This window comes from Nicotiana sylvestris, chromosome 11 (assembly GCF_000393655.2).
Source record: "Nicotiana sylvestris chromosome 11, ASM39365v2, whole genome shotgun sequence".
In the NCBI taxonomy this organism is placed as follows: domain Eukaryota; kingdom Viridiplantae; phylum Streptophyta; class Magnoliopsida; order Solanales; family Solanaceae; genus Nicotiana; species Nicotiana sylvestris.
In genome coordinates, this window is record NC_091067.1 from 107,813,578 (window position 1) to 107,885,666 (window position 72,089).

Consider the following 72,089-nt stretch of genomic DNA (forward strand, 5'->3'; position numbering starts at 1 on the left):
TGCACGCCACAACGAGCCTGAGGGCTATATTTATATGGATCGGGTTGCACTCCGGAACGAGCCATATAGTTATTTATATATTATGGGTCGGGTTGCACACTGCAGTGATATAGCGCTTGGGCTGAAGAAGCACCTCTGGAGTCTATACACTCCTGGTGAACGCAGGTACCTATCGATTATAAGTACTGAGGCTGAGAGCCGAGTGATTGAGCTGTTGAGATAGTTGAGTGACAATAGCCCTGTGACGCTGTACTTTCCTTCATTTGCTGTTGCACTTTGTTGTTATCTAGCAGTGTTGTGAAATTTCTAAAAGACTTTATATTCTGTTCACTTGATCTTGAACTATATAAACTGATTTGACTTAAATTTTCGGATTAAAAGTATGCCTATTCTTTACTGAAATTACTGAAATGAACTGTATTTGCGTAGCTCGTCACTGCTTCTCAGTTCCTTATTTATTTCTGTTACTTACTGAGTTGGAAGTACTCACGTTACTCCCTGCACTTTGTGTGCAGATCCATGTGTGACCGGACAAGGAGGTCATTGAGCTCGTGCGTGGTCGATTACCGGAGATTTACGAGGTAGCTTTCGGCGTTCGCAGACCTTGTGCTCCTTCTTTATTATCTTTCTTTTCTATATTGACATTTAGACGCAGACTATTGTAAACACTGTCTTTTAGATTGAAAGTCTAGTTGCTCATGACTTGGTGACACCCTGATGTTTGGGGCTACTTTTTCGCATTGTATTTTGAGTTTAACTCCTATTTCTATAAAAACTCTGTTATGAAAAAGCTTTTGATTTACCTTTTATGAGATATCGAAGGGTTTTGGAAATGTTAGCTTGCCTAGTACCGCGATAGGCACCATCACGACAGATTCTGATTTTGAGTCGTGACAGTTGCACATACTTAGAAGTCGGCGTAGTAAATATATTCTATATATAGAGTGAGTATTATCCTTTAGCAAAAACTTAATCTATCATATATGGTACCTATGTGGGTTTTCGGGGAGTCGATGGGGAGATTATATTCTTGTGATCTACTCCACCACATTCTCTTGGAGTGCGACTCTTCTCTCGATCCTGCAGGAATACGGGATGCTTTGTGCACCGGGTTGTTCTTTTTGGGTGGATTGGGTTTCTGGGAAGTTGCTGGGGAGATTATATTCTCATGATCTACTTCACTATATTCTCTTGGGGTGCGACCCTCCCCCCACACCCTGCAACGGGATACTTTGTGCAACGGGCTGTCCTTTTTGGGTGATTTGGGTTTCTGGGAAATCGATGGGGAGATTATATTCTCTTGTGATCTACTCCACTATATCTCTTGTTAAAGGTTGAGGTTAGAAACAAACTTTCTGGGCACAGCAAATAAAATCAAAATATTCAAGGTTCTAATTAAGAACAGTAGTCGAAACTTAATCAAGCTTGTAGATTTGAAAGTTGAAACGTGATCAAGTTACGTTGGTTATACAAATTGATCGATCACACAGTTACATCAGTACTTACTTTATTCTTTTATTCTACTTTGGCCTATTTCACTATATAATTTCTATTTCCCGTGGTTGATAATTCGTTCATCATCAATCCTCTATGTATATTAATTAAAGAGAATAAGTGTATAAAAGGTGATGCAGAATTATGAGAAGGCAGATAGTGGCTCGAAACTTCCGTAAGAGATGAAAAGATCAAAACTACTATCGTTTGAAGCAAAGAATAGCAACGAGTATGAAATTCCGTTCGGTCAGTGACCTCTACAAGGTGATACATACTTTCTGTCTATTTTCTTATGTCAACAGTCAATACCATCATAACACAACATAAATTTTAGTAGAATTTTAATGGAGAAATATTTATTTTATTTTTATTGGTATATCCATTAGTTCGATCACGAAAACGTTGATATCCTCTTGTGCTATACAAGAAACCATAAACACTAAGATTTTTTCTCACTTGTGATTAAGTTGTATGAGATATACAATTTGAACTTGTTTTCATATGGTTTAATATTGATTTTACATAGACAGGACCTCACTGAAAAATGTGAAAATGTCTTCAATATTTGTTTGCGAAATTTGGAGCTTTAAATTGTATGCGATATATTAGAAAATATTTTCTATATAAGAAATGATAAATATTTTTTAAATTAGCTCATCAAGTTTCCTTGCATTCCACAGTGTACTAATAGGCTCTCGCCAATTGAAGATGAATATAATTGGAATCGTCCTGCTAGAAAAAGATTCAAATATGAATATCTCGACCAAAGAAGATTCAAGCATCGGAACCAACAAAATTAATGTTGTTGTAAGGGAAAATGGAGAGAAAATCAAAAAGGCAAGGGGAAAAAGATGTTACGACTTCTTCGATTGCCAAAATGTAAGTATCGGCATAATGCAACAAAAAATATTTAATGAAATATATTTTCATATTAAAATATTTACCTCGGAAAAACTATTTTAGCTCTCTAGATCATTTTCCAGTTTGATGATAGAGTTATTTTGGTGATAATTTGAGTGGATACTATTGCGTGTTAAAGCTTAACCATGTCTAAGTGTTGGTTAATGGAATAAGAGTTGGGCTATTTGTTAATAAAAAAATACATGTGTAGAGTGTCAACTTTCGTAAAATTCTTTTATGAGGAATAAAGTTAGCTTTTGGCAGCTCATGACTAAGTAATTTTCAGTAATATGAAAATAACATATTTTTTCGTAGAGAAAACAATTTTACCATTAAGGTTACTAAACAAGAAAAGAATTTCATCGGCTAAACATTCTTTTCGAAAAGACAAAAAAGAGATACTCCGTAGTACTTAAAATCTGAATAGGTAATTTCTTGAGTTTTTAATGTCCTATGGTGTTATATCGTTCTTGCCTGATCTCCTTTTAATTAGTTTGGTTAATTTCTTGACTCTTCTTTTAGATTATGGTTTTCTATCAGTCTTAATATACATTTTCTTACTTGATTATAATATTCAGATTAAATTATTCAGAGATGAATTCAGATGGAGAAATAATGAACAAAACGGGCTCTATGAGTAAACGGAAGCTTCGATCAATGGTTGATATATATGAGATAACAAAGCTGGTGATGAATATGAAGAATAATTAGAAGCAACGCATATGGCTAGTTAACCTAAACACCTTATAATAATTGTCATTTACAACTTAGCCCTAATTATCTAGGTACGTTAATGCTAGTGATTTTAAGGTAAATGCGAAAAAAATTACAGTTGTGGAATGAACTTCAAAAGTTTTTGAAATTTCAAGTTTCTTCAAGAATTTGCAGTTGTGTGGTTCTTAGCTCACAAGTGAACGTTTGACAAATTTCGAGGGGGTTTGCCCACATCATTTTGAAATTTAGACCTTTCCATTTTAGTATTGTCATTGTTCAGAGATTTTATTGTGGGAACACTATTAGAAAACTGGTAAAAAGTGTCTATAAAAATCGACCGAAATCAGTCGGAATTGAACAAAAACCGACCAATTTATCGTTTTCAATTCGTCAAAAAAAATAATGGTCGCTAATGCGAGGCGACCGCAGACGGTCGATACTTCCAATCGAAGTTGGTTGGTAATTGTTAACATACTTTGACCAAATAATCTGACAAAAAAAAATTTACCAATCGAATTCGGTCGATATTCTTAAAAATAAGTTTTAATTATTTTTAAATTAGCGATCGGCTTCGGTCGGAATTCTAATTATTTATTCTTTTAAAATTATTCATTTACGATCGAACTCGGTTGATAATAACAAAATATTTAAAATTAAAATTTCCGACCGAAGTCGGCCGATTATTTAAAATTTAAAATCAAATATTCCGATCGAAGTTGGTCGGTAAATTTAAATATCTGAAAAATTCAATTGAACATTTCCGACCGTCTTCGGTCGATAGGCAGTCAGTTTTCGGGGTAAGTTTTTTGCAGAATACAACTGTTTTACAGCTGCACCACCTGCCAACAACCAATAACCTATAATTGCAGCATTACATTGTTGTCATTCAACCAATAACAACAACAACAACAATAACAACAATAATAACAATAATAACAAACACAATAACAACTATCAAAACTATATTAACAATATTTATAGAGTTTCAAAATACCCAACAATAAAACGTTTCACAAGTTAAAAGTTCAAACATTATTCAGTGAGTGTTTTGTACTACATCATCTCCATCTCCACTACTAGAGGCTTCATCATCGGCATGGTTCGAAAGATTAGAATCTGAGGAAGACTCACGAGACCGGGGAATCGGGAAAGCACTACTAGCAACAAGATTGGCCAGCTAACCTTGAAGGACATTAAATTGTTGGTCCCTCTTTTCTAGATAAACTTGAAGGGTATCAAATTGTTTATCTCTCTTTTCTTCTCTAACCTTTGTCTCTTCAAACTCTGTTGTCAGCTTTACGATATTTTTCTCCATAGCCGAGAGAGTCGGCCTATCAATTGCCTCGCCCTGGGCGGAAGTCCCTATACCTTACAATCCAGCCATGTAGCGCCGAAATGATCTCTGGAAGGCAGTATGCTATCCCCTTTTTAGGACCACCGACAATATCTAACCATATTTTCTGCACTTCTTCGTCTGAAATGGGTGGTCGCTCGCATTGCTCATTCAGTGGCAAGCTCTAAGTGTACTCCTCCACATTAGTTGTAACAACCCAACCGATCATTTTACTTTCTAGAACCTCGTTCCCCTAAATAAGACTTCCCGCATGTGCTTTTACTATTTTATAACTTGTGGGGATGGTTAGTTTGGAATTTGGAAGGGTTCGGGTTGGAATCGGAACACTTAGTTCCTTAAGTTGGCTTTAAAAGGCTAAGTTTGACTTCGGTTAACATTTTGAATAAATGACCTCAGAATTGGCATTTGGCGGTTCCAATAGATTCGTATGATGATTTCAGATTTGGGAGTATGTTCGAATCGGGTTTTGGATGATACGAGATCGTTTCAATACCTAATAGTAAAAGTTGGCATTTTGGGCGAATTTCATAAGTTTGGGTTGAATTGGGTTTTTTCATTATAGACATCCATTTGAGATTCCAAGCTTGGGAATAGCTCTGTATGGTGATTATAGACTTAGGAGTGCGTCTGGATGTGGATTTGGAGGTTCGTAGGTCGTTTCAGGGTCATTTGGCGAAAGTTGAAAATTTTAAGGTTACTAGGAAGTCTAACAGAGGGTGAACTTTTTGATATCGGGTTCGAATTCCGATTCCGGAAGTTGGAGTAGGTCCGTAATTCATTTAGGACTTGTGTGCAAAATTTGAGGTCAATCGGACGTGATTTGATATAAGTCAGACATATGGATGTGTTTTTAGAAGTTTTGAGTTTCATGAGTTAATCCATGTGTTTTGGTGTCCGATTATAGATGATTATAGATGTGTTTTTGGTGTTAATCCATGATTATAGATGTTATTTCGGTGTTTCGATCGCACGAGCAAGTTCGTATGATATTTTTAGACTTGTGTGAACGTTAGGTGTGGAGACCCGAGGGCTCGGGTGAGTTTCGGATGTGCGGATGGATGAGAAGACTTCAGTTTTCTGGTTTTTCTTTGCTGGTGTCTCAGGTATCCCAAATGCAAGAATTGTTTTGCATTTGCAAGCCTCGTATTTGCAAGAAAGGCTTCGCAATTGTGAAGAAGCTTGATCAAGGTAGGACTCGTATCTTCGAGATTTCTAGTTACTTTTGCGACCAGCCTGCCTTTGCATTTGCAAATATTTGGTCGCATTTGCGACCTTGACAATGGGGGGCTCAGCTTCACATTTGCGATGTCTCACATAGGATGGAGAAACACGAGCAACATTTGAGAGTGGTTCTTCAAACCTTGCAGGAACATAAGCGATATGCTAAGTTCTCCAAGTGTTAGATTCTGTATCATTCTTGGGGCATGTTGTATCAGATGAGGGTATTAAGGTGGATCCCAAAAATATTGAGGTAGTTCAGATTTGGCCTTGTCCTACAACGACGACTGAGATCAAGAGCTTTTTGGGGTTAGCATTATCGCCGGTTTATGGAGGGCTTCTCATCTATTGTAGCACCTTTGACCAGATTGACCCAGAAGGGTTCTCCGTTCCGATGGTCCGATGATTGTGAGGCGAGCTTCTAGACGCTCAAGATAGTTTTGACTATGGCACTCGTTCTAGTGTTGCCTTCCGGTTCAGGGATGTATACCGTGTATGTGACGCTTCACGCATTGGTTTGGGTTGTGTGTTGATACAGGAAGGGCGAGTTATTGCATATGCTTCGCGTCAGCTAAAGATCCATGAGAAGAATTACCCTGTGCACGATTTAGAGTTATCCGCGATTGTTCATGCTCTTAAGATCGGGAGGCATTATCTTTATAGGTTGTCCTGTGAGGTTTACACCGATCATCGTAGCTTGCAGTATTTGTTCAAGCAGAGGGATCACAATTTAAGGTAGCGCACATGGCTTGAGTTACTGAAGGATTATGATATTACCATTCTTTATCATTTGGGCAAGGCGAATGTAGTTCCGGATACCTTGAGCACGAAGGCGGAGAGTATGGGTACCTTGGCATTTATTTAAGCAGAGGAGAGGCCATTAGCTTTGGACATTCAGTCATTGGCTAACAAACTTGTGAGGTTGGATATTTCAGAGCCCAGCCGAGTTCTTGCATGCATTGTTGCCCAGTCTTCACTATTGGAGCAGATCAAGGCTCGACAGTTTGATGATTCGCACTTGTTGGTTCTCAGGGAGATGGTACTACAGGGTGGTGCCAAGGAGGTTACTATCAATGAGGATGGTTTTATGTGAGTCCAGGGCCGCCTATGTGTTCCTAATGTCAATGGCTTGATAGAGCAGATTCTAGAGAAGGCACACAGTTCTCGGTATTCCATTTATCCAGGTGCTACAAAGATGTATTGCGACCTGAGGCAGTATTATTGGTGGCGACGAATGAAGAATGACATAGTTAAGTATGTTGCGAGGTGTCTAAATTGCTAGCAGATTAAGTATGAGCACCAGAGGCCAGGTGGCCTACTCCAGCAGATGACTATACCTGAGTGGAAGTGGGAGAGCATTACTATGGACTTCGTAGTTGGGTTGCTACGGACCTTGTGAAAGTTTGATGCAATTTGGGTCATTACCGACAGGTTGATCAAGTCAGCACACTTCATTCCGATTGTGACTGCGTATACTTCAGAGAGGTTGGCCCAGATTTATATTCAGGAGATAGTTCGGTTGCATGGTATGCCTGTTTCCATCATATTAGATAGAAGACCTCAGTTTACTTTGCATTTCTAGGGGGCAGTACAAAGCGAGTTAGGTACCCCTATAGAGCTCAGCACAGCCTTTCATACAAAGACCGACGAGCAATCCGAACGGACAATTCAAATCTCGGAGGATATGCTCAAAGCATGTGTGATTGACTTTGGAGGACAGTAGGGTCAATTCTTCCATTTGGCCGAGTTTTCTTACAACATCACTTATCAGTCCAGCATAGAGATGGCTCCATTTGAGGCTTTATGTGGTCGGCAATGTCATTCTCCCATCGGATGGTTTGAGCCCGGTGAGGTTAAGTTATACGGTACTGATTTGGTGAATGATGCCTTTATAACGACCTGACCGGTCGTTTTGCTTTCTAGAAACCCATTCCCCCAAATAAGACTTCTCGTACTTAATTTAACTGATTTATGACTTGTAGGGATAGTTACTTCGGGAATTAAACGAGTTTGGGTTGAAATAGGAACACTAGGTTCCTTAAGGTTGGCTTAAAAGGCCAAGTTTGACATCGGTCAATATATTGAGTAAATGACCTCGAAATCAGAATTTAACAGTTTAATAGGTTCGTATGGTGATTTCGGACTTGGGCATATGTTCGGATCGAGTTTTGGATGACCCGGGAGCGTTTTGGCGCTAGTAGTGAAAGTTGGTTCTTGAAGGTTTTGAAAGTTCTCTAAATGTGTTTTGGAGCAGGTTTTGGTGATATTGAGGTTCAAATGGGATTCCGAGACTGGGAATAGTTCCGTAATATCATTTAAGACTTGCACGCAAAATTTGGTGTCATTCCAAGTAGTATAAGTACGTTTCAGTGCACTGGAAGTAAATTGAAGAACTTGAAGTTCATAAGTTTGATTCAATTGGTGTGGGGGTGTGATTCTTAGTTTTAATGTTGTTTCGGGCATTCCGAGAGTTCGAGCGAGTCCGTTTTATGATTCCAGACTTGTAGGTATGTTCGGGCGGGGCCCCGAGGGCCCCGAGTGTCGATCAGACGAGGGTCGGACCAAGTTGGGAGCTCGAAGCAATAGCTAGAGCTCCCCAGATCTGTCATTATTGCACCTGCGCTTGGTCAGCCGCAGGTGCGAGCCATAAGCCGCAGAAGCGAGAAATCAAGGGCAGCCTAGGAACCGCAGATGCGGAAAATGCGCGCACCTGCATGACCGCAAGTGTGAGAGATGTGGTCGTATGTGCGGCTGGGCTTGCCAGAAGCTGCCCCTTTTGTCCGCGGATGCGGAGACTAGCCAGGTAAGGGAAATGCGTACTTGCGATGGTTTTACCGCAGGTACAAGACCACAAATGCGGCCACGACAGCGCAGGTGCGAACATCGATGGGCAGTGAAGGATCATTAAATACGGACTTAAGCCATTTTATCGCATTTTCTTCCACTCTTGGGAGATTTGGGAGCTTTTAAGGAGGGGATTTCGACCTTGCTTTGTGAGGTAAGTAATTTCTAATTAATGTGAATTAAATACCTAGATTATGGGTAGATTAACATGTAAAAAATTAGGGAAAATTAAGGGTTTAGAGAAAAACCTATGTTTTTGATAAAAATGAGATTTGACCACGAAATTTGTTATGAAACTTAGTAATAATTGTGAACAGGTGATTTTTCCCTATATGAATTACTCCTATAAAATTCAAGAAAATAATTTTTTTTCATTATTTGTAATTTTATAGGATTTTGTGAGAATTTGTGCTAATTGTTTGCATTTCTGTGCATGTTTATTTCTGTTAGAAATCATGAAAATGTCAAAAATACCATGCATTGCATTTAGAATTTATTTTTACATTTTTAAGGTGATTAGTAAATTAGTTGCTTTATTAAAAAATAAAAATCACAAAAATTGGCTTACTTTTGCATTTTAGCCTTTTATCTTTAAATTAGTAATGTCCTCTTTTAATTTAGGAGTAATCAATTTTTGTAAATATTATAGTAGATAATTAGCTTAATTTTACAAGTTAGATTAATTTTGGAGATTAATTTAGGTTTTAATTAATTAAAAGAAAAACAAAAGGGAAAACAAAGAACAAAAGAGAAGGGAATAAGAATTTGATCTTAAAACCCAATTTGGGCCAAGTCCCAAATAATCCCTGGCCCAATCCGCCCCAAACCCGCTCCAGCCCACCTCTGGTAACACGTTCTAGCCCCACCTTTAAACTAAACGACCCTTGTTTCGGGACCCTTCCATCTCAACCGTTGGATCAATTAGCTCTAAGTTGTCACACCTCCTTTTACTACCCCGGGAAGGGGTATGAGGACGTTTTTTCCAATTTAATTGACAATCGAAACGAGATTATTATTTAAGAATCAGAGTCGTCACTTGGGATAATTTATGGTGTCCCAAGTCACCGGTTTAAAATCCCGAATCGAGGAAGTTGACTCTATTTATGGTCTGCGAACACAAAAATCCGGGTAAGGAATTTTGTTAACCCGGGAAAAGGTGTTAGACATTCCCGAGTTCCGTGGTTCTATCACGGTCGCTTTGATCATACTTGGCTTAATTAAATTTGTCTAATTACTCATTTAAGAACCTATGTGCTTTACCTGTTTTAATTAAGAAGTTATCTTGAAACGGGTCACGCATACGTGTACTCATTTGTTTGGCGCATCAAAAATCATGTCACGCGAACGTGTCCACAATTAATAACGCTTTGTTATTATTAAGAAAGTTTAATCAAAGTTGTGCGAACACATACTCCAATTCTGTTTTAAAAATCGTAATTATATCATGCGAACGTGTCCACAATCACAATGATAGATTAAGTCACGCCTAAAGCAAGCTACGAATATTCATTTTAGAAACTATAATCATATCATACAAACGTGTACATAATCACGATAATAAATTAGTATCAGTACACAAATAGTGCAAAAGAACCCTTTTTTTTTTTTACGATCAGCATATTTTCACTTTTCATAACAGCTAATCTATAATACAAAATTAGCCATTAGCATTCACATTCCAAGAACTCTAGTCAAAAGAAAAATAATTTTATGCACACCCGTATCAAAGAAGCAGCATTATCAAACACAGATAGGTCAGACGTGGAGGAAAATGGGTAAGGTATCAACGACTGCATCTTCAACAATAAAGTGACTCAATTCAAATATGAACGTGAATATTCTTGTGTCCATCCTTCATCCTTTGTTAGCTTTTGATTAAGTTTCCTGCATGTGTGTAATTGTGAAAATTTTATTGCTATGAATCTGTTCCTTTTAAGAAGTTCTATCCCTATGTGACGAATAGGTATCCATTCTTGTGTTGCTATGAAGAATTTATTGGCTTTTGTTTGTCATTTGGCTATTTGAATATGTATTACCGGTTTGACATTTTTTAAAATATAGCACAAATAGGTACAATACCACAATAATCTAAGTAGTGGGCAAATTCCAAAAATTGCACAAAGAAACAAGGTTGCACCTCACAATAATAACAAATTAGTCAATGCTTATACTAAACAGTGCACTCATTTCGGCCAGAAATTGAATGAAGGAAGGAACAATTTCTTTATTCTTAGCTTAGTCATTGCTTTAACAATCTAAATCACTCAAATTAACCCAAATTACAACTAAATTCAAAAGATCAAAAACCAAACAGAAGAAATAATTCCAGTAATTTCACCTTAACAAACAAACGATAAACTCCGCATCTAACACCAAATTCATAAGCAATTTCAATAAACAAAAAGATTAAGTCAGAAGGAATTAAAACTTTGCAATTGCTGAAATTTTTTCCAAAAAAATAGTCTAAATGGGACATCGACCAAGGACCTCTATCGAAATCGAAAACGAACAGGAACCGCCGAGCCCGGAACAGAAAACTCACTCATGACCAAGAACAACAACTGGTACTCACAGTTTTATTTTTCAAGAAAATCATAAGTAGATGCAAATTTCTTCAATATTTGACTAAATACAGATCCTCCAACGAATTGAAACTCGACAACTCAAAACGGGACCTTCGATCCAGACCTCAGAAACTCGCCGGAACCGTGACAAAATCCAACAACAACAACGGCTGAAGCTCTCCTTTCAGAAGTGTCGCTGCTGGTTGTTTTCAGTGAAGCAGGGGTCATTGGTTTGGTTAAGAATCAGCCATGAGGTCGTGGCTGCTTGAAGAAGATGATCGATAGGGGGGGGGGAGGTTTCTTGGTGTTCTGCGGCGGATGCTCTTAGTTTCTCTAGGTCTAGCGGCTGAAAGGTCTTATCTTGTATTTTTTGTATATGTTAGTCCCCAAATCCAAAGAAAAATGGCTGCCCCTTACAAGGATTTTAGGGTTTTAATGGTATTATGGTTAGTTTAGTGGGTATTGGGTTTGAGTTGTTATGGGCTAAATCCAAATATTAGGCCTACAAATGGGTCGGTTGAGCCCAAATTTTATTCTATCTCAGTGAACAAGACTAAAAATACGATCTCATTTAAGTAAAATAACTATTAAGATAAGACTAATCGTTAAAACAAATCTTTTTTTTTGTATTTTCAAATATCATATTAAAATAAGGTACTATTTTTTATATTTTTTTTTAGTTTTACGAAAGGTATATAAACTAGAAGCAACTAAAAAGAAGAGATATTTTTTGTAATTTTTTTTTGAAAAAATAAAGTAAAAGAGTCAAAACTAAAATATCGATATTAGGCCTAAACTAAATATTTTATGCTAAAATGGGTGGAATCTTGGGGAGGGTCAAAAAATCACATGTTCACAGCTGCACCTCTTTGACTGGAAACACGAAGTATTTTCAGACAAAGAACGACTAGACAGGTTTTTTGATCCGGCCCTTATTTATGGAGACCAAAAACTAAGAGAAACGAGAATGTGACCGAGCCCTGGTATCTAAGTTGCCTACATATCCTTGGCTATAAAGGAATGAGGCCAATGTGTAGTTCAGAAGTAGAAGCAGTGATAGAGTATACTGAGGTGGAGAGACGGTCGAGGTGTCGTTCTGCCGAGGTTCCGATCTGCGGTCCTGTTATTACATCAAAATCAAAAAATAAAAAAAAGACTAGCTAAGCTTGTCAACTATTAGTTACAAGATTCCTATCTATAAGTCTTCTGAAGCTTGATCTTGAGTCTTGAATAACTCTTCATTCAGACTCTAGATTTGAACCCTAGCGTTTGTTAGCTACAGGTGCTAGCTCGCTCTTCTTCTGCTTTTCGGATCAAGATCGGACATGTGGTGCTTGTGACTTTAACCACGTCTTGAGCAGTTCACATCTTTCTCTGCTGTTGTATTTTGGATTCACTTCTCTTTTTTTCATTTTCCCCTCTTTTTTTAATCTGGGTTGAGACTACTTCTATTGGTCATCTCGGACTATTGACCCGCATTCTTTCCGCGAGCTTCTTTTGTTGCTGACTTGAATTGCATTATGAAGTGAATTCCCTTGTTTTCCAGGTAGGTGCCTGATTGCCAAAACTTGAACTGTCTTCCTTTGAAACTTGAACTGCCTTCCTTTGAAACTTGAGCTGCTTTCCTAGAAACTTGAACCGTTTTCCCTCGAAACTTGAACTGTTTTCCCTCGAAACTTGAATTGTTTTCCCTTGTTTTCCAAGTGGGTGCCTGATTCCCAACACTTGCGCATGTTTTTCCTTGAGACTTGAACTGCTTCTCCTTGTTCTCCAGGTGGGCACCTGATTTCCAACACTTGCACTGTTTTTCCTTGAGACTTGAACAACTTCTTCTTGTTCTCCAGGTGGGTGCCTGATTCCAACACTTGCACTACTTTTTCCTCGAAACTTGACTTGTTTTCCCTTGTTTTTCAGGTGGGCTCCTGATTGCTGAACTTGAACCGTCTTTCTTTGAACATTGCTGCTTCTCCTTGTTCTCCAGGTGGACGCCTGATTGCTGAACTTGAACTGCTTTCCTTTCCCCTGAAACTTGAACTGTTTTCCCTTATTCTCTAGGTGGACGCCTGATTGCTGAACTTGACCTGTCTTTCCCTGAAACTTGAACTGCTTTCCCTTGTTCTCCAGGTGGGCGCCCGATTGCTGAACTCGAACTGCTTTCCTTTCCCCTAAAACTTGAATTTCTTTCCCTTGTTCTCCAAGTGGGCGCCTGATTGCTGAACTTGACCTGTCTTTCCCTGAAACTTGAACTGTTTTCCCTTGTTCTCCAGGTGGGCGCCTGATTGCCGAATTTGACCTATTTTTCCTTGAAACTCGAATCATTTTCCCTTGTTTTCTAGGTGGGCGTCTGACTCCTGGACTTGGCCCATCTCTTCTTGTTACTTGAACTGTTTTTCCTTGAAGCTTGAACCATTTTTCCTTTTTTCCAGGTGGGCGCCTGATTGTTGAGCTTAACCCGCTTTCCTTTGAACTTGTGTCGTCTTCCCTTGTTCTCCGGGTGGGGGCCTGATTACAACAAAACAGATAAAACAGAAGAAAAATAAAAACAAAAGAAATTTTTCTTCCCAAGTTTGACATTGGGAACATCTGTGAGTGTTAACCAATTCTTGTTATCATAATAAGTTCTAAGCTAAATTCCCTTATCTTGAAAACTTTCAAATCAAGTCTCATCTCAAAAGTGAAAATTTTGAATTTATACTTTCCAAAAGTAAAAATCTCGTCAGACCTTGTCACTTGAGAGGGTCTCAAAACTTATTAAATCCCGTTATCCAGGTGGGTACTAAAAACTTACTGCTGAGCCTGTCTGGCACCTGCTTTCCTCATGGAGGGTTTCTCCGGAAAAAAACAAAATTTTCTGCCTCTGTTTCAATCAAAGAAAACTTGTGAGCTTAAACATGATGATTGGTTTGCGGCCTTGACTTTGAGGGCGATTGCTCCTTCACTTCCCATGATAACTTCGATTTCAACTCGAAAGACCTTGCATGTTTATTGACTGATCACTTTCTCTATCACCCTTATCACGAAAAATATCCCTGTTCCGTTCAAACCCAATACCATTCATCTGTTGCATTATGCTCATTCTTTAATATATACTGAACCTTTGTGTTTCACATGAATCCCAAAGCATGTCAATTGCCACCCACTCAGTGCACATGCCGTTCTTTCCTAACTTAAACCACTGGACTTGGCCTTGAGGTCTATTGCTCCTTCACTTGCCATGATAACTTTGATTTTCTCTTGGAAGACCTTGCTTGTCATTGGTTAACCACTTTCTTTGTCAACCTTATCACAGAAAATACCTTTGATACGTTCACCCTACATCCTCTATCTGTTGCATTGTTCATGAATTGACATATACCAAACCTTTGTATTTCACATGAAACCCAATGCACGTTGATTATTACCAACTTAGTGCGCATGCTGTTCTTTCCTGACTTATGCCACTTTGATGTGCTAGCCAGATCCCCTTTTGTGCAATTGAAAAGTTGGTGGCAAATTTTGAAGTCATTTCTCACTTGTTTTGACCAAATAGACTCAGGAAGAGGAAGTAAACAAGACAAAAGGAACAGAGTAAAGGACAATGGAAAGAGATGATTCCTAACAAGAAAACTACAAAGTAGAAACTTATCAGATGTGGATACCAACTCTAATGACCATAACATGCACCTTTGGATTAAGTGGCCTAATTTGTCAATCAAGACTGATGTTCAACTCTTTATACCCCTAAACCGTGAAACTAGGCTTTAATGCTCTGATTATCCAATCTGATTCATGATCCTTATGCGACTTGTAGTGCCCGAAGGGTTTTCACCATCAAGCCTCTCTCATTTTGTTCTTTCTCTCAACTCACCATCGCCTTATGGTTCCTGTGAAGATTTTCACCAATAAGACTCTCTTATTTTGTTCTTTTCTTCTTAATTCCTCTGATTCTGCTGATGACAATGCATTAACCATGGTAAAAATAACATATACTCTTGACATGTCTAAACTCAGCACTCTCAAAGATTATCTGGGAGGTCTTTTTTGTACTGTAATGTGGCTTTTGGACAGGGTTAGAAAGAAAGGATATCATAAAGGCTCAAAATAAGTAAGACAACAGAGTTAATTTATTTACAACTTTTGGAATCCATTCTAAAAACTTTGCCCCAATTTCTAAAACAAGGGAATTTGATTCTTTTTTTCTTTTTCTTTTGATGGAATTACTAAGAAAGACCGCCCACTCTCGATTTCGTAGTATTATGAAATATTTTATTTGGTATGACCGAACTGTAAGACTGACTACATATCTTGTGGTGACAAGAATCAGGTCAAACGTAGTTCCCAAAGATACTTTCTCTTTATTTCTATTTTTCTTTTTCCTTCTATTTTTTTCTTTTTTTAACTCTATTTTTTCTCTTTTTTTTAATTTCTATTTTTCTCTTTTTTTTTTGAATTTTCCTTTTGGAATGAACTTTCTAATATAAACCTATGGGGTCATGAACCTTTTTTTTTCGTATGACTCTAACCTGATTCTAAAAGAGGGGAGGTCTAAGAAATCAGTACAGGCTCAAAAGGGGATCGAAGGGTATAAGTGTTTGGATAGTTGAAAGATGGCCTCCCAATCTCTAAGAACACCAAGTATAACACATGCAACTTGAAAATGAAAAATGAAGATCACACACAATATTTCTTTTATAGCTTCGGCATTGATATCACTAATATGCTTCCCACTTTTTTTAGTGCCTTGTCAAGTACAGAACTCTCATTGAGTGATTTATTCTTCACGATGGGTACCCTCCTTCTGTTTGGAGCAAACTCCCTTGACTTTATCTTGTAAATTGAGGTGTACTTGAACTCAAAATTGCTCGTTTCAAATTGTCTTCGCTGCACTCCCTTATAACAAATTCTTGTCATTCTATTAACTTCCCAGATTTCTGCCCTAGTTTCACACAGTTCGGGCTTTAAATGATCTCAAAATGTCCAAATCTGTACTTATTTCCCTCAAATGTCCCTATCATCTTCAAAATTATTTTATTGCTTTATGATTAAACTAAATTTTAAGACCAGGCCTAGAATTATGCGTGCATGTCATGTCACTAGAGCCAGTATGAAAAGAACTATAAAAAGGAGAAGAGAACTAAACAAAAATTGACTAGAAATAACATAAAGCAGAAAATTACATTAGACAGACGGTGAAAGGGTTTGAACAACGAGACAAACAAAATACAATGGAGTTACGACCCTAGAGAAATCTAAATAACACTAAAAGTGGTACTACGACTAAATGAACTAGGCAAAAAAGGATAGAAGAGTTTGAGTCACAAGACAATATTCGGATTACAACCCTAAAAATATCCCAGACAACAGAAATGACAACAAAATAAAACACCAAGACTCATCCCCGGCTAGCCAAAAGATGGAGCGTCTTTCCAATTACCAAGCTCGACATCTTAGCCACTGCGTTCCACATCAATATCACTGGGACCTTCACCAACTTCAATCACATTGTCTTCACCAAGTGGCTCATTGACTCTTTTAACCAACCCTTCATCATTGCAGACCATCCCAACAATTTGTGCGTTGTCATGTACCTGTAGAGGATTATGTGTGACACTTGGGGTATTACTGCCTTGGACCACAATTATTCCTTCTTGAATCATTCTTTCTATTTCCCTTTTCAAAGCACGACAATCTTCAATGCTATGCCTTTGGACATTAGAGTGGTACATGCACCGTACAGTAGGATAAAATCCTTATGCATATGGGTCCGGCATATAGCCAAGGAGCGGCTCAATCAGGCTAGAATATTTTAATTTTTCAAACAGGTTTGTGTAAGATTCTCCGATGGGCATGAAATTATCTTTTTGCCTTTGTTTCCCTTCATGCCCCAGTTTTCTAGGATTGTTGGATTCTCGAAAATGTTGTGAAGGCACACAAGAACTTTGGGATGCTGGTGCTCGCCGTAGGGAGTGACCTAGTGGCTGGATAGATGGACGGATGTTGTTCGGAGGATAATACTAGGGTGGATTATGTGGAGTTTGGGGATGTTCATGGGATCAAAATTGAGGTTGAAAGCATTTAGCAGGAATGCGCACCAGATCCTGTCGTTGGTGGGGTCAGTAACATCTTTTTTATCAATAGGAGGACTATCCCGAGCAACTTGTTCGTTCCATCTGAACCAAAATTCCCTAAAACTTTCCCTGGGTTTCTTTTCCATCTGAGATAGGGAAGAGCGGTCTAGGACAATGTCTATATTGTACTGAAAGTGTCGTACAAAATCTTGAGCCATGTCATCCCATGTATGCCACTTACTGATATCTTGACGAGTATACCATTCCAAAGCTGCCCTAGTCAGGCTCTCACTGAAATACACCATCAGCAACGCATCTTTCCCACCAACACTTCTCATTTCACTGCAATAACCCCTCAGATGGGCTACTGGATCTCCACACCCATCATACAAATTAAACTTTGGCATCCTAAACCCTTTCAGCTTTCTGAATATCTCATCTTGCTCCACTGTCTTAGTAGGCTTTGCAGCTTCACCGGGAGGCTCAAAATGAGAAGCGTAAGACTATGGACCGAAGACCTTGAAAATTGGTTCTGGAGCATAGTGTTGGGTGATAACTAGGGATTTTGACGCATTTTATGCTCCTTCTTGCTTGCTCTTTGATTATAAATTCATACAAAATAGTCCCAAAAGGCTCATAAGTTGTGCTTGATTGCAGGTTTGATCAACAAAGTGACAAGATGTCAAAGATTAGCTCAAAAGGAGTGGCACTTGCACAAGTACCAAAGACAAGAAAAATTCAGGAAAAACAGGCCTAGTGCGACCGCACTACACTTTGTGCGGTCCGCACTAGAGAGGTTGAGAGGCTCAACATTTTAGGCTTCAAAGCAATTCAGCCGCACTACACTTTGTGCTGTCCGCGGTGGACCTCTACGGCCGCACTCCCATTCTGTGTGGTCCGCAGAGACAAGGTTCAGAGAGATGCCAAGTTTAGAGGTTCAAGCCTGTGCGGTCCGCGGTCGAGTTTGTGTGGACCGTGCTAGAAGCCTCCGCGGCCGCAGTCCATTTTTTGCGGTCCGCGGAGCCTGGGTTCAAAGAGTCAATATTGCAAGTTCAAGAGCCTAGCGCGGCCACACACCATTTTATGCGGTCCGCACTAACCCCGCAAGGGCAATTTTGTCCAGTTTTTCCAGCTTATTATAAATAAAACCTTTTTCCATTTTTAGGGTATCAGATATTATCAGTCGTTAGCTGCACTCATGAGAAAACGTTTCTTAGCCATTTTGGGCATTTTTTACTTAGTTTTTATCATTGAATGTTTGTATTTACCTTAGCAATTAATTAATATGTCTTTCTCTTCAAGCATTAGTAGCTAGACCCATTAGCTAAGGTTGTGGCTCAACCCTAGTGTGGTTAATTGATGGGTGTTGTGATTTAAGGTTAGATTGACTATGGATGTTTCTTGTTTGGGTTAATTTCATGGTTTAATCTATGAATTAGTGGTTGCAAACACTAGTCTGTGCTAAGTTGACTTGGGTTCTTCTTGAGAAAGAGAGCCTAAGTCTCCGAAATGGACCTAACAAGGAATTGGGATGGACTCAAGAGAATTGATAGTCCCAATTAAATGGTTAAACCTCGAGAGAGTAATACCCGACTAGAACCCCAGTTGCTTGAGCAAATTTGCCTACCCTATTGGTCTTGAGAAAGTCAATTGGGCAAAATCACTCTCTCTACCGAGAGGTGTGAGAGTGGGTAAAATTATGCAACGGTTATCGCATATTCCCCAATCATGTCAATCATGTCTTAGGTTCAATTACCCATCAATTGGCCACCTAGAAGGATGCCACTACCCTAGTGCCTTTTTAAACTATTAGATACAACTTATAGCAATTTACTCGTATTTAATCTAGTAGCAATTATAATTTGTAGTTTGATAAGAGTAGAATATAAAGAAAATTCAAAAATGATTAGAAGTGATATTTGGAACAAATACACAATTCCAACCTAAATAGATACTCGACTCCATTCCTAGCTCTCTGTGGAAATCGATCCCGACCCACAAATCGGGTAAAAGCTATTGCGACCCTCTCTTCCTACTTTTTAGTAGTGTGGAGTAGGCTGCGATCGACTTTTTGGCACCGTTGCCGGGGAGCTAACGGTTTTGGCTATTTATTTAGTTAGTTTTGTGTATTGTTCTTCTTTACTTCTTTTTTACTTACTTGTTTGTGTCACTACTCAGGTACCAACATGGCTTTAAACAATGCTAATGACCCTCTTGGAAACGTGATAGCGGGGGAGGAGGTAGATGATCTTGAGCAATATGAGGTGCCTCTTGCACCTCAAGGACAACGTAGATACCTCAATGCCAATGCGAATCCAAATGACAATATTCCAGACCCTCCTCCGCCACCTCTAAGTGTGGCTCCCAAAGTACTTCCGAACCAGCGTTATGCAAGTGCTATTGTCCCACCCAGAATCCGAGCGGGCAACTTTCAGATAACCAATGTGATGTTGACCTTACTTGAGCAGCGTGGGTACTTCATGGGCGCTGCGAATCAAAATGCCTACAAACATCTCAAGGGGGATGTAGATACATGTTGGGGGAGCAAGCAGACGAATGTATCCGAGGATGCACTGAGATTGAGACTTTTCCCATTCTCACTTCGGGGGAAGGCATTAGACTGGCTCGAGAGACTCCACAACCATGCCATCACAACTTGGGATGAGTTGGCGGATAAGTTTATTGCCAAATTCTTCTCTCCTAGTCATATGGCGGCACTTCGAGATGAAATATTAGCCTTTAAGCAAGAGCCAATGAAACCTTTGCATGAGATTTGGGAGCGGTACAATATGTCAACAACTATCAAGGCAATAGAGGCAACTCTTCAAACCAACAATGACAACCCCAAGGAAATTGGGGCAATCAATAACAAGGTGGTGGTAATTGGAACAACAACAACCAAAACAACAATTGGGGTAATCAAAACAACAACCAAGGTAATTGGAATGGAAGTAACAACAATTGGTGCAACAATAACAATCAAGGCGGGTGGAACAACAATGGAAACCAAGGCAACCGGGGGCAAGACTTTCAAAAGCCCCCAATGTACTAATAACTGAACAATCCACCCCCTTTCCCTTCTCAAGGTCCTAGTTTTTCTGGTAATGATATGGGTAGAATTGAAATGATGTTCGAGCAGATGATGAAGAGGAATGCAGATTCTGATGCACAATTAGCTTCTCACAATACCTCTATCCGAAACTTGGAGGTGCAATTAGGCCAAATTTTTCAGTCATTGAATACTCGCCCGCATGGTGCTCTACCAAGTGATACGGTAGTAAACCCAAAGGGTGGGAACAATCATGTTATGGCAATCACAACAAGAAGTGGGAGAGATAGTGATGTGAATGCCTCTAAGCAAAAGCAAGTCGTGAATGATGATGTTGAGTTACAAGATGACGAAGTCCCTTTGGTAGTTGAAGATGTGGTTGATGAAAATGTGAACAATAAAGTGAGGATTGATATTCAAGAAGTCGAGGTGGAAACCCAAAATGATGTGAATCCATCTAGGGAACACATAATTGACATGCCGGAGCCGGTTGTGCCAAAAGCCAAGGCTCCTTTTCCAAGGCCACCTCCACCTTATCCTCAAAGGCTCGCGAAGCAGAAGATGATAATCAGTTTAAAAGTTCACTGACAAGATCAAAAACTTATCTATTAATGTGCCTTTGGTGGAGGCACTTGAACAAATGTCGGGTTATGCAAAGTTCATGAAAAACTTGGTTACAAAGAAGCATTCTATGGATTGTGAAACTATAAAGATGACTCACCAAGTTAGTGCTATAGTGCATTCAATGTCCCTGAAGCTTGAAGATCCCGATGCTTTCACCATTCCTTGCACCATTGGGAATGTGAATTTTGCCAAGGCTCTATGTGATTTGGGATCTAGTATCAATTTGATTCCATACTCGATTTTCAAAAGTTTGGGTATCGGGAAACCTAGACCAACTTCAGTGAGACTTCAAATGACGGATCGATCGATGAAGCAATCTTTGGGCATTATTGATGACGTGCTTGTCCGGGTGGACAAATTAATTTTGCTGGCCAACTTTGTCATTTTGGATTGTGAAGTGGACTATGAGGTTCCTATTATCTTGGGTAGACCTTTCCTTGCAACGGGAATGGCATTGGTTGATGTTGAAGTGGGTGAGCTCACTTTCTGAGTGGGTGATGAAAAGGCTGTTTTCCATGTTTGCAAGTCTATGAAGCAACCCAATAGCACCGAGGGTGCTCATTTGTAGACCTTGTCACAACTGTGATTGTGGATGATACCAATGCTATGATCAACGTGGAGGATACTCTTGATGTCGTGCTATTAAATCTTGATGTCAATGAGGATGCAAGTAGAGTGGAGTGCGTGAATGCCTTACATGGTATGGGCTCTTATTCTTATGAGCCTAGAAAATTGTCTTTGGATCTTGAAAACCGGAAAACTCCACCAACAAAACCATCAATTGAGGAGCCACCGGTGTTGGAGTTGAAACCACTTCCTCCAGACCTCAGGTATGAATTCTTGGGCTCAAACTACACTTTACCAGTTATTCTTTCTTTTTGTCTTACTAACATGCAGGTTGAGGCCACTTTGGCGGTGCTTCAAAAGTGGAAAAGGGCAATTGGATGGACTCTAGCTGACATTCGGGGAATAAGCCTCGCATTTTGTATGCACAAAATTATCTTGGATGATGATGCAAAGGCTTCCTTGGAGCATCAAAGAAGATTGAACGAGGCTATGCAAGAAGTGGTGAAGAATAAGTGATCAAATGGTTGACTGCCGGGGTTGTGTATCCCATTTTTGATAGCTCATGGACTTCTCCGGTGCAATGTGTATCGAAGAAGGGTGGTATGACTGTGGTGACCAATGACAACAATGAACTTATTCCTACTCGGACAATCACAGGTTGGAGGGTTTGCATGGACTACCGGAAGCTAAACAAGGTGACCCGAAAGGACCATTCCCATTGCCTTTTCTTGACCAAATGCTTGATCGTCTCGCGGGGCGTGCTTTTTATTGCTTTTTGGATGGGTACTCGGGGTATAATAAAATCTTAATTGCCCCGGAGGACCAAGAGAAGACCACATTTACTTGTCCATATGGAACCTTCGCTTTCTCTTGGATGCCGTTCGGATTGTGTAATGCTCCGGCGACATTCCAAAGATGCATGATGGCTATTTTCACCGACATGGTAGAAGATATATTGGAGGTCTTCATGGATGATTTCAGTGTAGTTGGTGATTCCTTTGAAGAATGTTTGAGAAATTTGGATTGATTATTGGCCCGATGTGAAGACACAAACCTCGTACTCAATTGGGAAAATGCCATTTCATGGTTGAAGAGGCTATAGTGTTGGGTCACAAAATTTCAAAGCATGGAATTGAAGTTGACAAAGACAAGATAGAGGTGATTTCAAGGTTTTCTCCCCCCATTTCCATCAAGGGGGTGAGGAGTTTTCTTGGGCACGCAGGGTTCTACCGAAGGTTTATAAAAGATTTTTTAAAGGTGGTAAACCCCTTGTGCAAGCTACTAGAAAAGGATGCAAAGTTTGTGTTCAATGAGGGATTTATGCAAGCATTTGAACTTCTCAACCTTAAGTTGATCACTACTCCAATCATTACCGCACCAAATTGAAGCCTACCTTTCGAGTTCATGTGTGATGCAAGTGACGTTGCGGTTGGGGCTATCTTGGGTCAAAAGGTTAACAAGATGTTTCATCCGGTGTACTACGTAAGCATGACCATGAATAAGGCTTAAAAGAACTACACGGTTACCGAAAAAGAGTTGTTATCTATAGTATTTGAAATGGAAAAGTTTCGGCCATATCTTATGGGGTCCAAGATTAGAGTGCACACCGATCATGCCGCTCTTAGGTACTTGATGACAAAGAAAGACTCCAAGGCAAGATTGATGCGATGGGTGTTACTACTTCAAGAGTTTGATCTAGAAATTATGGACCGGAAAGGTAGTGAGAACCAAGTGGTGGACCACTTGTCCCGTTTGGAGGAGTAGGGGAGGCCTAGTGATGGCCTTGAGATCAATGATTCATTTCCTGATGAACAACTCCTTGCGGTGTCAATGAATGATATGCCATGGTTTTCCGATGTTTCCAATTACCTTGTGACTGGAGTAATCCCGTGTGAGCTCTCTTCAAACCAAAGAAAGAAGCTCAAGCGGGATAGTTTGGATTTCTATTGGGATGAGCCATACTTTTTCAAGATTTGCACGGATGGTGTGATTCGTAGATGTGCCCCGGAGGAAGAACAATTGAGTATCTTAGAGGCTTGCCATTCTTCACCCTATGGTGGCCATCACGGTGGGGTGAGGACCGCCTCAATAGTTCTTAGTTGTGGATTCTATTGGCCAACCGTGTTCAAAGATGCATGTGATTTTGTGAAGAGGTGTGACGATTGCCAAAGAGCGGGTGGAATTTCAAAAAGGGATGAGATGTCTCTCAATCCATTCTTGAAGTGGATATCTTTGATGTTTGGGGCATCAATTTCATGGGTCCATTTGTTAGCTCTTGTGGGAATACTTACATTCTCGTGGCGGTTGACTATGTCTCAAAATGGGTTGAAGCCGTGGCTTTGTGTAAGGCCCCGTGAATTTCCTATTTAGAACCCCAAATCCCGTGGTGCCAAGTTAGGAGTATGTGTTAGGAATCATAAAAAATTCTTCACGGCGAGTTTGCGATCCGCGGTTCGGACCCCTTTGGATTGAACAGTGCATTAAAAAGTCAAGAAATAATGTTTTCCAGAGAAGTGCGATTTTTCGGTCGAGAATGCGGTCGCATATCAGGTATGCGGACCGCATATGAGGCATAGTCACCGCAATGTAGGTTAGTGTGTTAGTCAAATTTGAGGTTAAATATGTGGTCCATTATGCGATCGCATAACCGATAAGCGGACCACATAGTCGTCGCATAATTTCCTTGGGATTTGTAAGGAGCTGTTCTGCGGTGCATTATATGACCGCAGAACGGGTATGCGGGCCGCATTTCTGCCGCCTACCCAGATAAAATGTTCAGATTTTGGGAGCACTTTTGCAGTCCATTTCGCGGGCTGCATTTCCACTTTGCGATTGCAAATGCGATCGCAAACTTGACTCAAGGCTCCAATTTTCTAAATTTTAAATCCGACCCCTTATCAATATATTCGGTGTTATATCTCATTTTGAGCATATTTTCTGATGCTTTTAGAGAGAGAGAGAGAGAGAGGGAAGTGCTTCCCGTCAAATTACTCCATGAAACCTTGCCAAATCTTTGAAGATAATCAAGTGAGGGCACCTAAATCTTTATCCCAAGAGGTAAGACTTCATTACCTCAGCTCTTATTCCTATGCTTAGCAATAAGGGATCACTAGTGAAGTAATTCATGGGTATAAGAATGAATTTCTTGCATGCATATTACACCATAGAATATTGGGAGGTAGTGAACTAAAAAGAATGCAATTGGGGTATAAAATGATAGAAATTTCTCTCAAAAGGACCTAAGATCACAATGCACCTTTAGTGTTTGATAGTATGCTCAAAACAAGCTAGAAACTCAATCTCGTCTCTAATTCTCGATTTAATTTGTAATTCTTACACAATAGATCGAAGTGCTAAAAGTTCCGGAATTTTGTAAGGAATAAGGAAAGCTTTATTAGGTATGTATGGCTAAAACTCCGTCTCTTAGAAATTGAGCTTCCATGGTGCCCGTGTAAATATTGTAAGTTTGAAACATGATTGATGCAGTACTTGTTATGTTAAGTGGATTATTATTGTGAAAATGTATGTGGTAGGTACTTCTTCATGTGTTTAATGTGTTATTTTTTGTAAGTAGAGGATGTGTGGAGAACATGATCTATGTGCTAAATGCCTAAATGTTATGCCAAGGTTACTTTGGGACTAATATGCCAAACTTGACGAATTCCTCTCTGTGCTTATGATTTAATTTGCCTTTGTATGCGCTTATGATCTTAAGTGGCAAAGTAAATGTTGAAAATGGGAACAATGTGAAACGTGAATTATGGAATATGAATCATGTATTGAAATGCTTAGACCTTAAATTTAGATTGAAGTTGCATTGTTGTGCCATCTACGTAAAGTCTTATCTATGCTTATGATTTAAACTGCTCTTGTGTGCACTTACTGTCCTAAGTGGCAAAGCTAATGTTGAATATGGGAATGATGTAAAAATATGGCCTAGTGCCAAGGATAATGTGATAAGTTGTGGCCCCAAGTGCCTATGAATTTTGATATATGTGAAACGAAGTGACTAATGCGAAGGGAACATTGCCTTGGAAAGGAGGCCTAGTCGATTGGGCCGAGATTGGACTCCGCTCAAGATAGCGGTGGTATTGTGAATGAGTTCCGTAAAAGAAGGAAAATGAGATTTTGATTGAAGCATATGTCTCAAATGAGGCGACCTAGCCGATCGGATCGAGATCGGACTCCGCTCAAGATAGCGGTGGTATTGGAAACATATGATGAATAGTATGGAATGCCCCAAAATAAAAAGCTATGGGAAAATGATGTGGAAGTTGTATGATTCTTTTATTTGATGATGTGGTGATTGTTAAAGCTTTTGATTGACCTTTATGATTTCTCTATTCTTGTTTGATAGTTTTTTCTAATGAGAAGGTGTTTATGATTTCTTTGTTCTTGTATGATAGTTCTTTCTAACTAGATGGTGTTTAGTTATACATACTAGTGCTATTTGATGGCACCAACGTCCCTTTTGCCGGGGGCGCTACGTCTTTAATGGATGTAGGTATTTCTATAGCAAGCAGTGTTGGTCGCCGCTAGTGCCGCATCATCCTTTCAGCTGATTTGGTGAGCCCCACTTTATTTTGGGGTCCTGTTTCATCTATTCATCACGTACTTTGTATTTGAGGTATAGCCGGAGCCTTGTTACCGGCATTTCCATATTACATTTCTCTTCAGTTGTGTTTAGAGGCTCCGTAGACAGGTTGTGGGTAGTGTCGGGTATTGGAATTAAAGTAGAAATATTGATGTTGGCAAAGACTTATAAAACTTGTAATATTTTGATAATTATAATTTAAGTTGCTAATGGAAATGAAATGGAAGTTGTTAATGAAATACTTACTAAATCTGATAAATGGAGTTCATCTCCTATTTAATCATGAGTTAGTTTGGGTAGGATGAAACCTAACAGGCTTGCTCAGTCAGGTTTACTCGGTTGAGCGCCGGTCGCGCTCCTCGAATTTTGGGGCGTGACACTTTGCCTAACAATGAAGCCCGGAGTGTTGTTGCATTTTTTAAGAAGAGCATTTTCACAAGGTTTGGCATTCCCCGTGTGATTATTGGTGATGGGGGATCTCATTTTTGCAATAAAGCTTTCGACACATTGCTTTCTAAGTACGGTGTCAATCACACAGTTTCTACCCCCTATCACCCTCAAGTAAGTGGTCAAGTAGAAGTCTCCAACCAGGAAATCAAAAGCATATTGTCAAAGACGGTCAATACAAATAGGACCAATTGGTCGAAGAAGTTGGATGACGCTCTATGGGCTTATCGGACAGCTTACAAAACTCCGATTGGGATGTCTCCGTATCGGTTGGTGTTTGGGAAAGCATGCCATCTTCCGGTTGAGTTAGAGCACAAGGCCATGTGGGCTTTGAGGAAGTTGAATCTTGAATGGGATGTTGCAGCCAATCTTCGTGTAGAGCAGCTTAGTGAACTCGATGAATTTAGATTCCATGCCTACTCCAGTTCGTCCTTGTATAAGGACAAGATGAAGTACCTTCATGACAAATATGCTCGTGGAAAGGAGTTTAACGTAGGTGATTTGGTTCTCATGTTCAACTCCCGGTTACGTCTGTTTTTGGGAAAGCTCAAATCCAAATGGAGTGGACCTTTTGAATTTATGTTTGTGACCCCTTTTGGTGCTCTTGATTTGAAAAATAAAAATGGTGAAGTCTTTAGAGTTAACAGGCACCGGGTCAAGCATTATCTTGCAAAAATTGATGACAGCCACGTGGTGGCACTTCTTCACTTCGAATGATGTGATGGTAACCTGCATCGTGCCGCGACGTTAAATCAGGCGCTCCTTGGGAGGCAACCTATGTGTTTTTCTTCTTGTTGTTTTCTTTGATTTTCTTTGTAGTATAGGATTGATTTTTGGGCTAACTGATTGTGATATGTTGCAAGGATTATGTTGGTGCAGTGCAAGACATAATGAAGAAATTGTTTAGTCTCTGAAGTTGCCAGTGCGGCCGCACTACACTTTGTGCGGTCCGCACTGGTGAAGGCCAAAGTGATATCTCTCTGAAGTTGGCCATTGCGGCCGCACTACACTTTGTGCGGTCCGTATTGCACCACTGTGGCTGCGGTCTATTTTGTGCGGGCCGCAGTGGGATAATTAGCCAAGTTTGATCATAACAACTCAGTGCGGACCGCGGTCCATTTTGTGCGGTCCGCACTGGTAGGTGAGAATGGGCCCCAAGGGTTTTTCTATAAATAGACCGTGAGGGCCTCCTTTTACCCTTTTCGAAAAATTGAACCTCAGAGACTCTAAATATTGTTCCTCTTCTTCTTTGATAGTAATTGCTTGATTGACACTGTTTAACTTCACTTCATCTCACAATATGGTAACATTACACTCATTTCTTCTTTGTTAATTTTGTAGTTTTGTTTAAATTCCATTTTTCTTAACTTATGTTCTTCTTCCTCCCGTAATTAGTTCGATTTCTAGGCTAGATTAGTTTAAATGTTGATTCCTGTGAACTTAGTAGTTTAATGGACTGGGTAATCGATTAGGGCCTCTAATTAGGTGGAAATTTGATGTTAAAAGCAAAATCTCAAGCCCTAACTTAGTGCCACTTCTGGGCACCCTGTGCGGACCGTGGTCATTTTTGTGCGGTCCGCGGTGCCCCAGTGCGGTCTGCAGTACCACTTTTTGCAGACCGCACTGATGAACTTCTGAAAGATAACCCTTGGGCAGTGCGGTCGCACTACATTTTGTGCGGCCGCAGTACCATTTTGTGCGGGCCGCACTGTAAAGATTCAGAGGGTGGGTATTCTGAACCCCACCCCTGTGAGGACCGCACTTCCATTTTGTGCGGACCGCACTGGGCCCTGTGCGGCCGCACTCCATTATGTGCGGTCTGCACTGGGCAGCCTCTGAGAACTGTCTACAGCACTTTGATTCTGTTCTGCAATTTGTTCTGCTGCAATAACTTGAACTTCCTTGATTGATACTAACAAATACATTGAATGATGTTTGCAGACAATGGTAAAATAAAGAGGCAAGGGATCAAAACAACCCGGCAGAGTTGAATCTTCCCGGGGTGGAAAATAGAAAATGGTCAAACTCGCTCCCCAAGATAGGCAAAACATCAAGAACATGAGAAAGGCCATAAAAGCGGCTGACAGAGCCATTGACATGTCGGGGAGTGAGTACGAGCCCTCTCGGGAGATCTCTTCGAACTCAGTCCCAGAATACATCCCATATCTGGAGAGGTCCAGACATAGAGACACCCCTCCCTCATCACCCACTACCCAAGCACCAACGCATGTTTCTATTGAGTCGACTGAGGGCTCAGCAGCCGGCAGTGGTGAATACTCCTCCTCCCCCCAGCTTCATTATCCGGGAGGGTGCAGATGGAGGTGAGGAGGAGTTACAGGGAGATGAGGAGGCAGCTGGAGGTGGTGAGCCTTAGGTGGGAGGTATTTCCAGAACAAGAAAACCTGATGTCTGGGAGAATAGGTTTGTGAACGAGGTGGCGTACAACAAATTTTGGGAGCGGTGGTCGGTCAGAAAGTTGATACCGGAGCGGAGTTTTATTGACATAGATCTACTACAAACACAACCCCAACGTCTAGAGACAGTTCAGAACTAGAGTGGGTTAGGAGCACTTCTTAGATAACTGTGTGAATGCCAGCGAGCATTTGGTCAACGAGTTTTATTGTAATGTAGCCCACATCAAAAAGGACTCCAAGGTGACCAAAGTTCGTAATTTGAAAGTTTTGTTCGATGGGAAGTCAATTAATGAATACTTGGGCTTTGATGAGGAGGATAAGACTCTATAAATGGCGAAGATGGAGATGGGCGAGGAGGTCCGTCCATGGTTAGCTCAATACCTGGCAATCCTAGGTACCGTTCTTGATTGGTTGACAGCTGGGGTCAAAATATTGTGGATGACCCTAAACTTTGAGGTGAGGGGTTGGGAGACCTTTGTTTGCAGCCGGTTGGACCCGACCACTCATGACCAAACCCTTCCTCTCCACCGGGTTGTTTTGGTTTCTTCCATTATGGTGGGGTACCCCATCAACGTGGGGAATGTGATGTCCAGAGTTATCACCATTGTGGGAGTAGAACATGATTGGAACTACCCTTTCCCCAACTTCCTCACTGAGTACTTCACAGATCTAGAGGTGGAGCCGAGGCCATATGACATCAAGGTCAAGGCGACAACCCCATTTTCCTGGTATAGCTTGAAGGGGAATGACAACCCCAAGGACAAGAACTAGAAAGCCCCTGCTTCTGCCCTAACTGGCCAGTCTGAAGAGCCAGTTGTGGTAGAGGTCCCTGCTGAGCCTACCTCTACTTCTATTGACTTACCCTCTGGACCTTCCATATCTTCAGCCATTCCTCCTAGCTCGTCCACAGCAGCATGCCCAGAGATCCCATCTACCCGGGCCCATCCCATTACTGTCCACCGGCTAAGCCAGGCCCTCCTAAGTGTAAAAAACTGGATGCAGTCTGCCTCATCCAAGTTGTCCACATTGACTGTCACACCTCCTTTTTCCGCCCCCGCGAGGGGTGAAGGGGTTTTTCCAATTAAAGGACAATCGAAACGGGATTTATTTATTTATTTCAGAGTCGCCACTTGGGAGATTTAGGGTGTCCCAAGTCACCAATTTTAATCCCGAATCGAGGAAAAGAATGACTCCATATTACAGTCTGCGTACCAGAAATCCGGATAAGGAATTCTGTTAACCCGGGAGAAGGTGTTAGGCATTCCCGAGTTCCGTGGTTCTAGCACGGTCGCTCAACTGTTATATTCGGCTTGATTATCTGATTTTATACAAATATGAACTTATGTGCAAATTTTATCTTTTTACCGCTTTCATAATTGTTATTATTATTTTTACAAGAATGTGAACATTGTTTAAAACATGTCTTTGGATTACGTCACATGAAATGCACCCGCAATCCGGAACACATTTTTATTCAATATTTTGGGATTTTGATTTGGGTCGCATGAAATGCACACCCGAGTTTAAGAAGGTAAGCTTATTAAAATGTGCGCCTAAAGCAATTAGCGTATTATTATTTCTGGATAAGGCCGTGGAATTTTGCTAAACGGCTCATCCCAAAGTCTAATTAATTTTAATTAAACATTTATCGAGGGCCCCACAATTTTGTATTTTTATTCGGCGAGGCTCGTCTCATTTATTTTTAAAAGACAATCCTAAAATGCCTACATTATTCTCTATTAAGTTTGTCTCTACAAAATAAAAAAAAAATGTCTTAATTTATTTACATGCTGAAATTAACTAATAATATTTAACTAAACAACATTCCTCCAGGTTCCAAAATGGTCTATTTTGATAAACTAACGTGCTTTTTGAGACATGGTAATCATCCAACAATAGCGAATTAACTAGACGAAGTTACTACACCATTTATTTATTTTTTACTTTATATAGATAGTTCGTCCGTTAAGCTATCATCCGATGTTTCACTATATATATTAAACGACTACATAATTCTGATTAGAGTAAGCTAAACAATTTACATATACAAATAAAATTTAGAATATAATTAAAATAAATCTGGAACTTCAACTCTTCATTTTCGTATTCATGCTACATGTTTCAGTTTACAATAACCAATGTGTCAGTTGTGTACCTGATATTGGAAGCAAAAGAAAATGAAGATGAGAATCAACAGCAGTAATAACAATACAGCACAGCAACAACAGTCCAGCAACAGTAACAACCCAGGAACAACGTTTGCAAACCGGTGGAGTATTAATCCCAAAACAAAAACTTCAAGCTTTGATGACACAACAACAATTAATGTTAATTTCAAACAATGAAAGAAAGCAGAATATTTTTTAGTTTTTTTTAATTTGAAAGTTTAAATAATTTTTCGGAATTTTCTCTCTCTTAAATGTTCAGCCTTTTTTTCTCTCTCTTATTTTCAGATTCGTTTCTCTCTCGTTCTTATTCTCTGTCTGTGTATTTTCTTCTCTGTCTTGTGTTCAAGACTTCCTATATATAATCTCAACCCTTTAATCAATTAAAATCAATCCATTTTCTCTACCAAACCCATTATCTTCCCACTCATCCCCATTACATTAAATAAACATATCACACCACCCCATTATATTTTGTCCCCCATGCCTAACATAAATAAATACAAGATTCCCCCCACTAAATTTTGTCTTGTCCCCCCTTTATATTAAACAACTATATCACAACCCACCCCATTTCATTTTGTCCCCCATGCTTCATATAAACAATTACAAAATGTACAATTCCTAAACTACCCCTCCGACCCTATTACAAATTACTATTTTACCCCCGAAAGTACTATAAATTACCAAACTACCCATCAGCTATAACACATCAATTAATCAAACTTAACCAAAATATAGACAATATGATTAATTTCTAACAATGTTCAAACAACAAATTTCATGAACATGATTTCTTCAACATTTCAACAACAAATCACATGAACATGATTTCAACAACATTTCAACAACAAATCACATGAACACAAATTGAACAACAAAGAACAACTAAAATTTGATTGAACAATATTTTAGCAACAAACAATCCTATTTTCGGATTCAACAACAACAACAAACAAGTATATTTAGATTTCTAAATTCAATAATATTGAACTTAAAATCAACTACTCTAACAACATTACAACAAACAATTCCTATATTAAACTTAAACAAGATTATGAGACAAATTCAAGAAATAATCATAAATGATAAACAAGAAATCAAACTATACAAATTTCGAATTCAAGATCAAACAAACAAAGTATGAACACGAATGAATCCATTTTTTAAAACAACAAACATGACGGATTAAATGACTCAAACAAACATTAATAATTTCTGGGAAATATATAACAACATGAAACAAATTGAAGAAATAATTAATTAAATTTCAATTTGAATCCAACAAACATTAAACTAACAAATATTTACCTAAACAATAATACAATCATGAAATAAACATGAAAAACAACTAATTAAATTTTCATTTGAAATCTGAAAAATAATTCAACAAAACACATGAACATTTCAAAACAAAAATAAATAAATCAAATATCGATCGATTTTAGATTCGAGCAATATCAAAATGAAATAAGGACAAAATACAATTCAAAACTACTAACCGGATTGAAACGACGAATGACTAACCAACGACGAACTCGAACTTAAGGAGTTGGCTGAAACAACGTCGAAGTAGTAGCAATGGAGGTTAAGGAGAAACAGCGGCGACATCCGTTTGGAAAAGCCATGGCTGCTCGTCGCAGCTGGACACGGGCAGCAGTTGACGCGGCAGAACAGGAGCAACTGGTCGACCATGGCAGCAGCTGTCCGTCGAGGAGGATGACGAGCAGCTGTTCGTCGAGGAGGAAGACGGAGCTGCTGGAACGGCAGCAGCAGCGACGCGCCGGAGCAGTGGTCGACGAGCTGTTCGTCGACATGGTGGAGCTGGGTGTTTTAAGGACTATGGTCGTTTGGAGATGGAGCAGACGCAGAAGTCGACGCAGAAACAACTGCCATGGAAGCGAGCTCAAGCTCGAGCTTGACGAAGGACGAAGAAGATGAAGTGACGACGCAGACGAGCTGTTTGTTGGTGGAGTTTGGACGTGAGGGAGTGGGGTCGAGGGCAGCCATTGACGGAGCTTGGAGCTTTTGGGAAGATGAAGAAAATAGGAGGGGGGGGGATAACTTAGTATAGTTTTAGGTTTTTTCTCTTGTTTTTTTTTTGTTTTGTGTTAGGACAAAAAATGAAGAATGGGTGTTGGGTATTTGGATTAATGGAGCGGACCGGGTCGACCCAGTCTGAAGTGGACTGGGTCATGGGGAAGATTGAGCCATTTTTTGGGCTTGTGGCTTGAAATCGAAAAAGAGGCCCAATTCCGACTTTCTTTATTTTTTTGCTCTCTTTTCTTCTTTTATTTTTCTAAAACTAAATTATAAAAATACTTAAACTATTATTCAAGAACTAAATTAAGTTATAAAAGCGCATATTAACTCCCAATAACAATTAACACACAAATAAGTAATAATTAAGCATACAATTGTATATTTGGATATTAAATGCTAAAAATGCAAACGATGCCTATTTTTGTAATTTTATTTTTTGTAAAACAAATTTAATTACTAAAAATTGTAGAATTAAATCCTACATGCAAAATGCGACATATTTTTGTATTTTTATTAATTTAACAAATAAACATGCACAGACAAATACAAATAATTATTCAAAATATCACAAAATATCACAAAATTGCACACCAAGGAAAATCATTTTATTTTTGAATTTTTTGGGAGTAATTCTCATATTGGGCAAAAATCACGTGCTTACAGCTGCCCCTCTTTGCCCGAAGACACGAAGGGTTTTCGTGCAAAGATAAAGCGAGCGATTTTTTGCCCATCCGAGTACTCCGTGTGAAGCATTTTTTGAAAAAGATTTGACCGAACCTTTGCTTCAAAGGTTTCCTACATATCCTGGGCTAAACAGGAATCAGGTCAATGTAGTTCGGGAAGTTTTGGTAGCTGGGACTACCGTGGGACTGCAATGTTACTGTTGTTGCATGCTATTACTAGTTACACCGTGCTTAAAAGAAAACAAGAAGCTAGGCTAGACTGCAATTTGTTTTTGTTGCCTTGCTTTCTTGTCTGCTTACATTTTTTTTTCCGGTGCTTTTCTTCCTTTTGACACATGCACTTGAGTTTGTGCTGGGACCTCTTGTTGCAACCTTCTGCTTCCCAGTGTTGGGGAATTTTTTTTTGTTTCCTGCTGGGGATTCCTATTGTAACCCTTTGTTTTTTTGTCCTCTGACTTGATCTTGAAATGTATTCCTCTGTTATGTGGGCGGGCTCCCAACTTCAACACTTGAAATGAAAATACTGAAATGTATTCCTCTGTTATATGGGCGGGCTCCCAACTTCAACACTTGAAATGAAAAGACTGAAATGTATTCCTCTGTTCTATGGGCGGGCTCCCAACTTCAACACTTGAAATGAAAAGACTGAAATGTATTCCTCTGTTCTATGGGCGGGCTCCCAACTTCAACACTTGAAATGAAAAGACTGAATGTATTCCTCTGTTCTATGGGCGGGCTCCCAACTTCAACACTTGAAATGAAAAGACTGAATGTATGCCTTTGTTATCTTGGCGGGCTCCCAATTTCAACGCTTGAAATGTAAAGACTGAAATGTATGCATCTGTTATCTGGGCGGGCTCCCAACTTCAATGCTTGAAATATAAAGACTGAAATGTATTCCTCTGTTCTATGGGCGGGCTCCCAACTTCAACACTTGAAATGAAAAGACTGAATGTATGCCTCTGTTATCTGGGCGGGCTCCCAACTTCAACGCTTGGAATGTAAAGACTGAAATGTATGCCTCTGTTATCTGGGCGGGCTCCCAACTTCAACACTTGAAATGTAAAGACTGAAATGTATGCCTCTGTTATCTGGGCGGGCTCCCAACTTCAACAACAACTTTAAAAATGCCACTCCTTTCTTTAGGTTGGCGAGATTTCAACCAATAAATCGCCATTCTATTCTTCAGGGGGGCTCCTGACTACTTAGAATTTGAATTGTATTCCCTTATTCTCCAGGTGGGCTCCTGATTGCTAACTTTGAAATGGAATGTCTCTATTCTCCAGGCAGACTCCTGACTTTTAAAATTTAAACTGCGTGTCTTTGTTCTTCAGGCGGACTCCTGACATCAAATTTGAAAAGTATGTCTCTGTTCTTCAGGCGGACTCCTGATTGCTAAATTTGAAATTGAATGTCTCTATTCTCCAGGCGGACTCCTGATTTTTGAATTTTAAACTGTATGTCTCCGTTCTTCAGGCAGACTCCTGACGTCAAACTTGAAAAGTATGTCTCTGTTCTCCAGGCGGACTCCTGATTGCTAAATTTGAAATTGAATGTCTCTATTCTCCAGGCGGACTCCTGACTTTTAAAATTTAAACTGTATGTCTCCGTTCTTCAGGCGGACTCCTGACGTCAAACTTGAAAAATACGTCTCTGTTCTCCAGGCGGACTCCTGACGTCAAACTTGAAAAATACGTCTCTGTTCTCCAGGCGGACTCCTGACAACTTTGAAATTGAATGTCTCTATTCTCCAGGCGGACTCCTGACTTTTAAAATTTAAGTTGTATGTCTCCGTTCTTCAGGCAGACTCCTGACGTCAAACTTGAAAAGTACGTCTCTGTTCTCCAGGCGGACTCCTGATTGCTAAATTTGAAATTGAATGTCTCTATTCTCCAGGCGGACTCCTGACTTTTAAAATTTAAGCAGTATATCTCCGTTCTTCAGGCGGACTCCTGACGTCAAACTTGAAAAGTACGTCTCTGTTCTCCAGGCGGACTCCTAGTTGCTAATTTTGAAATTGAATGTCTCTATTCTCCAGGCGGACTCCTGACTTTTAAAATTTAAGCTGTATGTCTCCGTTCTTCAGACGGACTCCTGACGTCAAACTTGAAAAATACGTCTCTATTCTCCAGGCGGACTCCTGATTGCTAAATTTGAAATTGAATGTCTCTATTCTCCAGGCGGACTCCTGACTTTTAAAATTTAAGCTGTATGTCTCCGTTCTTCAGGCGGACTCCTGACGTCAAACTTGAAAAGTACGTCTCTGTTCTCCAGGCGGACTCCTGATTGCTAAATTTGAAATTGAATGTCTCTATTCTCCAGGTGGACTCCTGACTTCAACAACAACTTAGGAGGAAATGCCTCTCCTATGGGTAAAATAAACTTAGGAGGAAATGCCTCTCCTATGGGTAAGACTAAACTTAGGAGGAAATGCATCTCCTATGGGGTGAAACTAAAACAAACTTAGGAGGAAATGCATCTCCTATGGGTGAAACTAAAACAAACTTAGGAGGAAATGCATCTCCTATGGGTAAAACTAAACGTAGGAGGAAATGCTACTCTTATGGGTAAAAACAAACTTAGGAGGAAATGCCTCTCCTATGGGTGAAACTAAACTTAGGAGGAAATTCCCCTCCTATGGGTAAAAATTAAACTTAGGAGGAAATGCATCTCTTATGGGTGAAACTAAAACAAACTTAGGAGGAAATGCATCTCCTATGGGTAAAAACAAACTTAGGAGGAAATGCATCTCCTATGGGTGAAACTAAAACAAACTTAGGAGGAAATGCATCTCCTATGGGTAAAAACTAAACTTAGGAGGAAATGCATCTCCTATGGGGTAAAAGTAAACTTAGGAGGAAATGCATCTCCTATGGGTGAAACTAGACTTAGGAGGAAATGCCTCTCCTATGCGTGAACCATTTCCTTCTTCCTGAATTATTTACTTACCTGTGTTGTCTTCCCTCGAAACTGCTGGGGATTATTTTGCTGGGGATGACTTTTCCTTTTCTTCCTTACCCACTCTGGGTTGCCCGAAACTCTGTCGAGGATGCTTCTACATCTCGATGATCCACTGGGGATAACACTGCTGTGGATAACTCTGCTGAGTAAATATGTTATCTTACTCCTTCCAAAATTACTTCCTTTTGAGTAAGATGTTTCATTCCTCTGCAAACTACTTCCCCCTTTTTCTTTTTTTTTTCGGTTGTTTTTTTTCTTTCTTTTTCTCTTTTTTTTTGAAATGAAAAGACTGAATGTATTCCTCTGTTATATGGGTGGGCTCCCATCTTCAACCAACATATCACCATTCTGTTCTTCAGGGGGGCTCCTGACCTCAACCAATAATGTCAAAAATAAAACGCCATTCTGTTTTTCAGGGGGGGGCTCCTGATTACTTAAGATTTGAATTGTATTCCCTTATTCTCCAGGTGGGCTCCTGATTGCTGATACTTCCATTGTATTCCCTTATTCTCCAGGTGGGCTCCTGATTGCTGATACTTCAACTGCTCTTCCTTGTTCTCCAGGTGGACGCCTGATTGCTGGGGATAATACTACTGGGGAAGTCTCCTTTCTTCCCCTCTTTCAAATTCAATTTTTTTTTGTTTTTTTGTTTTTTTTGTTTTCAACACTGCTGGGGATAAAAGTGTCATCTTCTCGGGATAACGTTGTTGAGGATAACGCTGCTGGGGAATTTTATCCCTTCAAATCGATGCTTAATTCTTCTTGAAGCTGCTGGGGATGATAATGGCTTTTTGCTTTTCTAAGCACCAGTGTCATCCCTTTATTCTGTCTGCTGGGGAATACTTCCTCCATTGAAACTTATTATGTTGGGGCAACACTGGTTCAAACACCACTTCCCTTGAGACTGGTGCTATCTTTATTCTTCCTCGAATGGGTACCTGACTTCCAGAAAATTTTCCAAATGAAAGGAAAATTTTCTGCCCCAGTTTGACAGTCTCCCTTATGGCATGCATTTCTGTCATCAATGCCATTTCCTTTACCTGTTTCAAATCAAACAAAATTTGTTAGTTTAAAACGTGGTGGTTGGTTGTGATACTCCTACTGGGATGGCTTTTCCTTTTCTCCTTCCTTGCTCTGCGCTCCACAACTTGTTGGGGATGATATTATTTGCTGGGGATAATCCCTTTCTGCTGGGGATATCCCTCTTCTTTTGTGGCATAGCTCGGAAACTGGCATTTCCCCGACCTTTTAGTCTAGTATGAATTTCCCCAAATCATGCTCACTGCTCTCCTTGCTTTGTTCAACGGGCCTTGGCCTTGAGGTTTATAACCTTTGATTTCGGCAAGGGTATCCCTCTTGACACTTGTCAATCCTTTTGTCAATTCCCTTTTGCTGGGGATATCTTTTTTTGACACTGGCCTCGCGTTTGTTCCTCGCTGACTATACCACTTGGATGTACTAGTCAGATCTTATCTTGCATAATTGGAAAGCTGATGGCATATTTTGAAGTCAATTCACACTTGTTTTGACCAGACAGACTCTATTGGGGAGTTTTTCTATGAAAGGAAAAGATAAAAGGGAACAGAGTAAAAAGACAAAGGAAAAAGATGACTCTTTAACAAAAGAAACTATAAATAAAAACCTATCAAACGCAGATACCGACTCTAATGGTCATGACATGCACATGTGGCCTATCCTCCACCGTCAATCATCTTTCAAGACCTTCAATTGGCAATTCCCCATCTGATTCTCAATCTTATTCGACTTGTAATGCCCGAAGGGTTTTCACTATCAAGTCTCTCATTTTGGTTTTTCTCTCAGCTTTCATCACCTTATGGTGTCCGCGAAGATTTTCACCGATAAGACTCTCTCATTTGTATCACTTTCCAGCTGAGGATTTGGAGTGTTGCCGGTATGACTCTCTCTGCTGGAGATTAGAGTCCTTTCTGTTGTGGAACAGAATGTTATGTTCGCCGGTAAGACTCTCATTTGTCTGACTTGGCATCTTTTGCAGACTGGTCAGAAGGTCTTTCTTTGGACCGTAATGTGGGTTTTTGGACAGGCTAGAAAAAAGGGTATTAAAGGCTCAAAAACAAAATAAATTTGGGGTTTTAAAATTACAACCTTCGGAACCAATTTTGCTTACCACAAGCGCAACCCTTGACCCAGTTTCTTGCTTGGGGGTTATTTACTTATTTTTTATTATTTTTATTACACCATGTACACTATGACCATTGTGGCCATTATGCACCCTATGACCGAGCCGTGAAGTGCCTACGTATCCTCTTTGATGAATCAGGTCAAACGTAGTTCCCAATTCCTCTTTTTCATTTGACTTTTTTTTTCTTTTTTTTATCATTTTTCTCGTCTTTTTTTTTTGTTTTTTTTGTTGATTTTTTTCTTTACCTTCCAGGCTCGTATTTCCTAGTCGTTGCTATTGATTCCGAACGAGGGGTATGAAAGAAAATAAATAAGGCTCAAAAGGGGTAACGAAGGATAAAGTGTTTAGGTAGCAGAACAAAATGCCTTCGTCATTCCAGTCTTTAAAACATGCCAAGTGCAAACAACACAATTGAACATAGATTTATAGTCTCTTCCGATGGTGCTGGACTTGACAATTATGTTAAACACTTGCTTTTTCATTTGTCATTTCTAAAGCACTGCTGGGCGACACTCTCACTCTCATGAACGACCCTCATGCCAATTTGGCGAATCTTGCATTTAACGGTTTTCTTTATGTTTTACTTGCCCCAGTTCCACATGACTCGGGCTTCAAATAATCTCAAACCGTTCTTATTTCCTTTAAATGCTTTGATCACCTTCCGAGGGTTTTATGATTAACTTTTAAGATTAGTCCCAAACTGTGTGCGCATGTCATGTCACGAGAATCGGCGCTGAACAAAATGATGAAAGGACTAAACAAAAAGATGACTGGAAACAATAAAAGACCGGCTTTTGTATTAGACTACCGGCGAAATGGTTTGAATAATAAAACAAACAAAACAACCATAATAAAATCCTAACACAGCCTTGACAAAACTTAAACAAACTGATATGACAAACTGGAAAGATAAGAAGGTTTGACACAAGACAATATTCGGATTACAACCCTAAGAATAATCCGGACAACAGAAATGACAACAAAATAAGCCACCAAAAACTTCTCTCCTGCTAACCAAGGAACGGAGCGTCCTCCCATTTTATCAAAACTGGCATCTCAGCCACTGAGCTTCGCATCAGTATTGCCCAGACCATTGCCAACTTCAATATCATCAACTTTAGTCAACAAGTCCCAATATGATTTGAGTGCTTCTGTTATCAGGCCTGATCCCCGCAAAGTATGCTTCTGGGCCTTGTATTTCCGGCTTACCACAAACTAACCACCTTCTTTCTTTGTGATTCAAAACAAAACAGGTTAGAATGGACTCTAAAGGTCCTCATTATTAACAACATCTTTTTTCTTTTTTTTTTTCCGATTTTTTTCATCATTTTTTTTTCATTTTTTCTTTTTCTTTTTCATTCTCTTTTTTTTTTTGCTTTTTTTTTGTTGTGGTCGAATCTTATGGAGATTGCCTACGTATCATGACCCCGCATGAATCAGACCTTGCGTAGTTCGGACCAATAAAAGGTAACAACAATGAAACATTTTTTTTTCTTTATCAATTTTCATAATAAAACAAACTAGGTTTCAAAGGTTTGAAGATGACCAACAAACTCAAAAATCAAACAACCCACATATTCTAGCCAAAAGATTTATACTCTCAAAACAAAAAGGCCAGCTTCCTTTCCCCGTTTGACAAATGCAACCAAACGACTATTTTTGCAAATGTGGCCCCTTCCAAATCTCACATGAATTTTGAGGTCGGGGAGGATTATTTTGACACTTTACAAACTTGTCCGTTCTTTTACGAAAATAACCTTTCAATAACGGAAAGATATTCTAAGGCTATTTCGGCAAGAACGGTTTAAGACACGGTCGAAGCTGGCTCGGCTTATTTTGACCAAAAATTCAAACGGTATTCACCTGACCGTTGACTCTTTGTTTTTTTTTTCTTTTTCAAATTACAATAAAAATCGGATGTTGCAAACACGACCCTTCAGCGTCTCGGGGACGAAGATTTTTCAAGGCTGTGTGGGTCAACTGGACCGAAAATCCTAAACAAGACCCAAAAGATGGTTGTTTATGCAAAGTCAGCCTTCCGGCGTCCCTTTCGGGAACATTCGGCTATATCTTGATAAAACAGTGTCACCCGACTTCTTTATGACTCTTAAAATTTGACATATTATTTTTGGCTATTTTTTTTAGCAAAAGGGGAGGTTGGACACCGCCCGACTTATTTATGACAAAATTAAAATTTTGACACGTTTTTTATTTATTTATTGGTTTTTGGCTATTTTAGCAAAAAAAGGGGGTTGGACCCGATGAGGGTTGCCTACATATCTCACATCCGGTGAGAATCAAACCCGCGTAGTTCAGGCAGATTGGATACGGGTGAGAATAAAAAAATAACTAATTCAGAGAAGACATATCTTTTTTTTCTTTTGCTTTTTCTTAAAAGGTGATGAAACATGTAAAATCTTTTGGATTTTCTTTTTCCCTTTTTTTTTGATTTTTCAAAATGATAAAAAGTGCAAAGAATGTTTTTTTTTTGAATTTTTCATTTTTTTAAAAAAATTTGTTTTTTTAAATAAAAATGTAACAAAACATAATCGGGCCCTATTTGCTTTATCTTCGCACTTCACCCTCTCTTTTTCCTTTTTTCCTTTTCATTCACTCTCAATTATCATTGGTCCGCCAAATGACCCTTTTACCCTTGAAGGAATGCAACATGTAGCACATAGGATGCATCAAGATGGTCTTTTTCATTTCAGGTTGCTAGCCCTAGACAGACCCAACCCCTGTGTTGAGTCCCCTAAGTCAAATGCAACATGATGCAAATAATCGTTCCTACTAGGGATACGGCATGAAGTCATGTTATTTTATGTTCAAAACCTGAGTCGGTGTTCTAGACTGTGTAACCGAGCGGACAACTCAAGTCGAGGAGGGGGCAACTTACCGGGAACCAAAAGGCCATCCGGCTTAGTAACTTATCCGAGCCTCTTTCTTATTTCAAGGTATGACACTAACAGAATAGGGAGTCTCAACCAGTAAGCACATCCCCGGAGGTGAAGAGAGAAGGGTTCGGCACAGTTTATATATACAGTCAAATAATATCAAAGCGGTAAAAGCAGCATTTAGCACATTAGGCTCAAACATGTAAAAATCAGATAAAGCCAAATATAACAATTTATCTAAGCTCGAATTTCTAACCCTGAACCAGTCGTTCTGGGTTAACACCAAGTCCCAAGCAGAGTCACCAGAGCTGTCACACCTCCTTTTTCCGCCCCCGCGAGGGGTGAAGGGGTTTTTTCCAATTAAAGGACAATCGAAACGGGATTTATTTATTTATTTCAGAGTCGCCACTTGGGAGATTTAGGGTGTCCCAAGTCACCAATTTTAATCCCGAATCGAGGAAAAGAATGACTCCATATTACAGTCTGCGTACCAGAAATCCGGATAAGGAATTCTGTTAACCCGGGAGAAGGTGTTAGGCATTCCCGAGTTCCGTGGTTCTAGCACGGTCGCTCAACTGTTATATTCGGCTTGATTATCTGATTTTATACAAATATGAACTTATGTGCAAATTTTATCTTTTTACCGCTTTCATAATTGTTATTATTATTTTTACAAGAATGTGAACATCGTTTAAAAACATGTCTTTGGATTGCGTCACATAAAATGCACCCGCGATCCGGAACGTATTTTTATTCAATGTTTTAGGATTTGGATTTGGGTCGCATAAATGCGCACCCATGTTTAAGAATGTATTATTATTAAAATGTGCGCCTAAAGCAATTAGCGTATTATTATTTCTGGATAAGGCCGTGGAATTTTGCTAAATGGCTCATCCCAAATTCTAATTAATTTTAATTAAACATTTATCGAGAGCCCCACAATTTTGTATTTTTATTCGGCGAGGCTCGTCTCATTTATTTTTAAAAGACAATCCTAAAATGCCTACATTATTCTCTATTAAGTTTGTCTCTACAAAATAAAATAAAAAAAAATGTCTTAATTTATTTACATGCTGAAATTAACTAATAATATTTAACTAAACAACATTCCTCCAGGTTCCAAAATGGTCTATTTTGATAAACTAACGTGCTTTTTGAGACATGGTAATCATCCAACAATAGCGAATTAACTAGACGAAGTTACTACACCATTTATTTATTTTTAGGCAATATATAGATAGTTCGTCCGTTAAGCTATCATCCGATGTTTCACTATATATATTAAACGGCTACATAATTCTGATTAGAGTAAGCTAAACAATTTACATATACAAATAAAATTTAGAATATAATTAAAATAAATCTGGAACTTCAACTCTTCATTTTCGTATTCATGCTACATGTTTCAGTTTACAATAACCAATGTGTCAGTTGTGTACCTGATATTGGAAGCAAAAGAAAATGAAGATGAGAATTAGCAGCAGTAATAACAATACAACACAGCAACAACAGTCCAGCAACAGTAACAACCCAGGAACAACGTTTGCAAACCGGTGGAGTATTAATCCCAAAACAAAAACTTCAAGCTTTGATGACACAACAACAATTAATGTTAATTTCAAACAATGAAAGAAAGCAGAATATTTTTTAGTTTTTTTTATTTGAAAGTTTAAATAATTTTTCGGAATTTTCTCTCTCTTAAATGTTCAGCATTTTTTTTTCTCTCTTATTTTCAGATTCGTTTCTCTCTCGTTCTTATTCTCTGTCTGTGTATTTTCTTCTCTGTCTTGTGTTCAAGACTTCCTATATATAATCTTAACCCTTTAATCAATTAAAATCAATCCATTTTCTCTACCAAACCCATTATCTTCCCACTCATCCCCATTACATTAAATAAACATATCACACCACCCCATTATATTTTGTCCCCCATGCCTAACATAAATAAATACAAGATTCCCCCACTAAATTTTGTCTTGTCCCCCTTTTATATTAAACAACTATATCACAACTCACCCCATTTCATTTTGTCCCCCATGCTTCATATAAACAATTACAAAATGTATAATTCCTAAACTACCCCTCCGACCCTATTACAAATTACTATTTTACCCCCGAAAGTACTATAAATTACCAAACTACCCATCAGCTATAACACATCAATTAATCAAACTTAACCAAAATATAGACAATATGATTAATTTCTAACAATGTTCAAACAACAAATTTCATGAACATGATTTCTTCAACATTTCAACAACAAATCACATGAACATGATTTCAACAACATTTCAACAACAAATCACATGAACACAAATTGAACAACAAAGAACAACTAAAATTTGATTGAACAATATTTTAGCAACAAACAATCCTATTTTCGGATTCAACAACAACAACAAACAAGTATATTTAGATTTCTAAATTCAATAATATTGAACTTAAAATCAACTACTCTAACAACATTACAACAAACAATTCCTATATTAAACTTAAACAAGATTATGAAACAAATTCAAGAAATAATCATAAATGATAAACAAGAAATCAAACTATACAAATTTCGGATTTAAGATCAAACAAACAAAGTATGAACACGAATGAATCCATTTTTTAAAACAACAAACATGACGGATTAAATGACTCAAACAAACATTAATAATTTCTGGGAAATATATAACAACATGAAACAAATTGAAGAAATAATTAATTAAATTTCAATTTGAATCCAACAAACATTAAACTAACAAATATTTACCTAAACAATAATACAATCATGAAATAAACATGAAAAACAACTAATTAAATTTTCATTTGAAATCTGAAAATTAATTCAACAAAACACATGAACATTTCAAAACAAAAAAAAAATCAAATATCTATCGATTTTAGATTTGAGCAATATCAAAAAGAAATACAGACAAAATACAATTCAAAACTACTAACCGGATTGAAACGACAAACGACTAACCAACGACGAACTCGAACTTAAGGAGTTGGCTGAAACAACGTCGAAGCAGTAGCAATGGAGGTTAAGGAGAAACAGCGGCAACATCCGTTCGGAGCAGCCATGGCTGCTCGTCGCAGCTGGACACGGGCAGCAGTTGACGCGGCAGAACAGGAGCAGCTGGTCGACCATGGCAGCAGCTGTCCGTCGAGGAGGATGACGAGCAGCTGTTCGTCGAGGAGGAAGACGGAGCTGCTGGAACGGCAGCAGCAGCGACGCGCCGGAGCAGTGGTCGACGAGCTGTTCGTCGACATGGTGGAGCTGGGTGTTTTAAGGACTATGGTCGTTTGGAGATGGAGCAGACGCAGAAGTCGACGCGGAAACAACTGCCATGGAAGCGAGCTCAAGCTCGAGCTTGACGAAGGACGAAGAAGATGAAGTGACGACGCAGACGAGCTGTTTGTTGGTGGCGTTTGGACGTGAGGGAGTGGGGTCGAGGGCAGCCATTGACGGAGCTTGGAGCTTTTGGGAAGATGAAGAAAATAGGAGGGGGGGGGGCGGATAACTTAGTATAGTTTTAGGGTTTTTCTCTTGTTTTTTTTTTTTTTTGTGTTAGGACAAAAAATGAAGAATGGGTGTTGGGTATTTGGATTAATGGGGCGGACCGGGTCGACCCGGTCTGAAGTGTACTGGGTCATGGGGAAGATTGGGCCGTTTTTTGGGCTTGTGGCTTGAAATCGAAAAAGAGGCCCAATTCCGACTTTCTTTATTTTTTTCTCTCTTTTCTTCTTTTATTTTTCTAAAACTAAATTATAAAAATACTTAAACTATTATTCAAGAACTAAATTAAGTTATAAAAGTGCATATTAACTCCCAATAACAATTAACGCACAATTAAGTAATAATTAAGCATACAATTGTATATTTGGATATTAAATGCTAAAAATGCAAACGATGCCTATTTTTGTAATTTTATTTTTTGTAAAACAAATTTAATTACTAAAAATTGTAGAATTAAATCCTACATGCAAAATGCGACATATTTTTGTATTTTTATTAATTTAACAAATAAACATGTACAGACAAATACAAATAATTATTCAAAATATCACAAAATATCACAAAATTGCACACCAAGGAAAATTATTTTATTTTTGAATTTTTTGGGAGTAATTCTCATATTGGGCAAAAATCACGTGCTTACATTGACTACTACTGTAGAGGCTCAGTCGGCACCTCAGCTAGCACAAGTCTCACAGTCGATAGAGGATGCTTTGAAGGAGATACTCGAGAACTAGAAGAAAATCCTCACCACTCAGGATGCATTGGCCAAGGCAGTTGATTCACAATGCAAGGCTCTCAAGGAGCTTGCTCGGGAGCACAAAAAGCTTAGGAAGGCACGGGCCTCCAAGGAGTCCGTGAAGGAGTTGCGGGCAGATGTTGATAGACTGAAGGCAGACCAGCTGGCTTTGGACCTATTGCTTGATGATCCAGTCCAAGCAGCTCATCCACAGCTGGAGCAGACTTAGAGGCCTCGGAAAAGGAGGAGGATTCCTAGAGCAGATGATGCCATCATCCAGTTGGTGGACCCACTGGAGAATTCCTCCAGTCAACCACCGGATGTACCGGTTCCACAGCCTGTCGAGGTCCAGGCCCCGATCCTAGTAGCAGCAGAGCAGACCACTGGGAACCAGTCTGAGGTTCCCGAGCACACAGAGGACCCAGGGACCACCCATGATCCTATGCAGATAGACACAGTTTAGGGAGTCTTCTATATCCTTTTTCTCTATATTTTTGGTGGTTAGTTAGACTAGTTGGCATTGGGGACAATGCCAGCTTTCATTTGAGGGGGTGAGCCCTACATTATTTTGGATGATTGTATATATTGATATTCTTTTTATGCTTTCTTGATTTTTCACATTTGGTCTGTATATAATTTGATATTTAGTTACTTTTATCGCACTTTTTATCTTTCTTTGGGTCTGTATATAAAGTTACATCACATTGTATATATTCATCCACCGTTGTATATTCAAACTCCCTATTGTATATATTCATTCTATTTTTCGCAAAAATTTCTTTCATTTTTAGCTTGTTATTTATGTTAGTAGCTTTTTGTTTTGTTTTGGACGTTTTCAATAAGCCTTTGGTTTTCTTAATGCTATGGTTCTTTCCAAAGGTGGAGTGTTGTGTGAACCGGGTGGCTCTTCCCAATAATGGATGGCGTGACAACCTTCTTAAGGGTTTGAATCCATTTTTTCTTTTTGTTTTAGTAGTTTGTAGTTAAGGGTACCTCAAGCAAAGCATCACTTGGTCCTAGCACATTTGCCTTTGATCCCATGGTCAAAGACAAACTGTTGTGTTTAGAATGGTGAAAGTCATGACCTTGAGACTCTTGTGTTGACCGATAATCATCAAGTAGTTTTTCGGGACCACTGTGTGCTCAAATTGTATCTAAGGTCATTGTGGGCCCCCGACTCTATGTCTTTAGCAATTCCTTAGCTTGTGTGGTGAGTCATTGAATTGCAGGTCCAAGTCCTGAGCCATTGGTCTAGCACTTGCCCTGAATATTTATTGAGGCGAAATCATAAGTGCATTTTGACTTGAGGCATGATTATAGGCTCTCCTTGATCCAAATGATAGTTTGAACAAATCCATAGCCTACCAATGATATGATCCCTAGTTAACACTTTTGAGCCTTAGACTTTCATCTTTCAAGAACGATGATACAAGCCTATACCCATTCTAAAAGATACCCTCTCTTGGCACCCGATCTTTCCTTTAGCACATGGCAAAAGTATAAGTTTGGGGGGAGAGACGAGGATGGCAACAAAGTGGTAAAAAGGCACAAATAAAGAAGAAGAAAAGAAAAGGCAATAAAAAGAAAGAAAAGCAAAAAACAAAAAGAATTATCAATGTGAAAAGGAATAAAGAGGGATTCAAGAAAAGCAAAGAATGAAAGGTGTGGAAAAGTTGAAAAAAGGAGAAAGGTTTGAAAAACATAAAAAAAGAGTGACAATGTGTCTTTCTAACCCCTTAGAAAAGAAGTGAAATGACTTAAAGAGTCAAGAGAATGTTTTCCAAATGAATCAAAAGAAGTGCTTAAGGGAAGATGGAACCCACTTAGATCAAAACATTTCCTATCCTGAAGCAAAAGCCTTCACAATGACTCCACAAAAGCCCTATATGATCTTGAGTTGAATGAAGCTTATATTAGTGGATACTCACATAAGTGGCAAGCATATGGGACTTAGAGTCAGACTTGTGACTTTTTCTTGAGAGAGATGAGCGAATTTCCATTAACCTCGGTTTGTGTGCCAATGTTCTAAAAAGGTGAGGTTTGCTTAGGGAGAGTTGAGGATGTGTGAGTCTGGGTTCCACAATAACCAAAGTAATTGAGAGAGTTCTTTGATGTGTTGAGTCAATTTTTGATGCTCTTGTGTTACACTTGATCCATGGTTTTTCAAAGGTTAAATGTTATTAATGATTCATTTGTATTGAGGGAAATTGTTAGTCCCAATTGTTGCTAGTTAAGGTTGCTTTAGGACAGCTGAAAATTTCTTGGATTTTCCCTTAAGGGGTGGGTCTTATTTTGTTTGCTTGAGGACAAGCAAAAGCTTAAGTTTGGGGGAGTTGATAACTAGGGATTTTGACGCATTTTATGCTCCTTCTTGCTTGCGCTTTGATTATAAATTCATACAAAATAGTCCCAAAAGGCTCATAAGTTGTGCTTGATTGCAGGTTTGATCAACAAAGTGACAAGATGTCAATGATCAGCTCAAAAGGAGTAAAACTTGCACAAGTACCAAAGACAAGACAAACTCAGGAAAACAGGCCTAGTGCGACCGCACTACACTTTGTGCGGTCCGCACTAGAGAGGTTCAGAGACTCAGCATTTCAGGCTTTGAAGCAATGTGGCTGCACTACACTTTGTGCGGTCCGCGGTGGACCTCTGCGGCCACACTCCCATTTTGTGTGGTCCGCAGAGACAAGGTTCAGAGAGATTCAAAGTTCAGAGGTTCAAGCCTGTGCGGTCCGCGATCGAGTTTGTGCGGACCGTAGAGCCTAGGTTCAGAGAGTTAAGATTGCAAGTTCAAGAGCCTAGTCTGGCCGCACACCATTTTGTGCGGTCCGCACTAACCCCGCAGGGGCAATTTTGTCCAGTTTGTCCAGCTTAATATAAATAAAACCTTTTTCCATTTTTAGGGTATCAGCTATTATCAGACGTTAGTTACGCTCGTGAGAAGACTTTTCTTAGCCATTTTGGGCATTTATTTTACTTAGTTTTTATCATTGAATCTTTGTATTTACCTTAGCAATTAATTAATATGTCTTTGTCTTCATCTATTTCTCTTTTTTTCTCTTCAAGCATGAGTAGCTAGACCTTTTAGCTAAGGTTATGGCTCAACCCTAGTGTGAGTAATTGATGGGTGTTGTGATTTAAGGTTAGATTAACTATGGGTGTTTGTTATTTGGGTCAATTTAATGGTTTAATCTATGAATTAGTGGTTGCAAACGCTAGTTTGTGCTAAGTTGACTTGGGTTCTTCTTGAGAAAGAGAGCCTAAGTCTCCGAAATGGACCTAACAAGGAATAGGGATGGACTCAAGAGAATTGATAGTCCCAATTAAAGGGTTAAACCTCGAGAGAGTAATACTCGACTTGAACCCCAGTTGCTTGAGCAAATTTGCCTATCCTATTGGTCTTGAGAAAGTCTTGGGCAAAATCACTCTCTCTACCGAGAGGTGTGAGAGTGGGTAAAATTGTGCAATGGTTATCGCATATTCCCCAATCATGTCAATCATACCTTAGGTTCAATTACCCGTCAATTGGCCACCTAGGAGGATGCCACTACCCTAGTGCCTTTTAAACTATTAGATAGACCTTGTAGCAATTTACACGTAGTTAATCTAGTAGCAATTATAATTTGTAGTTTGATAATAGTAGAATATAAAGAAAATCCAAAAATGATTAGAAGTGATATTTGGAACAAATACACAATTCCAACCTAAATAGATACTCGATTCCATTCCTAGCTCTCTGTGGAAATCGATCCCGACCCACAAATAGGGTAAAAGCTATTGCGACCCTCTCTTCCTACTTTTTAGTTGTGTGGAGTAGGCTGCGATCATTGGGCATCAGGGATTTTGAACACAGTCTCGCTAGAGGATCGAGGAAAGATAGCAGGTGGATGAGCTACAAAAACATGAGTGGTCAAAGGAGCATGATATGAGGTGGTTCTGGGGATAGATTGTGAAGAGGTTGTGGGGAGATATCCTGGACTTGTGACAGTGGCAGAATGGTGACAAAGCTTTCAGTGTAGTTAGTGGGAACTTATGGTGGTGGATGCCCAATAATCCAGGCTTGGTATATTTCGGCCATATGTCTTTTCAGCCTTCAAACCTTCTCTTTCAACTCAGATTTTGATTCAACAATTCCCTTAAACGGATCAACAACCCCTATGTCCAAGTGTCACGACCCGGATTTCCCACCCTCGGGAGTCGTGATGGCACCTACTAGTGAAAGCTAGGCAAGCCAACCAACTAAACTATTTACCGTGTTTCCAGTTTTAATCTGATAACAGTTTGGAACCAACAATTAGATAACAACAGAATTGAATAAGAGGAAGACTACATTGTAAAGATTTAATAATACTGCTAATACCAATCCATAACAAATCTACCCAAGACTAGTGTCACAACTTCACTGACTGTCTAGGAGTACTAGAAATAAAGGTCTGAAAGAAATAAATACAAGACTATCTCTGGAAATACATGAAAGAAATAGGAATAGTAGATAGAAGGAGACGCCGAGGCCCACGGACTCCTGCAGGACTACTTCGGGTTGCGTGATGAACAAGAAACATCAATTTCACTGTGGTTCGAAATCTACAGCATTGGTATCTGCACAAAAGAGTGTGCTGGTAAGTGCCTAGCCTAACCTCGGCGAAGTAGTGACGAGGCTATGACCAGACTACCAATTAAACCTGTGCAGTTAAATCATATACAACAGAAAAGAAGAACAATAAAGTACAGTTAAGTATGGGAGGGGGTATAACATGCTGCGGGGACATCGACTAATAACAGAAGAACAATAAATAAATATGAGGATCACCACAGTTCAATTGAAAGTAGGAATGGGGGATGAAACCACTGGGCGGCCCAATGGTTGAAGGGTAGTTATGAAGACGGTTTTGTTCTTAAGGTACAAAGTTCGAATCTCTACACCAACATTCTTGTATTTTCAGCTACAATCTATTACCTATGGGGTGAAAGAAATGCGAGAAGGTTTCAGTTTAAGAAGCAAGAAGTCAGATAGAGAACAAGAGATATAGCTATACAGTTACATATTAAAGGTCAATATAATTGTAAATGGAAAAATGTATTAGATTGATTGAATTGGTACCCAGTCTAGGAAAGTATAGAAATGGTTGTAAATATCTGAGAAACTAACTCAATAGTCCAAATGAGTTAGATGCATGTAAAGTCATTACTTGGTGAAATAAAATTTTTATTTTAACCAAAAAAAAGAATGTAGGAATTGGGGAATCATGCTGCGGGGTACAACAAGTATCAACAGGAAACCAATAATTAAATATAGAGAAACCGTAACTAAGTTATCCAAAAAATCAGGAAATCAAAGACAAGTGCATGACATCACCCTTCGTGCTTTAACACTCTCTCACCAAAACAATACACGGCATCACCCTTCGTGCTTTAACACTCTCTCACCAAAACAATCCACGGTATCACCCTCCGTGCTTTACACTCTTCCTTACCCAAGTATCAATCACAAAGCAAATAGGTAAGGGAATCTATAGCATCAAATAAAATCAAGTAACAACAGAAAATCCGTAAGTAAACATAAAGGATAACATAACTCTATTATCAGCAAGAATCAGGAAAATCAAGGACAAGTGCATGACATCACTCTTTGTGCTTTTACTCTCGTCCTCACCATAAGAATCAATATAAATTGCACAACATCACCCTTCGTGATTTTACTCTCATCCTCACCAAGAATCAATATAATCGGCACAGAATTGTACATCGTGCGGCACGACATCACCCTTCGTGCTTTACACTCTTCCTCACAAAATCATACACGGCATCACCTTTCGTGCTTTATCACTCTTCCTCATACAAACAACAATTACAAGAAATAAGGGCAAGAAAATAAATGAAATTACAATAAGAATCCCGACAAGGGAACAATAGTTCAACAATCAAGTCCCGGCAAGGGATCAACATCAAAAGAAACATAAACATTCCGGCAAGGGAGATGGCATTAAAAGCAACAATATCCCGGCAAGGGAGGCAACATAATGATTCTCTTCTCTTCCTCACTTTTACTTCACAACTCACTTCACACTTGAGACAATGCTCTAAAAGGTTCAATTACCACTTATACTTTCACATTTCATTATACAACTTGAGCCAACACTCCTCAATATTCAAATGTCACAATTACTTCCAAAAATATTGCCCAACAATAGAAATCATCACCAAAGCATGAATTATACAATGAAGTCATAATAATCACAAGACTCACGGGCATGATTGACACTAACGTATAGATACTCATCACCATGCCTATACGTCGTACTCAACAAACACCACATAGCAAATAGGACTCGACTCCTAATCCCTCAAGCTAAGGTTAGACCAAACACTTACCTCGATGCCACGAACACAATTCAAGTCTCTACTATCGCTTCACCTATTGATTCCACCACCAATTCACTCGTATCTAGCCACAAGTTACTTAATTACATCAATAAATGCTAAATGAATCAATTCTAATGCATAAAAATGAGTTTTGTAAAGTTTTACCCAACAAATCAAAAATTGCCCCCGGGTCCACATGGTCAAAACCCGAGGTTCGAATCAATGCTCGATTACCCATTACCCCATGAACCCAAATATATAATTTGTTTTGAAATCGGACCTCAAATCGAGGTCCAAATCCGTAATTTTTGAAAAACTTAGGTTCTACCCTAAACACCTAATTTCCCCCATGAAAATCATTGATTTTTGAGTTGAAATCATGTGAAAAGATGTTGATGATTGAAGAAAATGAGTCAAAATTGACTTACAATCGATTTGGAAGATGAGTTGTTTTTGAAAAATCGCCTAAGAGTGTTTTGGTTTTGAAAAAATGTGAAAAATGAAAGACTTTCGGCTAAGTTATAAAATTGCAGGTTGCAGATGTCGCAATTGTGACCAGGGTTCGCAATTGCGAACCCAGACTTCTGCTAAGCTCGCATTTATGAAGCAGCTTTCGCATTTGCGAAATGGGAATTGCAAAAAACATGTTGCATTTGCGAGGACTTGCTACAAACTGGGGGATCGCATTTGCGATAAATCTCTCGCATTTGCGAGGTAGGATGGCCTGGGCTATTTTCGCATTTGCGACAAAGCCTTCGTATTTGCGAACTCGCATTTGTGAGCTAGGATTCGCAAATACGAAGCCTGCAGGCCTGCAATGCAACAGCTGAAGTCTGCAACTTTCCAAGTCCAAAATCCACCCCGTGGCCTATCCAAAACACACCCGAGCCCTTGGGGCTTCAAACCAAACATGCACACCAACCTAAAAACATTATACGGACTCACTCGTGTATTCAAATCACTAAAATAACGTCAACAACTTTGAATTTAGCATCAAAATCATGAAAATTCTTAAGAACTTCAAATTTTCCAATTTTTTCTCAAATACGATATGATTCACGTCATCTCAAGTCCGTTTATTACCAAATTTCACAGACTTATCTTAAATCACATATGAGACCTGTACCGGGAACCGGAACCAGAAATACGGGTGCGATACCATCAAGTTTTAAACACATTTCATTTTCAAAAACTAATAAATATTCCAGAAAACAATTTTCTTTAAAAAATTCATTTCTCGGGCTTGAGACCTCGGAATTTGATTCTGGGAATACGCTCAAGTCCCATATTTTCCTACGGACCCTCTGGGGCCGTAAAATCACGGGTCCGGGTCCATATTTCCCTCGGAATCTAACACGTGGGATGGATCACCATGATACTTCTGAATCATGGATACATGAAACATTGGATGCACGACTGATAAGCTCGGTGGCAACGCAAGTCTATAATCCACCTCTCCTACTCGATCAAGAATATCAAACGGGCCAATGAACATAGGGCTAAGCTTGCCCTTCTTCCCAAATCTCATCACACCCTTCATAGGTGACACTCGAAGCATTACCCGCTCACCGACCATGAATGCCAATTCATGAACTTTGTGGTCAGCATAACTCTTTTGCCTGGACTGAGTTGTACGAAGCCTATTTTGAATAATCCTGACCTTTTCCACGGCATCCTGTACTAGATCCGTACCCAACAACCAAGCTTCTCCCGGCTCGAACCATCCAACCGGTGACCGACACCGCCTACCATACAAAGCCTTATAAGGAGCCATCTGGATACTCGACTGGTAGCTGTTGTTGTAGGCAAACTCTGCTAAAGGCAAAAACTGATCCTATAAGCCCGTCTGTCTTAAGGATAAAATGCTGTGCTCAACTCAACTTGTGTGCCCAACTCTTACTGAACTGCTCTCCAGAAATGGGAGGTAAACTGCGTACCTTGGTCTGAAATGATAGACACGGGCACACTATGAAGACGAACTATCTTCAAGATATAGATCTCAGCTAACCTCTCGAAAGAATAGGAGACTACCACATGAATGAAATGTGTTGACTTGGTCATCCTATCCATAATAATCCACACTGCATCGAACTTCCTCTGAGTCGTGGGAGTCTAACAATGAAGTCCATAGTGATACGCTCCCACTTCCACTCAGGAATCTCAATCTTCTGGACAAACCACCAGGTCTCTGATGCTCGTACTTAACCTGTTGATAATTCAAACACGGAGCCACATATGCAACGATGTCTTTCTTCATTCTTCTCCACCAATAATGCTGCCACAAATCCTGATACAACTTCACGTTGCCCGGATGAATAGAGTACCGGGGACTATGGGCCTCCTTTAAAATCAACTCTCGAAGCCGATCCACATTAGACACACAAACTGGACCCTGCAATCTCAAAACTCCATCATCTCCTAAGGTAACCTGCTTGGAACTTCCGTGCTGCACCGTGTCTCAAGGACACACAAATGAGGATCATCATACTGCCGATCTTGGATACGCTCCAATAAATAAGAACGAGCGACTGTGCAAGCTAACACACGGCTGGGCTCAGAAATATTCAACCTCACAAACTGATTGGCTAAAGCTTAAACATCCAAAGCAAGAGGTCTCTCACCGACTGGAATATAAGCAAGACTGCCCTTACTGGCTGACTTCCTACTCAAAGCATCGACCACCACATTGGCCTTTCCCGAATGATATAAGATGATGATATCATAGTCCTTTAATAGCTCCAACCACCTTCTCTGCCTCAAATTTATCTCCTTCCGCTTGAACAAATACTGCAAACTCTTGTGATCCGTGAACATCTCATATACCACTCTATACACATAATGTCTCCAAATCTTCAACACGTGAACAATGGCTGCTAACTCCAAATCATGAACCACATAGTTCTTCTCATGAATCTTCAACTGCCGCGAAGCATAGGCAATGACCTTGCCATCCGGCATCAACACCGCACCAAGTCCAATACGAGATGCATCACAATAAACTGTATAGGGCCCTGAACCTGTGGAAAAAACCAATACCGGTGTCATATCGGAGCTGTCTTGAGCTTCTAAAAGCTCGCCTCACACTCATCCGACCATCTGAATTGGGCACCCTTCTAGGTCAACCTGGTCATCGGGGATGCGATAGATGAAACTCCCCCACAAATCGACGATAGTAGCCTACCAATCCCAAGAAACTCTGGATCTCTATAGCTGATGCTGGTCTAGGCTAGTTCTTGACTGCCTCAATCTTCTTCTGATCAACCTGAATACCCTCTACTGATACAACATGACCCAGTAATGCAACTGAACTCAGCCAGAACTCACACTTTGAAAACTTAGCATACAACGGACTATCCCTCAAAGTCTGAAGAACCACTCTAAGATGCTGCTTGTGCTCCTCCCGGCTGTGGGAATAGATCAAAATATCATCAATGAAAACTATCACGAATGAATCCAGGTAAGGCCTGAACACTCGGTTCATCAATTCCATAAAAGATGCTGGGGCATATGTCAAACCAAATGACATCACCAAGAACTCATAATACCCGTACCAGGTGCGGAAAGCTGTCTTAGGGACATCGGATGCCATAATCCTCAACTGATGGTAGCCAGATCTCAAGTCAATCTTCGAAAATACCTTGGTAGCCTGAAGCTGATCAAACAAATCATCAATCCTCGGCAATGGATACTTATTCTTGATTGTAACCTTGTTCAACTACTGGTAATCAATACACATTCTCATCGATCCGTCCTTCTTCTTAACAAACAATACCAGTGCACCCCAAGGCGAAACACTCAATCTAATGAAACCCTTCTTAAGCAAGTCTTGCAACTGCTCCTTCAACTCTTTCAACTCAGGCGGGGTCATACGATATGGCGAGATAGAAATGGGCTAAGTGCCCAGAGCCAAATCAATGAAAAAGTCAATATCCCTATCGGGTGGCATACCCGGCAGGTCTGAAGGGAATACCTCAGGAAATTCATGAACAACAGGCACATAATCAATAGAAGGAATCTCAGCACTAGAATCACGAACATAGGCCAAATAGGCCAAACATGCCAAACACCCCTTCTCGACCATACGCCGAACCTTCATATAAGAGATAACATTGCGGGTAGAATGACCAGGAGTCCCTCTCCACTCTAAATAGGACCTTCGATCCAAACCACAGAAACTCGCCGGAATCATGACAAAATCCAACAACAATAGCGGTTGAAGCTCTCCTTTCAGAAGTGTCACTATTGGTTATTTTCAGTGAAGTAGGGGTTGTTGGTTTAGTAATAATCAGCCATGGAAAATGGCTGCTTGAAAAAGATGATTGATAGGGGGGAGGTCGTTTCTTGGTGTTCTGCGGCAGATGCTCTTAGCTTCTCTAGGTCTAGCGGCTGAAAGGTCTTAGGCCCCTAGGTTAGCCATCCTTTTCAGATCTTGTATTTTTTGTATATGTTAGTCCCCTAATCCAAAGAAAAACGGCTGCCCATTTTTAAAGACTAGGTTTTTAGGGTTTTAAGGTTATTAGGGTTAGTTTAGTGGGTATTGGGCTTGGGTTCTTATGGGCTAGGTCCGAAAATTAGTCCTAAAATGGGTCATTTGAGCCCAAATTTTATTCTTTCTCCGTGAACAAGACTAAAAATACGACCCCATTTAAGTAAAATAACTATTAAGATAAGACTAATTGTTAAAACAAACCTTTTTTTTGGTATTTTCAAATATCATATTAAAATAAAAATAATGTACTATTTTTTGTATTTTTTTAGTTTTACGAAAGGTATAAAAACTAAAAGCAACTAAAAAGAAGAGATATTTTTTTGTAATTTTCATTTTTTTGATAAAATAAAGTAAAAGAGTCAAAACTAATTTAAATATCGATATTAGGCCTAAACTAAATATTTTACGCTAAAATAGGTGAACTCTTGGGGAGGGTCAAAAATCACTTGTCTACAAAAATCATATATTACTAAGTGGAATATAACAATCTGGCATCCGAGCATGTGGGCCCCGGGTGAATTTTAGGAATCTTGCAATTTGGGTTGGATAATCACTTTTATAGTAAAAATATAAACTTTGAGCATAAATTGATTAGTTTATGTAATGTTTGATTAGTTTCAAGTTTTTTGGCATCAAATTTGGAGGTTTGAGCGCATTCTTGAATTGGGAAGTAGGCTTTGAGACGAAATAAGTCTCCTTTCTAACCTTGTAAGAGGGAATTAACCCCATAGGTGAATTAAATAAATATTCATACCTATTTATGAGGGCTACATACGTACGAGATGACGAGAGTCTGTACGTAACTACTAGTATGCTATTGTCCGGGTAGTTTAGGATCCGTATTATGCTATAATTGAAATGCTCGCGTCCTTACTTTCTAATGTAATCACTTAAGCCCTGTTAGGAATTTATAAAAAGAATTGTATAATGTTATATCCACTTACTTGAAGGTTTGTATGAGATACTTGACTATAAATGAGAAACTTGGGTTTTCTTGAAAATACTGTTATTTGTATCTCGGGCCGAGCGCCTCGGTAGTAAATAGATGCATCTATGGTTCGCACCGTTTGACCCTTCGGTAGTGCACAATATAATATTATATTGGACCGGGCCGTACGACCTCATCATAATTGCGCATGTTAATTATTTGGAGTTCTCCGTGATATATACTGCTTAAATGCCTTGAAATGTAAGTTGTTAAATGAAATGAGTGAAATTGAAATTATATTTGTGAAAGAAGAATTTATCACTTCCTGTTATTAGACTGTCAGTTTTATTCATAATATCCATGCTTAGCATAACATTTTAATATATTATTGTTAGCCCTAGTAAGTGTCAAGTCGACCCCTCGTCACTACTTCTTCGAGGTTAAACTGGATACTTACTGGGTACAAATTGTTTATGTACTCATACTATGCTTCTGTACTTAATTGTACAGGATCTGAGGCTGGTGCATCTAGTTACTCACCCGATGCACATACTTGATCTTGGACTTGGACTTCATGGTGAGCTGCCCCCTTCCGAGCCATTCAGCAGCATGCCGAAATTTCTCTTTTGCTTGTATCTGTCTATTCTATTTCATACAGCAGGATAGTCATCTTTTGTATATTCTACAAGTTGCCCACACATTTGTGACATTATATTTTAGCACATATTAATAGACTTTAATTTTTAGGTTGTATTTATATAGTTAGGATTTCTCTTAGTTGTTTCACTTTTGTTTGCCTTAAAAATACGTCATTTATCAAATGCTTTAAATATAAGTAAAGTTAGATGTTGGGGTTGCTAAATAATAAATTGGAAATCACTAAGTTGTTCACTATTGGCTTGTCTAGCAACTGTGTCGGACACCATCATGGTCTGACATGGAGTTGGGTCGTGACAGCGTTGGAAAAGATAAAATTGATTCAGGAGCAACTTCGCACAACACTGTCCAAGTAGAAGAGTTACGCGGATCAGAAGGCACGTGATTTATCATTATGGTAGGCAAAAAGGTTCATTTGAAAGTCTCGCCGATGAAGGGGACCATGACAGGAAGAGGGGAAAGTTGCGCCCAAGGTTTATAGGCCCATTTGAGGTGTTGAGACGAGTTGGGGAGGTTGCTTATGAGCTTGCTTTTCCTTCTAGTTTATCAGGAGTTCATCCAAGTTTCCACGTGTCTATGCTCCGGAGGTATCATTCCGACTTGTAGCATATGTTGGACTTCAGCACGGTTCAACTAGATGAGAGCCTAGGTTATGAGTAAGGGCCAGTTGCCGTTGTTGATAGGCAGGTTCGACAATTGAGGTTCAAGAAGATTTCTACGGTAGAAGTTCAGTAGAGGGGCCAACTAGTAGAGGAGGCGTCTTGGGAGGCCGAGGAGGACATGCAGAGCAGATATCCACACTTATTCAACACTCCAGGTATGATTCTAGACCCGTTCGAAGACGAACGTTTGTTTAAAAGCTGGAGCATGTAACGATCCGACCTATCATTTTAATTTATAGAACCCCGTTCCTAGAAATAAGACTTCTCATACTTTTCATTACTATTTTATGACTTGCGGTGATGGTTAGTTTGGGATTTGGAAGGGTTCGGGTTGAAATCAAAATACTTGGTTCCTTAAGTTGACGTTAAAAGGCTAAGTTTGACTTCGGTCAACATTTTGAGTAAACGACCTCGGAATTAAGATTTAATAATTCCAATAGGTTCGTATGATGATTTCGGGCTTGGGCATATGTTCGGATCGGGTTTTCGAGGACCCGGGGGGTTTCAGTGCCTGATAGTGAAAGTTGGCATTTTGGGTGAATTTCATAAGTTTGGGTTGAAGTGGATTTTTACATAATAGACGTCCGTTTGGGATTCTGATCTCGGAAATAGCTTTGTATGATGATTGTGGACATAGAAGCGCGTCCGTATGTGGATTTGGAGGTTTGTAGGTCATTTAATTTGGCAAAAGATGGAAATTTGAAGGTTTTTGGGAAGTTTGGTCGACGGTGGACGTTTTGATATCGTGTTCGGATTCTGATTCCTAAAGTTGGAGTAGGTCTGTAATATCATTTAGGACTTGTGTAAAAATTTTGAGCTCAATCGGACGTGATTTGATTGGAATTAAACACACGAATGTGATTTAAGAAGTTTTGAGTTTCATGAGCTAATCCATGTGTTTTGGCATAAAATCCGTGATGTTAGATGTTATTTTGTTGTTTCGCTTACGTGAGCGAGTTCATATGATGTTTTAGACTTGTGTGGACATTTGGTGTGGAGCCCCGAGGGCTCGGGTGAGCTTCGAAAGTGCGAATAGATGAGAACAGTTCAGTTTTCTGGTTTTTCTTTGCTGGTGTCTCAGGTTTCGCAAATTCGAGAATTGGTTCGCATTTGCAAGAAATGCTTCAATTGTGAAGAATCCCGATCAAGGCAGGACTCGCATTTGCGACATTTCCAGTCACTTTTACGGCCAACCTTCCTTCGCATTTACGAATATTTGGTCACATTTGCGACCTTGGCAGGTGGGAGGGGGCTCAGCTTTGCATTTGCGAAGTTTTTGTCGCATTTGCGACCTTCACGTTTGCGAATCAGGTGTCGCAAATGCGACATCTACGACCTGTTCAACAACTTTTAATGCGGGACTTAACTTTATTTCCCTCATTTCCCATTTGGACTTGGACAATTTTTAGAGCATTTTTGAGAGGGGTTCCATCAACATCAAGAGGTAAGTGATCCCTATCGATTCTTTAGCTAAATACACGAATCATAAGTAGATTTTAACATGGAAAATGATGGGATTTATAAGTAAAACCTAGGGTTTTGATAAAAATGGTATTTAACCACGAAAATGATTATTGAATATGGTGAAAATAATATATTTGAGTTCATGAGGTTATGGGTAACAACTTTCTTCGAAAATTTTCGGAATCTGGGCACGTGGGCTTGGGGGTGAATTTTAGGAATTCTTCAATTGGGGTTGGATAATCACTTTAATAGTTGAGATATGAACTTTTGAACACGTATTGACTAATTTATACAACATTTGACTAGTTTCGGGTTGTTTGGAACTGAATTGAGGGTTTAAAGCACGATTTTGGACCAGAGAGTAAGCTTGAGACGAGGTAAGTCTCTTTTCTAACCTTATAAGAAGGAATTAACTCCATAAGTGAATTGATTTAATATGTACTCCTATTTGTGGGGGCTACGTGCGCACGAGGTGATGAGAGACCATACATAACTACTAATTTTGCTTATGTACGGGTAGTTTAGGACCCAAATCATGCGATACTTGAGATATTTTCACCCTACTTGCTAAATTAAATGCTTAAATCATATCGGAACATGATAAAGGAATTTTAAAAGGTCGAATTTCATTCACTTGAATTTTTGACGGGTTACTTGACCGTTAATGAGAATTGATGTTTCCTTGAATATTAGCCTCTTAATAATCATTGAATCAGTTATTTATAAAGTATTTTCTCTTCTTATGGAGCGGGCAGAACTCCTCGGTAATAGAATAGATGCATCTATGGTTCGTACTGCTCGACCCTCGGCAGTGCACAGTTTATATATTGTATGTTGGATCGGGCCGTACGACCTCGGCATAATTCGTGCGTAATAAATTCTTGGACCCCAATTATAATTGATAATGTTCCATTGGCTTGAGAGATTAATTTGTTCATTGATGGATATTATTTTGGGATTTACCGTTAGTTAAAGAATCTTTATTTATAATCTGTTATTGGGTTTTTAGTTATATTTATGTAATACATGCTTAATTATAATTTCGGTATTTTATTGTTAGCCCATAGTAAGTGTCAAAGTCGACCCCTCGTCACTACTTCTTCGAGGTTAGACTAAATACTTACTGGGTACATGTTGTTTATGTACTCACGCTACATTTCTGCACTAAATGTACAGAATCTAAGGCAGATGCATCTGGATATCAGTTCGGCGCGCATCCTTGATTTCACGAGACTTTGTAGTGAGCTACTTTCTGAGCCTGTTCTGCAGTAGACAAAGTCTTCCTTTTGCTAATATTTCTATATGTTTCACTTTGGAAAGCAGTGTAGTATTCTTTTGATCTTAAAAATTGTTATCTCTCATCTTATAAAATTTTCACTTTTTATTTATGCACAAATTTAAAATCAGCTATTTTAAAATATTAAAAGAAACAATCATGTGGTTAGTTCACTGTTGGCTTACCTAACGTTAGCATTGGGCGCCATCACGACCTATAGGAGAAATTGAGTGGTGACATTAGTCTTGTAGCGACCCTTTATTTAGAAGATAGAAAATTATTAATTATATAATATTATAAATATTAATATCAAGTTATAGTAGTTATGAAACTTACATATGCAGTCTCCGCTCGGTCATCGACCCATAAAGCTGGATCTATCTGTGCCTTCTTCTTCCGGATGTGAGTTTCCATAAAGAACTCATCATGTGTCATCTTCCTCCCATATTTTTCCTATAGATATAATAAAACATGTTAAATAAATTAAAAATATATAAATATAGTTCGATAAAAATAGATTTAAATATTATAAGGAATTACCAGTAGTCTCCTCACAGTCGCATGTTCCCTGCACCCACATAGTGCAAGGAGCCACCCTTCTTAGATACTCGAGCCTTCTTTCCTTGTTCACTCCTCTTCTCGAATTTCTCAGTGGTCCACTACCTTAGCAGATTATCCCATAAATGCGGTAGATCCATGACAACTTCTTGCTCTTCTTCCGAGCATAACAGAAAGAATCAGATAGTCTCTTACGACATTTGAACTCAAAATTTGCAAGAATGGCACTGTTATGCTGGACCTCCTCGGCACACTTAGTCTACAAATGATGTATGTAACGTTAGATTAAAATATTGTTAATATAATGGTTAAATAGATAAGAATTGTTTTAAAACCTTAAATTGGTTGAAAAGTTGCTCCACGAGCTCAGATGAAAATTCACTCCCAGTCGGATAGGGTGTATCATACAACCGACCAAGAGCTTCAGTGATTATCTTTGTAGTCTGATGACTAGGTATGAACCTGGAACATAACAATTACATATAAACAACACTAGCTGTTATAATTCAGTAAAAATAAAGAAGTAATAAATAAATCTTACCCATTGCCCTCAGTCCTAATGATCATCCTATGATAACAATCATACCACACTTCCTCTGGGTCATCATCCTTCGATGAATCTGAAGAATGAGTAGAAGGGGAGGCATCTGGCTCATCGCTACTATATCACTTTTTCCTAGTCGAAGCATAGCCCTCAAGCATCTTTAGGTTTGTAACCCACTAACAAATCTGTCATCTTAGTTCTAAAGTGAATGTGTAGCTGGCTTTGGGCTTGAACACCTTATCATTGTTCGCATGCTGCAAATGTAATTCAGGTCGCCTGCAATATTATTGTAAGTCTAGTCTAGCCTTCGGATGTCACAACCCTAAAACTGACCCGGTCGTGATGGCGCCTATCGTGAAGCTAGGCCAACTAACACAATTTCCAAATCAACTAGTATTTTATAAAAGTCATTTTTAAGCTACTAATTAACAAAATCTCATAACATAAGTCTAAATAACCAGTGCGGAAAAATAATACAAGCCCGACATCGGGTGTCACAAGTCACGAGCAACTATAAGATCTGTCCAAGTACAGTAAAGGCTATCATAGTCTAAAAATAAAATACTAAGAACAGTCTGAGTAAGGTAAGAAGGAGAAGTGCAGGGCTGCGAACGCCAATCAACTACCTTGCCGACTTCGAAGATCTGCTAGGAGAACGATCAACACTCACTATCGCGACCCGTAGCTCCTGGATCTGCACACAAGGTGCAAGGAGTAATATGAGTACGCCAACTCAGTAAGCAGTAAAAGTAAATTAAAGCTGAGCAGTAAGAAAAACAAATCATTCCACGTCATAGCACTACAACAACTACAATACATTTTCAAAATAGTACAAAAATTAATTATCAAGTAAACCGAACTCAATTTTAGTAAAACCTTTTCTTTTTAAAACATCTTTCAATGGTTTCAAACAGGTGAAGAATCAGTGAGTAAAAAATGATAGAAATGTAAACAGCCCCTCAGGCAAGACATGTACCATAAACCACCCCTCAAGCAAAGTATCAACAGAACCAGCCCTTCGGGCTACCTCACAATCGGTCGTAATCGGCCCCTCGGGAAACAATATGAATCAAGATCAGTCCCTCGGGCAACATCACATCACTCACATTGGGTACCCGTGCTCACTGGGGGTGTTTAGACACCAGAGGGGCTCCTACAGCCCAAGCGCTATAACAAGCCATCTCGTGGAACAATAAATCAGGCCCTCGGCCTCTCATATATCACAAATCAGTACAACATGATGTAGCGTGTAGCCCGATCCCATGATATCCTCACAACACAACCCTCAGCCTCACTCAATCAGAAACCTCTCAAGCCACTCGTGCTATAGTAAAACAGGATGCTCGGTCGAAATATCATTTATGCATCAAATCAGAGTAAATAAGACTGAGTTATGAAATCAGTAAAACATATCATGGCTGAGTACAGTTATTAAATCAGAACAGTGAGGAATTTCAGTAAAGAAAGCACCTAAGGGTCCAAACAGTTGGCACGAGGCCCAAATATGGCATCTAACCCAAAACATAGTAATATTTTCGAAAACACAATAGTATCAAATAGTTTTCAATTAAATACGCGACTTAAAGTCGTACGGGATGGACCAAGTCACAATTCCCAATGGTGACGACCCCATGCTCGTCATCTAGCATGTGCATCACCTCAAAGTAGTGAAACGATGTGAAATTCGGGGTTTCATACCCTCAGGACAACATTTAAAATCATTACTTACCTTAAACCGGTCTAAACTTTAGCCCGTGATGCCTTTTCCTCTCGACTAGGCCTCCTAATGCTCCAAATCTAACCAAAATCAGTATCATATAATTTATACACGCTAAAGGAACAAAGCCCAAGCAAAAATAATCAAATTAGCTCAAATATTCCGAGATTGGCCAAACCCGACCCCCGGTCCCACATCTTAGAATTCAATAAAAATTACATCACTAGAATCCGTATCACCTCACGAGTCTATACGTACCAAAATCACCAAAATCGGACCTTAAATGGCCCCTCAAATCCCCAATTTAAACTATCCAATTTCAAGCTCTAATTCTCCAATTTTATCCCTAATTTTCCCACAAATTCATGTCTAATCAGTTAGAAATCACCATAGAATCGAGTATTGAGTTCAAAAACCTTACCTCCAAGTGTTACCCCTCGAATCCCTCTTCAATTTCTCTCAAAAAGCTCCAACTCTGAATATAAATGGTGGAAAATGACAAAATTTTGCGAAGGCAAGAATTTATAGGTTCTGCCCAGGGGTTCTGCGTCTGCGGTCTAAATACCGCATCTGCGGCCCCCGCACCTGCGACCAAACGTCCGCATCTACGGACTTCACTTTAGTCCCACTTTCCGCACCTGCAATCAATCCACCGCACCTGCTGGCTTGCAGGTGTGACTCCCCTTCCGCATCTTTGATGCATCCCCAGCCAACCAATCTCCACATCTGTAATAAACAAATCACATCTGTGATCATCGCACCCGCGGTCCCCAATCCACAGGTGCGGAAACAGCAGAAGCAACAAAATCTGCAACTCCAACTCAAATCCAAACTCTCCGTCAACCCCTACCCCCTCCCCTGAGTTCATCCTGAGACCCTCGGGACCTCAACCAAACATGCCAACAAGTCACATATCACCATTCAAACTTGTTACAACCGTTGAAATACTCAAAATAACATTAAAACATCAAATCACCCTCGTATTCAAGCCTAAGGATTCCAAAACTGTCGAATTACGCAAACGACACAATAACTTATCAAACCTCATTCGAATGACCTGAAATTTTGCACACACATCACAAATGACACAATGGACCTGCTCCAATTTCTGGAATTCTAATCTGACCTCGATATCAAGATTTCCAATGCCGATCGGATAATGCCAAATTTCCAATTTTGCCAATTCAAGCCTAAATCTACCATAGACCTCCATATACATTCCGATCACGCTCCTAAGTCCCAAATAACCTAACGAAGCTATCCAAACCATAAAAACCAAGTTCAGAGATTATTTACACATAAGTCAACTTCAAGTTGACTTTTCCAACTAAAGCTTCCAAATAAGAGACTAGATGTTTCATTCCACTATAAGATCGCTCCGAACACAACACAACCAACACGATATGATAAAATACAACAAAACAAAACACAAGGAAGCAGAAATGGGGGAAATAGAGCGGTAACTTATGAAACGATCAGTTGGGTTGTTACATCCTCCCCCTCTTAAACAAACGTTCATCCTCGAATGAGTCAAAAAACATATCTGAAACCTCAAATAGGTGAGGATATCTGCTCTACATCTCCCGCTCGGTTTCCCAGGTAGCCTCCTCCCTGGGCCAACCTCTCCACTACACTTTCACTGAAGCTATATCCTTTGATCTCAACTTTCGGACCTGCCTCTCCAAAATAGCCACTGGCTCCACGTCATAAGTAAAGTCACCGTCTTACTGAACCGTGTTGAAATCCAAAACATGAGAAGGATCGCACTACTTCCAGAGCATAGAAACATCAAATACTGGGTGCACGCTTGACAAGGTAGGTGGCAATTCAAGCTTATAAGCCACCTCCCCAATCCTTCGAAGCACCTCAAAAGGTCCAATGAACCGAGGACTCAATTTACCCTTCTTTACAAACCTCATAAAACCCTTCATGGGTGAAACATTCAGTAGAAACTTCTCCCCAACCATGAAAGACACATCAGGAACCTTCCTGTCAGCATAACTCTTTTGTCTAGAATGCGCTGTACGAAGCCGCTCCTGAATCACTTTCACTTTGTCCAAAGAATCCTGCACCAAGTCTGTACCCAAAAGTCTAGCCTCACCTGGCTTAACCAACCAACTGGAGATCTACACCGTTTCCCATATAAAGCCTCATATGGAGCCATCTGAATACTCAGTTGATAACTGTTGTTATATGCAAACTCTGAGAGTGGTAGAAACTAATCCCATGAACCCCCAAAATCAATAACACAAGCGAGCAACATGCACTCCATTATCTGAATAGTGCACTCGGACTGCCCGACCATCTGAGGGTAAAAAGCTGTGCTTAATTCAACCTGAGTACCCAACTCTCACTACACGACTCTCCAAAACTGCAAAGTGAACTGAGTACCTCTATTTGAAATGATGGAAACTGGGATACCATGCAAGTGAACAATCTCTTGGATATAAATCTCTGATAACCGCTCTGAAGAATAAGTAGCAAACACAGGAATAAAGTGCATAGACTTGGTCAATCGATCCACAATCACCCAAATAGCATCGAACTTCCTCAAAGTCCGTGGGAGTCCAACAACAAAATCTATGGTTATTCGCTCCCACTTCCACTCTGGGATATCTATCTGCTGAAGCAAGCCACCTGGTCTCTAATGCTCATATTTCATATGCTGACAATTGAGACACCGTGCTACAAATCCCACAATATCCCTTTTCATTCTTCTCTACCAATAATGCAGTCTTAAATCTTGATACATCTTCGCGGCACCCAGATGGATAGAATACTGTGAGCTATGGGCCTCCTCCAGAATCAACTTCCGAATCCCATCTACATTGGGCACACATAATTGGCCCTGCATCCTCAATATCCCATCATCACCAATAGTCACATCTCTGGCATCGTCGTGCTGAAATCTATCCTTAAGGACAAGCAAATGAGGATCATCATATTGGCACTCTCTAATGCAATCAAACAAGGAAGACCGAGAAACCACACAAGTTAAGACCCGAATGGGCTCCAAAATATCCAACCTCACAAACCGATTAGCCAAGGCCTAAACATCAACTGCAAGAGGTCTCTCTCCAATAGGAATATATGCCAAACTACCCATACTCACTGCCTTCCTACTCAAAGCATTGACCACTACATTGGCCTTCCCTGGATTGTACAAGATAGTGATATCATAGTCCTTTATCATATCCAACCATCTCTGCTACCTCAAATTGAGATCCTTCTGCTTGAACAAGTGTTGGAGGCTACAATGATCAGTAAATACCTCACAAGACACACCATACAGATAATGACTCCACATCTTCAATGCATGAACAATGGCAACCAACTCTAGATCATGAACATCGTAGTTTTTCTCATGGGGATTCAACTGACGAGAAGTATAAGCAATCATCTACCCTCCTGCATCAACACACACCCAATACCAACTCTTGAAGCATCATAATACACTGTATATGAACCTGAAGCTGATGGCAAAACTAACACTGGAACGGTGGTCAATGCAGTCTTGAGCTTATGAAAGCTCACCTCGCACTTATCCTACCATAAGAAAGGCACACCATTCTGAGTCAATTTGGTCAAGGGTGATGCTATAGATGAAAATCCTTGAACGAACCGACGATAATAACCCGCTAAACCAAGAAAGCTATGAATCTCTATGGCTGAGGATAGCCTGGGCCAACTCTGAATCGCCTCTATCTTCTTTGGATCAATCTGAATACCCTCACTGGATACCACATGCCCCCAAAAAGCCATTGAACTGAGCCAAAACCCACACTTGGAGAACTTTGCATAAAGCTTCTCCTCCCTCAACTGCTCCAATACCACTCTCAAATGCTCAGCATGCTCTTTCTGACTACGTGAGTATACCAAAATATCATCAATGAATACAATGACAAATGAGTCGAGATAAGGTCAAAACACGGTGTTCATCAAATGCATGAGCGATGTTGGGGCATTGGTCAGCCCTAAAGGCATCACAAGGAACTCATAATGACTATATCGAGTCCTGAAAGTCGTCTTAAGAATATCCGAGTCCCTAATCTTCAACTGGTGGTACCTCGAGCTGTGATCAATCTTTGAGAACACCCTTGCTGCTTGAAGCTGGTCAAATAAATCATCAATACAAGGAAAATGATACTTGTTCTTGATTGTAACTTTGTTCAACTGCCTGTAATTAATGCACATCCTCATCGGCCCATCCTTTTTCTTCACAAATAGAACAGGCGCACCCCAAGTTGACACACTGTCCAAATAAACCCCTTATTAAGGAGTTCCTGAAGCTGCTCCTTCAACTCTACCGGTGTCATACGATATGGTGGAATAGAAATGGGCTAAGTGCCCGACACCAATTCAATACCAAAATCAATATCCTTATCTGGTGGCATGCCCGACAGGTCTGCAGGAAACATATATGGAAAATCCCTCACTATCAAGACTGAATCAATACTAGGAGTCTTTGCACTGACATCCCTCACAAAAGCTAAGTAAGAAAGACAACTTTTCCCAACCATCCGCTGGGCCTTCAAAAATAAAATCACCCTACTGGGGACAAAATTAGTCGAACCTCGCCACTCAATCGTGGCACACCGAATAGCCAACGTCACTGTCTTAGCATGACAGTCCAAAATAGCATGACATGGAGAAAACCAATCCATGCCCAATATCACATCAAAGTCCACCATACAAAGCAACATAAGGTCCACTCGGGTCTCCAAACCCCCAATAGTCACCATACACGACTGATATGCGCGGTCCACAATAATAGTATCGCCTACCGGAGTAGATACACGAGCAGATAAAACAATATACTCATGGGGTATATCCAAATAACGAGCAAAATATGATGACACACATGACAAAGTGGAACCATGATCAAATAACATAGAGGCATATCTATGGCAAACTGAGACAATACTTGTAATCACAACATCTGAAGCAATAGCATCGGGTCTGGCTAGAAGTGCATAGAAATTGGCTTGACCACCCCCTGATCTTCCTCCCCCTTTGGGGCGGCCTCTAGCTAACTGCCCTCCACCCCTAGCTGGGTGGGTGAGTGGTAAAGTAACTGGTGTTGAAGTCAATGGCTGACTCCTCTGTTGAGACAGACCCCCAATACAATGAGGACACTATCTCCACATATGCCCTAACTCTCTACACTCATAACAACCCCCTGGTGCTGGTAGCAGGGATTGAAGGGAACCTCTAGCACTGAGATGACTAGCAGAAGAACCTAGCATGGAAGATCCCTAAACTGATGGAGCACAGGACGAACTCTGGACTGGAAGGGCACTGAGTGAGGAATGACCCTGATAAGAACTGTGAGAACCATGGCCTAATGATGCCCCATGATAAACTAGGCGAGCTGATTGAGCATGCCTGAATGGACAGCCTCTGCCGTGCTGAAACTGACCTTCGTAAGGAGTACCACTGAATCCACCCGAACCATGAGGCCTCTTAACCTCCCTCTCAACCCTCTCCTAACTACGAATCATCTCAATCTGTCGAGCTATGTCAACAACCACATCAAAGGTAGCACCAAATACTCTTTCTGGTCATAAGCAACCGAAGTTGGAAACCGAGGCCATCTATAAACCTCCTGATCCTCTCTCGGTTTATGGGAACAAACCAGACCACATGACGAGCCAACTTGGAGAACCGTATCTCATACTGTGTAACAAACCTATCACCCTGACGACGCTGCTCAAACTGCCTACGTAACTCCCCTCGGCGAGACTCAGGTACAAATTTCTCCAAGAAGAGAACGGAGAACTGCTGCCAAGAAAGGGGTGCTACGCCAACTGGACTACGCCTCTCGTAAGCCTCCCACCAACTAAGTCCAGCCTTAGAGAATTGGAAAGTGGTGAACGAGACCCCACTGGTCTCCAGAAAACCTGCGGTCCGAAGCATCCTCTAACACTATCCAATAAACCATGTGCATCCTCACCCTCAGCACCACTGAATGACGGAGGCTGAAGTCTACCAAACATCTCCAATCTGCGGTGCTCGTCCTTTGGCATAACAGGAGCTACATAGTCCTAAGCAGCTGCAACCGGCTAGGCTGGAGGTGCCCCCGATATCTAAAGTCCCTACAAAATCTGCTCTGGTGTGCGAGCGGTGGGAGTCTAAGTACTTCCCCCGGCCTAAGAAGTAGTTGCAGCCATAGTAACTAAGACTGCCTGAGCTAGGGCAGTGCACACTGATAGAATCTTGGCCAAGGCCTCTTGAAGGCCAAAGATAACAATAGGCACAGTCGGTTCCTGAGATGGTACTGTTGAAGCGTCGACAACTGGGGCCTGATCCTAAACTGGGGCAGCTGGTGGATCCGTGGGTGCTGCCCTAGCTACTGTGCAGGCTACACCCATGCCTTTACTACGGCCTCGACCGAATCCTCGGCCTCTAGTGGCCCCAAGTGGTGGTACTATTTGTCATCCATTCTGACCGGTAGCACGTGTCCTCACCATCTGTGAGAGAATAGAATAACAGAAGTTTAGTTACCAGAATCAATAGATTCGCACGACAGGAATTCAAGAATGTGAAGTTTTTCCTAAAGGTTCTGCAGCCTCCCCAAGATAAGTACAGACGTCTCCGTACCGATCCGCGAGACTCTATTAAACTCGCTCATGACTCGTGAGACCTATGTAACCTAGGCTTTAATACCAACTTGTCATGACCCTAAAATTGACCTGGACGTGATGACGCCTATCGCGAAACTAGGCCAGCCAATACAATTTCCTAATCAATCAGTATTTCGTAAAAGTCATTTTAAGCTATTAATTAAAAAAATCTCATAACATAAGTCTAAATAACCAATGTGAAAAAATAACACAAGCCCGACATCGGGGTGTCACAAGTCACGAGAAACTACAAGATCCGTCCAAGTATAGGAAAGCCTATCATAGTCAAAAGAAAGTACTAAGAACAGTTTGAGTAAGGTAAGAAGGAGAAGTGCAGGGCTGCGAATGCCAAGCAACTACCGTGCCGACTCCGAAGACCTGCTGGGAGAACGATCAGCTCTCACTATCGCGACCCACAACTTTTGGATTTGCACACAAGGTGTTGATACCCAATGTTTTCCTATATATTTTTAAATATGCATAAATACCTTCAAATAACATATATATGCATATATAAGCATGCACAAGGTTTTTATAATTTTCCCATAATTTTAAGTGTTTAAATTGATTTATTTTCTCCCCTTTTATTCATAAAATCCCCAATAATTATTTTAAAATTATTGCTATGATGATTTATTCATTTAATTTCTATACTTATGCCAAAATATGGCTAATATATTTTTTAGGCATTTTTATAATTACATTAGTATTTTTAAGCTAAATTGCATATAATTGCCATGTTAGCCCATTTTAATGTATAATTATATTTTATATGTGTAAAATTGGCCCCTATGTTTTTAAAATAATAATTTCGTATTTTA